Source organism: Aphelocoma coerulescens, chromosome 2, assembly GCF_041296385.1.
Source record: "Aphelocoma coerulescens isolate FSJ_1873_10779 chromosome 2, UR_Acoe_1.0, whole genome shotgun sequence".
Lineage (NCBI taxonomy): Eukaryota > Metazoa > Chordata > Aves > Passeriformes > Corvidae > Aphelocoma > Aphelocoma coerulescens.
The window spans coordinates 108,889,820-108,961,908 of NC_091015.1; the positions used below are offsets into that span (position 1 = coordinate 108,889,820).

The window sequence follows — 72,089 nt, forward strand, 5'->3', positions numbered from 1 at the left end:
GTGGCTGTGTAGCTCCTGCCCTCTGGAAATCCAGTGGAGTCCCTTTGATGCTCAGAGTCCCAGTTATATCCATGATGGGATGCTTGGTTCCTCCCTCTGGGTGGAGCATCTCACAATGGGGTAATGAGTCATGAGGCCAGGTGTTGATTAGGCTCGTTAACAGAAGATAGTCCAGAGGGAGTTATCTCTGAGTCATGCAGCAGGACAATGATGGGCCATTAACAGAAAGATAGTCTGGGGGGAGGAGGCAAGGAGACACTGCCCCACCTGATTTCAACAGCTCATGAGGATGGTAATAGAATACACCTCAACCCAGGACAATATGGCACCATAAAGGACTCCATTACTGGTTCTTGTGACTTCATAATCCATTCCTTAAATCATGATGAACATTTTTCTATGATGATGGAATATACAAATTAGAAAGTTCTGGTTCCTGATAAGGTCTAAAATAGAGATTTTTGTTGCAACACAAAGTTTTTTACAAACGGTATAATTTCTCAGAAGGTGTTTTGTCAGGAATCTCTTTAAAGGTCATACATCTTAATGGCACACATTAGGTAGTCCATGTGGAATACTGCTCAGGAATACACAATAAATAGCAGTAATTCCCCATATTACTGGGGCTTTGAGAGAGAAGGAAGACTTCTCTTGGATTAGAGCTGGACTGCACCTATGTGGACAACAAAGGATGGTTTATTGTGGCAATTAAAATGTGTGGTGGCTGCATATTATTGTTTGTCCATTGGGAAAGCAGGATAGAGAGGAATCTCACAGCTACATGGAGAGCAGTGCTGAGTAATGCATTCCAGATCACACACCGGAAGTAGTGATATTAAATGTATGAGCAGCTAGGAATTCTCAGTTATCTTGGAGCTGACGACTCGTATAGCCCAAGTACTTCAGGGAGGCTATGGAGACAGCATCTATGGAGAAAGAACCTTCTCTTTAAACACAGCCCCAAAGAAGAGGAGTTTGGTAATTTTCATTAATAGTGAAATATCTGTGGGAGATCTGGATTGATTCTTTCCAATGGGGAAAAAATATATTTATCACAACAAAGGGAAAAAGAACAAAACAAGAAGAAAACCTGCTAGCATTTTTCAATAGTAAGAAGATGGAATTCACTTCTTCTAGATGAGTAAAAGATAACTTGTGAATTCTTTTGAAAATGAAAAATATTTTATAATTTAAAAGAATAAAACAATATTGACATTTAGAGTGGCTTATTTTCCAAAAAATCTGAAAAAAAAATTCTACTTGTAGTTAAAGCATTTCCAAAGAGAATTGAAATATGTTCAACGACAATGAAGTTCAAGAAAGTTTAGAAATGTTTAGAAAATTTATTGGGAGTAAGTGAAATCTGTGTTTTGAAAATGTTGAACCTAAATGGGCAAAGGGACCCCAAACTTCTGTTCTGTTTAGGAAGACTGAAGACCTAAGATCCTCCAAGATGATCCAGACTCCTGGATGTACTACATAGGTGACTTTCTTGCACACTGGGTCTCAGGAGTCCAGTCCCCAGAATCAATAAACCAGTTTATAACATATATATGGCACTGTGGTGTCTACTAGACCTCTAAGTCCACAGATATTTCAGATTTCACAGCAAGGACACAGTAACCATTTTTACGAAACTAAGAGTGTTTCAGTCTGTGCAGAGTAGCTGCATTGGCTTACACTGGCTCAGAATCAGTTTTGTTTTACCTGAGATTTTACTGTCAGAAACTAAACACAAAAACATGAGTGTGATGACTTACTGTTTATAATTAGTAAATAGATACACAGAAAATCACTTTTTATATAGTAAGAGAAGAAAATTGTACCGCTACCTTTGACTGCATTTGACTGCATTCACTACATGCAAGATTCATAATTAAGCTCTCTGAAACTTATTCGAAACTATGTAATCTCATACCTAAATTAGTCTAAGGAGCTTCATTTTAGCTTATTGGAAGATATGTTAAAGTAATGGAAACAAGAGTATTTACTATCTACTTTATACTCACATTCTGCAAACAATTGTACAAACCACAAAGCAATGGAAGAGAGAACTCTCGCAAGAAATATGCTAACCCTTCCCAAGACAAGAGATGTCCCTTTGAACCCAAAAGGTATTAGAATTCTCTCAAAAGAAAAAAAATAGCCATCTAAATCCTATTTGTAAAATGAAAAGAAGTTGCTAAAAGAGTTTCCATTGGCTGGAATAAAGTCTTGTTCTCTTCAATATAAGTAGTGATTTCAGATCTGCTGGTACATAGGTCAGCTGCCTACTGCTCCAGCAGACTAAAGAGTAAGAAGAAAAACCTGATGCTTTTTAAGCTCTTGAATTTTTACTGTGTCATGCAGTGAGGGGATAAGTTTTGCCTTCTAGCAAGCGTATGTCTCTCCTAACTCATGGATGACCTGAGGTCTTTAGAGACATAGATGCCACTGTCGAGTTACAGCTTCTCTGCAGCATCCCTTAAACATCTTGTCCTAATGGCAACTCCGCCTCCCCAGAAGCCATTGGCCACAGTGATTCTGCTTACCTCCATTCTCTAGGGCCTCCTGAAACCAGAGAAAATGAGCCTATGCATGTTAGTGCTGAGTTTGTCAACATCAACTTGGCAGCAGGATAACCCCATGGATTTTCAAGTTTCTGGGGAAAAAAAAAAGGTCTCTTTTCCTAAATAGTCACATATTCGCATAGAAAATCTTCAAACACAGTTTTGTGCTCTTTTTTCACCCTGCTTCACTGACTAGATCATTGTCAAAGGGGACCAAAAGAGAAATCTTTGAATTGAGCATCAGCTTGAAAAGATTGAGAATTATTTTAAAGATTCCTTTTCCATATGGCTTTGTCTTTTTCGGAATTAAAATTTCTTTTAAACTTTCTTTCCTGTCTTCCTATTAAGAGAATGTGCCAAAAGAATGATGTAGTTTATTGAATTGACAATCCCACAGGCACCTGTGTCTATTTTGATCTCAGTTGTATTCCTAAATAACAATAATAAAAAGTCTAAGATCTTTATTTCTTGGTGTTATTTTCATAAATTAAAAAGGGCAATGCTTTACTCTCTTACAAAGTTTTTACTCTCAGTCTCCAGCTGGTCAGTGTAGTTTTATAAGTCAAATGCCAAAACCACTTTAACCAAAATCTGTGATACATTCCTTGCCTAAAGGAACTGCATTATTTTAAAACCATAACTGTATCATAGAATGATATTGCTTGTTGTGCTGTTTGGAGGTGACTTGGGGGCAGACTAGGAGCTGAAATCTCAGCTGAAACTATTTTACCCTGGGAAATTCTCTGAAGTAAATCCATACAGGTAATGTGGAGCAAGTAGCTCTGCAGAATACTGAAGCCTTTATAACTCAAGGATGCTTAATTTCCATGTTATCACCACTAAAACATCTTAAATGAAAGAATTGCATCTCTGTGCAAGGGTCCTTTTAAAAGTAGTATCTATAACAGTCACGAAGGCATTGGTTTTCTTAATTATTTTTATATTTTGCTGCTAAACAACTTTTTAAGAAAAAACCCAAAGCAAGAAAACAAACCACAACAGAACGTAAAATTGAGTATGCCTCGATGAAAATTTAATCTGTCTCATGAAGCCTAATGCTCATGCCTGATACACTTTTTGATGGTAATGGTGGGAGTGGTTTCTGTAGTTAACTCCAGTGTTTAGGGTAATATGTGAATATAGGTAAGAGATTTTTTTTTTTTTGATGATGATGACATTTTAAACTAATAGTATATACAGTGTAAAAGGTTACCTGGAAGAGGTAACAGGTAACCCACACTGACAATTGTATGAAGCAGACTGTAGCAGGAAGGATTTTGCCTTGGGGGGCAGGAGGCTGAAGGTCAGGCACGCTTGCTCACTTGTGGCATCATCTGGCGTGAATTAAATGAGATTCAAATCATGCAGAGCCTCTTCAGAAGTAAATTTCAGGAGAGAAACTGAAATTTGTTGTGTCCTTTGTCCTGTTTTGAATGGCATTTTAGATTAGGCAGATACAGCAAAAAATGACTGTGGATCATGGTCTGTTTGGGGAACTAGTTTTGATCTGTTGTTTACTTTATTCTTGCTTGTATCTGGAAATTCAGTTGTGACTGAGAACATATCCTAGAAGAGAAATGTGGTTCACTCTTTCTTAAGCTGTGGCAGCCAAATTTTGGGCCATGCACTGCCACAGGAAGATCCTAGAAACAAAATCTTACAAGAAAAAATGTAGGGCCCTTGGAAATTACAAACCTGATCGTTAACATAGTGAAAGAGGACATTGTCCTTTCAGATTACTTGACTTCATTAAATCTCATATATTCTGTAACATACAGATGAGGTACACTGCAAAGAATAGAAAGAATGTTCTTCAATATTATCAGTAAGGGTTCTCAGAAAAGTTTTGCTGTGTATTTGTGTGGTTATAGATTGTCTGGTTTTGCAGGCCTTTGGGAAATACTAAAAATCAAAATGCAGATATATAGACATATATTCTTTTTGCTCTTAAATAACCAAATCTCAACATTAACTTAAATGTACCTCATCTCTCTGCAGAGCCTGCATGAGCTACACAGCCTTTGAACTGAATATTAAAACAACAGAGAACACTATTTCATACAGGAATAGGTAACAGCTAATATACCAGTTCAAATTTCCAGACAAGATTGGTGCTCCCTTTATTCTATGCCAGGATTCTAGTGTGAACTTGTGTCAGCTGTGAAATATGTAGTCCTTTATAAAGAGGAAAACCCCAAGACAGCTAAAAGATAACATACATAGGGATACTGCATGTCCTAATGCAGAAAATGATAAGAACATAAGTTACTTAACACCTATTTTCAAAAAGCAGCATAAATATAATTTTTAACAATATCTGGAAATATGTACCAATTTCTATTTTTGTTAAATTTGACTAAGTTGTTGAATTTGATTCTAGTCATGTTTTCCTGCTTGTTAGCTGCAGTTCAGTAGATCATCAAAATGTGCCACTGTCAAATCCAAAAGGTCGAATAGCAAAAAGGTGCTGTCAGCCACTGCAATTTTTTTCACTTGATCAATAAACTGTAGGTAATACAGTTCTTATATCTGAAAGGCATGCACAGCACAGTCATAAGAATACATAATACCTGCTTTTGTTATTGAGATACCATCATTTGTTCTTAAATGCACCAGAACACTAGAAAAGATGATAATATACATTTGTGACAACAGGCAGGAGCCTGCTCTGAGCTGCTGGCCAGTAATGAGTTAATGCTGTTCTCAGCTAGCTAGATTGCAGCTGTGAATAGCTAAATAATGCAGCTGTGGGGAAGGCCCAATGAAAAAGTCAGACAAAAGGTTATAAGTCTGAATAAATGACTCCTTGAGATTCAGTAGAAAAAAAAGAATGATATTAAAAAAAATAAAACTAAAAAACCACAAAAATTTAAATAGACTTGAAATTGTTATGACAATGTTATTACTGTGTGGCTTTTTCTATGAAATTGTTTTGCATGCTGCAGTTAGAAGCAGGGGAAGGTAAGAATTATGATATTTGTAATGATAGTTTCCTATACAAATACAATAATTGTAGTCTTAGAAAGGTGATTTACTGTGTTCTGCCTGCTACATTTTTTCAAATGCTTTTTAATAGCTTGTATTTAGTCAGAAATTATTTTTCAGAAAATTAAAAAGTGAATGGACAAGGAATTTCTCTTCCTTATGTTTGATTTTTTTTAAACAAAACAACAGTTTTGATGTTTTCAAAATATTTGGCATAATTAGAACTGTTTTCAAATGCTAGTAAGCCAGTGTTAATTTTGTAAACTCTTTCCTTTCCTTAAGGACATAAGCTTATCTTCCTGAATTATGACTTAGTCTGCCTATATTAGATTCAGAACTAATGATATGTTCATAAAAATCTCATTACGCAGGAGGACATATTACCTAAAAGCAATTTTTACTCTAAGAAATACCTTGGCATAATGCTGGCACAAAATAATGCATGTGCTGGAAAAAGTGCGTGGAGCTGGGTGCTCTATAGCTAAGAAAAAAACAAAAAAAAGGGGAATCTAAGCCACTGCCTAACTACCTCCAGTTCTGAAGATAATCCCTGGTGTCCTTATATACAGTACTGGTAGTGGTGAGCAATAAGGAAATGTAAGAGAAAATCACAGTACACAAAGAACAATAGTGTCAGAGTGATCAAAAGGGTCTAGCAATTTTATCAGCATTACTAACATGAGAAACCATAGGATCACAATCTGGGAATATTTGTTAGCTGCTGGGCCTTGCCAAGGCAAGAGTAGAACACAGAAAGTTTAATCTTTACCTTCCTATTCCATAACAAGTTGACAAAGCATCCCTAACGTGTTGCTTGTAACATTCTTTACTTGGTAGCTGTTCTATGCCTGAAGGGGAATTCAGAAATTAAGATTAAACTGAGGTTTCTATTTCTTAACTATGGGATTGATGACCAAAATCCTCAGCTCTGGGGTTAGTAGTATTAGCTGATTTCCAGCTCCATGCAGAAATAAAAACTAGTCATGTCTCATTTATAGCTACTGCTGTTCTGGTTTCTCTCAGAAGGAAACCTGGGCATGTGAACTAGAGGAGACCTGTGATCCAGAGAAACAGATGATCTGGCTGATAGCAGGGATTAGGATTTAAGAGTATTCTGTGGAATGTTTATTTCTGTCTAGTCTGAATTCCAGATTCTATGCCTTCTTATATGCTTTAAAGAAAACCACATTGTTGCTTACTCTGCTGTGCTGTGTGAACTCATTGAACCTACTTTGTAGAGCTGGAGGAGGAAATTTTTGCACATGTGTATGCATGTTATTTCTTGGGATTTATCAGCTTTTGTTCTGTAACTTAAGCATTTGTGTGTATGTATAGAATTGCTGCACATTTGTCTTTAGAGAGTTGGCACAACTTCTAACTGACAGGTGGCACATGCTCTGTTCTAGGTTTTCTTTCTTATGCTGAATCTAAGTCAAATTCCCTTTCGAGGAAGTATTTAGTGTTTGGGAATGGATTATCTTGGGTTGTATGCTGTTTCTTATTAATAGCTGTTGATTCTATTGTAGCCTGCATTTTAGAGTTCCAGGAACACTAAACTGGAGCACATGAATGAAGAATAGTTCCTGCTTTGGAAAAAAGTTAAGTGCTAGAAACTTGTCTCTGTTCACTTGTTCTGAGATCATGTGCAAACCTGATACTTTACTCAAAAGTACCTACTTCTGCATTTAGGAATAAACATTGATTTATGCCCTCTCTTGACATCTGGTTTGCTTTTTTCTACATTAAAACTTGGCTGCATAAAGCACTCTGAAGAGTACTTGTCCTCTGCATTCCTTCTTTTGTCCATTCCCAGTTTCTTTAGTAACAGAAAACATGCCAGAGAAGTCCTCCCCACCAACATGGCCATATGCCCTTTTTTCTATTTTTCTGGAAACTGTGAGCATGACTAGAAAAGTTTATAAAGCAGTTTAGGCATCCTGATAACTTGCAGGAAGAACAACTGGTATCTCTATGACAGGTGTGGAAAAGTCCTGGCCCCCTGGTGCCTTATCAAGATAAATATTAAATAATAAGATTTTTCAAAAGTATGTTCAAATGAATTAAAAACTGCTAAAATATTTCTAGAAATAACATGCTAGTAAAGCAAGCTACAAATTTTTCACTTATGAGTGCTAACAAATACTTCACACTTAAACTGAACTCTCAAGAAAAAGATAAAAGTCTTGTTAGATATAAAAAGTTGTGGGGATATAAAAACTTGTGGACTTTATGTAATACCCTGGGAGTTCCACTGTTTGTGATTTAAAAATTCTTATAGCTTCAAGTATCATAATGTACTGGAGAGCTTTCTGTTCTTGTGATACTTTTTACTAGCAAGGCTTTCCAAGTGCAACATGTGCTCTCATTGTAAACAAAGCAATATCACAACAGACATCAATTGTGATCCATTTAATGTCTGAATATTTCACTACTGCATGAAACACTTGGTCAGTGGTTCAAAACAGAGAGCTGATGCAACTGTTGGTGCACCTTGTTAGACTGGAACAGAGTAGGTGTTACAATGGTAAATAGTGTGAACAGCTCAGAGTGGCACTTCAAGGGCATTCAATATCCCATACTGCTGGAATAATATTAACATATATTCCTCTTGAGGGGAAATAAGTTAAACCAGAGTAAAAATAATTGTTCATAAATCAGGGTGTTTTTTTCATTTATCTTAAAATTTTGTGAATTGGAAAGACTGTTTCTATGACTACCATTTCTGCATGTATTTGATTACATTGTATTGTAATTTATGGAACAAAAATGCAAACCCCACCAGCAGTATTTGAATTAGAATGTAGCAGGTTTATAGCTTTGTTTGGCCTCAGGCACAAGTAATAAAATCCTAGCTTTAAGTACCATTGGGGTTTGTGGAATGAAGACATCTGCATTATTGTAATAAAGTGTTCCTTGGTGTAATAAATATAACTGACAGAAGTGCATGACTTCCTTTATGAAAAATATGTTGATAACAATATAGTCTTTAAATACTGAAGAAAGTGACTATTAAAATTTTATGCTTCCAGTTAGAGACAGCTGTTGAGCATTTAGGTGGTATTATCAGTTTACTGCTGGGTATGCCTAATAAGACTTTTAGTTTATAATTAAATTGAGAAATATCAATGAAAGAAGGTATTAACCTTCTGCTGATGAATGTTTTTTAACAGTTAACATTTTAATTTTTCAATAGATATTTATGATAACAGGGTGAAGGATTGGATCATAAGGAGTTTCTTTTGCCTTCTCCAGAAAGCTCTAGGGGAATTTACATTTACAGTTTGATCAAAAGCAACTTCACTGTCATCTTTTCAAAAATAGACAAAATACTATAGATGCTCTAGCTCTAATTTATTTTACCAAGCTGTCCACTCAATCTCCATTTATATGCCATCAACTATTCATTATAGAGATAGTTTAGATGTACTGGTTAACTAAAATTGTTCCCAATGCAGGGTAAAGCATATCCCAGCTGGGCTATTGTTTCTGTTTGAGACATGCTATTGTCTTTTCCAGCTGATATCCCTGTCAAAAGCTTAGTGTAACTCACTTCACTCACCTTTGATTAGTTAGATGTATATAGATAGAATTCTTTCTTTACTGAGTAGATGATTTTTTCTTTTTTAAAGCATGGCTGGTAGAGGAGGAGAGAATTTTATGTACAGAGGATTTAATCCCTTCAATCTTGTTTACCCTATATTAGTTAGAAGATGCTGAATAGTTTGCACAAGTTAATCTGGCTTCCAATATTACGTTGCTCAGATGGCAACTGTGTCACTATTCAAAGGATTCAAATATTGGTCTTTGAAGCCTTTCTTCTAGACATTAAAGGGGACCATTTTATTTTCTGGATCCATGTTTTATTTATACATTCCAATTTTTAAAACTAGTGTGGTTTATTACCTCAACACTAAAAAAGTAATGTAAAACTACTGTAAACTCATCAGGATATTTAATTAAACTTTGGAGTTCTAAAGAACAAGATATTAATTTTCAAAATGTAGGTCAAGAATTAATCAGTAATATATTTTCATTGTAATATATTACTTGAAATAAACTTTCACATACTTTATTAATAAATCTAGCTCTTCATGTTTGCAAACTTTCCTAAGCCTTTATATGTTACAGATTGTTTTGAATACAGCATCTCTCTAGATTTTGTTGTGCTGAAGTTCCTGCTTGCATGCTTGCTCTTTTGTAGTCATAACAACAAACATTTCTGATCTCTGACTGACAGGTTCCCACAATGATAACAGCAATATTTTTCTATCTTTTTAACTCTAAAGCACTGAAATTTCCTTCCTTATTCTGTTGTTATTCAGCCAATCCATTTCCATCTTTCCTTGCTCTTTTCCATGTTTTCCTTCTTTGTTTTACTTTTCCTCTTTTTTTTTTTTTGTTCCCTTTTCTTTCTACTGTCTCAGTATCGCTTTGTGACAGTGCAAAGACTTCAAAGATGAAAGGCTTCATCTTTGCACAGTCACAAAATTGTGTCAAACATTGCATGTTATTACCAAACCAGATTTTTCAACCCTAAAAAAAAGGAGGTGCCAGACTTGGACTTAGAGTTACTGTAAATGGGAGAAACAAATAATAGATTACCTCAAAAGCCCAAATTAAAATCTTAGTATTCTAGAGGATGGTCTTCCTCTTAGACACTCTCAAAAGAATAACTTGTGCTTCTTGTTTCTAAATTGTTTTTACTTATGTCTGACCATGTCTTTGCTTTTGCTGTTTCTGGCGCCCTGAGGGTGGAAGGTGCTTCTAATGTTCTTTGCCAGTGGAAAATCACATGTGCGCTGGCCCTTACCTTTGCTGAGCACTTCTAATTGGCATATATTTTTATTTGTAAACAGAAATATATGAAAAAAGTAGGTTTTAGGCTTGCTGAAACCTTTTGGAGGTTTGAAGATTTTTTTCCTCCCAAATTAACAAGCCTTTTATTTTTTTATATTTTTTCTCCTCTATTTATATTTCTGGTCATGTTGGAGGTCACTTTCTTTGAAACAGAACTTAGAAAAAGCTCATCGGTGTGCAGAGAAATATTGTTGTGGGGTTATGATTGAATTTTTGAATAATCAAGATTATTACCAGGTCAATACTAAAGAGTATTTAAGAAAACTGTTCTTCAGTGATGATTCAAGGGAATACCTGAATAATACTTTACATTTTTATAAGAAATTCATTATGAATTCTCCCCGTGTTGCATATGAATTGTATAATCTTAGAATGGTCAAGAGAGGTTGGCATTAGTATTGTAATTTTGCAGTGAACCAAGGCTAACTAAGTCTAAATTACTTTCTCAAGTCAATGCTAAAGTTCAGGAAAAAATGAGAATAGGATGCTAGTGAACTTAAAATTATATCTAACCCGGTGGGTGCCCTCAAATTTAAAAAGTTATTACTTAAGCTTTAATAATAATATCATTATATGAAACATGAGAGAACAAATCTTGGCTCTCAGGTCAGTTACAAAGTAAAGTACATCTCACTAAATGACTGTGGACAGTAAGCCAACTATCTAAAGCTTTCTGTCACCTGTGTTCTCAATATCTCAATAAAGTCTTAGAATATTACTATTGGATAAGGAATTGTGGGGTTGAAGGTACTTCACGCAATGGCGGTAACTTCCTCCCTTCATTGTACCCTGGAATTAAACAAACATTATTCAAAGTTATCTAAGTCGATTCAGTTTGGGAAAGGGAGAAATTAGGAAAGGTGTGGAGGGAGAAAGGAAGGCTGAAAGAATCTCCTGACACAAACTGGTAAGACATGAAGATTCTGCAGCATCCATGCATGCACTACATGCTTTGAAGAGTCAGTTCCTGAGTAGAATTAAATAAAATACAGAATCAAATCCCCGATATTCCAAAGGGTTCAATATGAATATAAACTGTGTTTTAAGACACACTCTTTAAGGTTACCTGACCTCATTATGAAAGTACTTTCAAAATTAAAAATATCAAGGTGAATCTGGCTTTAGCACATCATTAGTATTGAACTACACAGAAAAAACCAAATCCTATTGTTTTCATTCTGCAAGTTTCAAGGAGAGTTTGATACTGGTTGTCTCATTTATTAAGAGCCTAGAAAGACTGTGTGGTTTTGGGTGTAGTTTTGTAGTTTTTTGTGTTTGTTGTTAGGCTTTTTTTTTTTTTTTTTTTTTTTTTTAAGATTCTAAACAAGCTGTAAAATATTAAACACTGTGGGGTATTTTAGTGGTACACAAATTTACCTAATAATATGAAACTTGTAATTTATCCTGTTAGATGTAAGAGAGAAAAGTCTCCCTGAAATCCCTGGTGGTTATTTTGGGGAGTGTCTGTATTGTTTTTGGAATAATTTATAATATTCACATGTGCCGAATGACTAAATATGTCTGTGGGTTTATGTCTTGGCAAATACACATATAACCCCATTCCCAGATGATAACTAGTGTTTGCTGAAATCTGTTATGAGTAGACTCTTCTTTAACATGCTATCTACCATCAATTACTTGCTGAATTTTGAAGTTACTGCCTTCAATAAGTAATACACTCTGATGCATTTGTGTCTCTGTCCTCAATTTGCAAAATAAAAAGCTATGAGCCACATAATCAGGGTTCGTGTTTGTTTTGTGTTTTTTTCAACAATCAGAAAGTATGTAGCTAAATCTTAGTCAAAAAATCAAATGCTTGCATATTTGAGGGGACAGGTAGAAAGGAGAATTAATTTTTCATGCAAGGCATTTATTAAAAAAATGTTGGGGATATGAGCAAGATTATTATTACAGATTCCCATTGGAATTAAGTAAACTCTTCTGATTTCAGGCTTTATCTAAGTCACTTTGCATCCTCTATAAGAGTTTGGTTACTTTAATACAGACCTTTCCACTTCTTTCTCTTTGGGAAGTAAGGGAAATGCTAATAGTGAGTCTTTCCTACTCTAACATGTTGCTGATAAAATCAATAGCAGAGATGAAATTCTTCAGAAGTATGATGAACAAGGAAAACAATCACCAGGTGAGAAGTTGGGATACAAAGCTCTCTTGGTTAAGTTTGCTTCAAGCTTATTTGCTGTATTTGGGTGGGTTTTAATACTGAGTCCTTATTTAACCTGAATTTTTTTCTTTCCATTAGCCTTTTTGCAAAATTTCTCCCACCTCCCCCACCCCTTGCCCCTAAAGTTAACATTTACTTTTACTTCGTTAAATATTGAAACAATATCAGGTCAAATTGGGTATTTCATATGAAGAAAACCACCCTAAATATTTTGTTTCGTAATGGATTTTTTTTTAAATACAAAAAAAATTCAATTTGGTTGGACCTAAATTAAAACAAAAATGTTTTGATGTGGGATTTTTTTAGTGTTTTCTGTTGACAGCTAGACAAGCACCACAGAAGTGTTATTTCCATTTCTGTTGTTAAATAAAGTGGCACCATTCCTCATTATGCTCTTATTGATTTTTTTAGGGTTTTTTAAGAGAAGCTTATTTCAGAAGCATGGCATCTTCTCATAATACTCAGGTTTTGTTTGCCAATAACATGTGTTGTTCTGTAAGTCTTGTGTGATTACACCGAGTTAAACATTTGTGCTACCAGAAAAAGAGTTTCTTGTTGATGAATGGTATATGCTTAATAAATGTCATTGTTACTTCCATAATTTTTCTGCTCTTGTCTTTTCTTTTCCCTTGATTGTTACCAAATGATGTTTCAGACAATAGAATGATTAACAGCAATCTTGCTATTGTTTTTGAATCAGAGTAATTACCTTTAGTATAGTTTGTGCAATCAGACCATATCCATATGTGGGACATGGTTGAATGAGAATTCTCTCTGATGATTACTATAATGAACCCATGGCTGTTAATTTCGCTCAAGAAGTGAATTTCTGATTCTTTGGAAAGACAGCAAACTACATTTTTGGGTTGGGGAGGAAAAAAAATTGTTAGAAATGCAAACTCAGTAACCCAGTTTAATCACCTGATGTGTTTGCGGCTGTTTTAGTGCTAAAGCAGGAACAGTATTTGACCAGATGGCCTTTGGACAAATACACACTCTGGATCTCTTGTGGCTAGCTACTTAACTGAAATTGATTAAAGTGTGTAGGTACTGCTGTTTAATCATGTGGATGTTGTGGACCACAGGCAAAAAAACCCCATTAAGTTCTTCTCTAAACTTATAACTAGTGCTTACTTCCCTGAGTAAAGTTGCTAATTTTGCTTTGCTATATTGCAAATGTTTTGAAAGTTCTTCTGTTACAAGGTAAAGTAGGTGTGTGAAGTTGATATTTTCAACTACAAATTTCTATTCAGTGGAAGTCAAAGGATGTAAAAAGTTTTTAAAAATAAGTTCTCAAATGGTACACTGCCTTTTTTTCCTTGTTGCTCGTGTTTTCCACTTTGAACTTTTTGGATATCAGGTTGATGATCTAAAACTGTGAGGTGTAATTGATAGACCAGATTGTTATGCCTCTATTCATAGAGGGCCTTCAACACACAGGGTACACTGGAAAATGGGAAAGTCATGAAGTTTGTCCAAGTCCTGCAGCAGGGTAGGGACACCCCATGCACCAAAACAGGCTGGTGGTCAAGTACTTGGGAAAGAGTTTTGTGGAAAAGGACGTGGGGGTCATGGTGGAATATGGGTAGACAGTGAGACAGCATCGTGCCTTTGTAGCAAAAGAGGCCAACAGTATCCTAAGATGTATTTGGAAAAGCATTTTCAGTAGATTGTGGGAAGCTGGCAGGTGTTCTGTCTTCTCTCCTTAGATTGGTGAGACCACATCTGAAGTGTGATATCGAGTACTGCACTCTGGTATAAGAGGCATGAAATACTGGACTGGGTCCAATAAAAGACAACAGATATGTTACTTAGAGTATCATACACAGGATGAGAGGCTGAGAGCTGGGATTATTCAGCTTGAAAAGAGAGGATGGTCAAAACACTGGCACAAGTTTTCCAGAAAGGTTACAAAGTGTCCGCCTTTGGAGAAGCTCAAAACCTGACAGGACAGACTCTAAACAACCAGTTTTAGTGTACACTTCCTTGAGCATGAGGATAGGACTAGGCAATTTCAGGAAGCTTTTTCCAAACTCACCCATTTTGTGATTTTAGATTAGATAAGTGTAATTCTAGTAATAAAAGTGGTATCAATGTACTGTGGAACTGTTAGTCTTAAGGAACTCTAGGTATTTCAGACAGTTTTGTGTATCTTGAAGAACACTACACTGTACTTTCAGAAGATGTGGCAGATTATATCTGATGAGATCCTAGATCTTTTGGCACTGGCATAAAAGACCCCAGATTCCTTTTGCCAACCCTCAGAAAGATCTGTCTCAACTTTGGGCAGTGTTCTTGTTTGTCAGCACCCCAGACTCAGGAATACTCTGCTGTTAATATTTCTGGAATAAAAAAGCTGACTTGTGTTCAGACCTTGCTAGATGTCTAGTATGTTGCTTCTTCATGCTGTGTGTAGAGTATGGTGTAGACCTCATATCTGTGCACATTGTGCGGAAAGAACAATATACTGTGTTTTCACACAGCATATCAGAGCAATGCAAGCCATCATCTCTTTACTGTCCTTTTTGTGTGAAGGTCTCAAGGCATGGCTGGCACTGTGGGAACTGAAAGCATAAATCACCATGGGAATCAGATTAGGGGAGTACAGATAACCCCAAGCATGTGCAGAGGCATTGTATTTTATACTAATGTTGCCAACCTGGATACTTACATGAGAGACTTCATTATTTCCTTGAAAAAATAAACCAAATCAAAACAAAACGAAAAATATTAAAAACTAGGAGATGCTTTTTCCCCTTTCTTTTGTTAAAGAGATCTATTATGTTGTGTAAAATGTTAGTGAAAGACCAGAGTTTTGATAAGGCCAAGGCAAATACTCTTGCGTAAGATATCTGCTAAATCAGAGCCTGAGGTTGCTGCTAGTTCTTGGCTTGTTAAAGCTCTCAGCAAGCTGGTGTCTTAACACTGCTGGTGCTTGAGAAACTGATGCAAAAGGTCAGTAATCTTAATAAGTTTCTGTTTGGGCCTGAAGCTTCAGAAGACAATTTTGTATTTAAAAAACAAAGCAAAGAAAATTACCACCCCATAACTACTTCCTCCCCAAGAAAACCACCAAAAACCAAACAAATTTTAAAGAACCCAACCCCAAAGGAAACAAACAAAATCAACAAACAGACCCTAACAAAAATTACCCTTGCTGAGACTGCATGGAAGACGCTGTAACTTTCATGCTAGTGGAAGGTTGCTGAAAGTTAATTAAAAATCCCATGCAAACAAGTAAGAGAAAACTGAAAACGCAAAGGTATAAAAAGTCATATTGAGGAAGATACGCTGTGATAAGGTCAAACTACTGTCATGACTTTCTGTCATCTTTGAAAAATCCCTGCCTGATCCAGTGTATTTGCTGTGATGTTATACTAGAATGCATCTGTTCCTGATATCCTTTTATAAAAATGGGAGAGAAAAGACCAATGGTAGCTTATGGGTTGTGAACACATTTCCTTCAAGTGATGTTTACAGTATTTCAGAGTGGTGCCTCATTTCAATTCTACTTCTCAGTTAGCTTGCAAGAATCATGAGCTAAAGATGACATGTAAAATTAAACCTTTATGTCCTAGTGAACTCTTCTGTGTCTAGTACAACAGGCAGTACAAAATCAGGACCTTTGTACACTACAAGGATGTTTTTCTGAAGGCTAGAACATGGTGCATATGCACCTGCTTAAATTCTGTACTGCCTGTATTTAACTTCTATTTACTTCAACAGTCTACAACCAAAATAAACCAAAACATATTTCAGTAAAATTTATTAAAAGTGTCCATACTTTAATGTCCTACCCCCTGGCCATCCAGTCTTTCATAGAGAGGTAGATTGATAAGTGTTGACTCTGGACTTTCTCATGTGACAGAAATAAAGTGTGTTTAAAATTGCTAAAATTCACTTAATATCTGAGTTCTTATTAGACATTAAACAACAACAAAAGTTTTGTGTTTTAAAACTTACTTATGTACTGAAAGAAGGAGTTTATGAACTTATGTCCAGAATAAAACATCATATATCAGAAAACTAATTTTTTCTCTATGAATGCATAACAGCCTAGCTGTCATATCTGCAAAACAGTTTAGAAATAAAAGCCATGTATTTGGGTATTGTATAACCTCAAACAATTTGGCTATAAGGACCTTGCTATGTATAACTCTAAACCACTTTCAGGATTTGCCATTGTTATAAATTTCACCGAATACTGTTGTATCCCTCCCTCTCCTTGCCTCAACCCAATACAGTATTCTCTTCAAATTCCTATAATGCCACTACTGCACAACTTATATTTCTTCAAGGCTGATAGTTTTATGAAATATTAGCCAAAATACCCCCACCAGTATTTGTGGGTTTAATATTAAAAATAAAAAATAAAGGCAACAAAAAAGTTCCCCACACTGAAAACTGGAGTCTTTCTCTAATCAGCCACTGCCAGATTTAGAATTCAGTTTTAACGGACGAAGCAATCTTTATACATATATTTAATTCAATTGGATATTTCAGACTTTGGGTTGACTGGGACAAGGAAATAGAAGCATAATCTCTAGAGAATTGTGAAAATATATGTAACTGAAAAGGAGAAAAAAGATTGCATTGCTTTAAATTCCAACTTGACTAGGAACGACTGTGAGGTTGTACATATATTACCAAATTGATTATTTCCTTAAACCTAGAGAGAATTTCCTTTTTGTGTGTTAAGTTTTGTCATGTTTTCTTCTATTACAATCATATTAGTTAGATTCAAATATAATCATAACATCTTACATATGAATATTTTCAAATTTGAAAATAACTACAATTAGAGTCTTCTGTATTTCTTAAAGGAAAGAAACCAAAACCCATCCACAAAAAGAACCACCCCAGCAAACATCAACTTACTGAACAATTAATTTAAAAGCAGATTTCTGTACTTCTGTGTGATGATGGGAAGGGGAATCAATCCTTTATCCATCTTTAGAGTTGAGATCCATCAGCCAGTAAAATCAGTAGAAAACTGGATTGTGATAACAGGTTTTTCACTGCTCTTGACAGAATATTGTCAGCTTACCACGGTGTTTATCTTTGCTTATTCTCTCACCTCTTTACCTTTCAAACAAAACAAGTTGGTTACAAGAAATAAAGGAGGTGGGGTACCTGGGAGTCAGGAATGAAAAAGTGGTCTGAGTGACTCTGAAAGAAAAACTTCTCCTGAAATTTAAAAAAAAAACCAAGTTTTTTACTTGTAATTTTCTTATTTCTATGCTTGTAGTATGACATTTTTTTTAGGACTTGTCCTAATCTTGGAAACCGATCAGGTTAACTTGTTTCCATTTTCAACTTGATAATATAATGAAGCTCTCACATGACTGGGCCAGAGCAGTTTAGGATGTTGCTGATGCCTGAGTGAAAATTGGCAGTGACTGTCTGCATCTGGTTTCTTCTTTCGACTTCACAGTTCTTTGTCACCTCTGTTACCACTTCGACTATACCCTTGCCATTGTTTTTGTCCACTCCTTGCTTATGTTGCAACTAGAATCTAAGGAAAAGATCATGTGTAGAAAAATTAATACAAAAGTAATTTTTTGACAGTTTTTTTTTTTTTTTATATAAGGACTTCACTTTGTGAACTTTATGATTTTTGCTTGATCTGGTATATTTATACAAGTAGCAGTAATGTATTTTAGCTGATTTTTTCTTCAAAAAAACTGGAACTACACAGGTATTCTAGGTGGTAACTTATTTCCTGAAAATCCTGGGTGAACATTCCTGTCTGAAACTTCTTACCCCCCACCCCCCACCCCTAAACTTGGTGCAGTTCTGAGAAGGCAGCATAAGGCTGGAGATCCCCTCCTCATACAAAATACATTACTAGATCTTGCAGTCTCAGCTTCCAAAAGAGGCGACAGTTCTGTTGCCTGAGATATCAGTGAGGCACACTGATAAGTCTCCAGAAGCAAATAGCACAAGCTTGTTGCTATGTCCTGTGGAGGTTTTCTCTGTTTCTCTGATCTGTTGCTATTGTTAATCCTATTGCTGTCCTTAGTAGCAATTTTCACACTGCTGCTTATAAAATGATCTTTAAAACTATTATTCTGATGAGCTTAATACTATTATATTGTATGTATGCGTCTTTATTACCAATATTAACTAAATAAATTACTTAAAAAATTAATAATGCATTCCTTAAAAGACCAGCCATGTGTAATTATATATAATTTAGAAAAAGCTCAGAAGATGGTGTGCTGTGTTTTTCTACAGTATCCTAGCTGCATTGTTGAAATCAATTTAAAGTATGGGCATTTGTGAGTTTCCAATTTATAATTCTTCCTATAGAAATCAACTATTTTGTTACTGATGCCATGGAAATCCTTTTGCTGGAGATCATACAAAGCCTGTGAAAAATATTGCTTAAAGTCAAACACTATATTCAGTTACAGAAATAAACTGGAAAAAACCCTGTCTATTTTGAGCCAGATGTAGACTTTGGTTCATAATCTGCATGTACAAGTACTTATCAGCAAAATTATCTGATTTTGCAAACTTAATGAACAGTCTACTTCCATATATGCAAATCTTCTAACAAGGATTTTTTTACAGATTTCTGGCAGCTTTAGTGAGCATGTTATATGAATCTATAAATAAATATTTGTTGCACATTTTAATGTGTGACCTTCTAGACTAGAATTTTTACTAAGTTTAGATAGAGTTGCAAGGATAATAAGAAATATTAAACTGCAGAGGGCTATATTTTTCAAAGGAAAGATGGTTCTTTTCCCAGAAATGATCTATTGCTTAATTTTTTAGTTGATTCAAAATAAAATATTTCTCAGTTGTTACTGATTTGTGATGTATCCATAAGGAGTCTAGTCATGGTGAGAGGTGGGCTCCTTGAGTGAGTTCTCAGCTTGAGAACCAAGACTTCTGAGACTTCCTTTCTCTTAGATCTAAAGGAGACTGGTCTCTTTATGTAAATACTTTTATGGTGTGTGCTGAGCTGACTGGCATGAAAACCTCTGAAGAACTTAAAACTCTTTTACTAAATATGCAATGTTGGTTTCTGGATGTATCATTCAGAGTGGTGATGGTTATACAAGATGACAAAAAGATTTTAGCCCTGAAATGTGTGCTGTTAATGCCATGGAGATTTCTTTGGGGATCTTTGCACAAAGATGTCATCTACTTGTTCATTTAAAGCTTTGCCTTACATTTGAGCCTACTGGCATTCAAAGTCCAAATATTTTCTCTTTTTTTAGAAATTCCTTTATGTTTTTGCTGGGCTGTGCCAAGAGGGCAAAAGGTAGAAATGAGAGGCTAATGTATGTTTAAGATTTTTTGACATATGCCTCTTCCACAGAGTTTACAAATTCTGGACGGGAGAAATCTCTACTTTGGCACCGGAACAGGAATATTCAGTGAGTCAGTGAGGAGTCAGAACATCTTGAACATGTTGGTCTCAGCAACAGAGCTGTGACAATCTATGCACTTTTGTAAGAGGAATTAATGAAGCTTCACAGGCATCTGTTGATGCTACATTCACCATATACCAACTTTTGTGGGTGCAGTTCAGCTGAGTTTTTTTCTCTATCACCTACATAACTTCAGTCTGGCTATTGGATCATGCATGCTTGTTTTCATAAAAAGATAATTTATGAGCCAGCCTCTTTCTCCTTACAGATTTCACGGCTACCTAATTCATTCATTTTTCTGACACTGAAAATTAATTTCCTATGTCCCCTGATGTTGCATTACATGATGACTAATAAGAATCATTACAGTCATTTTGAAAAACAAATAAAACCTAAATATGAGTCTAGAAGAGAAAAACTGAACTCTCTGGAGGGAAGCATTCTTCTTTTCCATCTTAGCAGTTACAAGTGTGATCCTTTGCTGTCCTGGGATTGAACTGATGACATATCACAGATCCAAGTGCAGGATGAAAGCTCCAGGGGGAAGACAGGAAAGTTCCCCCATTCTGGAAGAAAATACCACTAGCTCCTCATTCTACTATGATGAATACTGTGAAAATGAAATATAGGGAAGCATAGGCTTAGAAGAAATCTTCTGTGGAACACTTCTTGCAAAGATACTTGCATGCAGCTAACCCTGCTCAATCAGATTATGGTTTTGTCGATACAACTCAGTGTGCTGTTGCCCTTCCTTGGGGTTATTCTATTTCAGATGTAGGACTTTACATTTTCCTTTATGGGAACTCATCACATCTTATTTTCTCATTCCTTCCAGCAACCAAAAGAAAACAAATGTGTTTATTTGTGCAAGAACATGTAAATTTTGCTGTTACACTTCCTACAAGGACTGCAGTCTGTGAAGCTCTCTTATGCCTTGCTTACGTATTCTAACCTGTGACTTTAATGCCCTTTATGGCAAATTTTCAGGGTTAACAAGTTTCACCATACTTAGAAATTAAAAAGCATGTCTCATACAGCACATAATTTAATCCTTTTTGAGAATTTTCATGTATATTCAATCATCTGAAGTAATTTAATCTACTGCGGTATTGTGGAAACCTCAGCTCCTTTCTCCTTGAACTACTTTTAGTGCTTATCCAAATTGAGCTATGAAAGAAAAATCTGGGCCAGTTCATTTACTGAGGTTGGTTACTCTTGTGTTTAATATTCTCTAATGATCCACTAGTGTATTCCTAAATGTGTGTTGCTATCCAATAGATTATAGCACAGATACCTAAGCTGCATAACAAAAGGAAAGTAGTTGCTGGAGAGGGATGACTATTAAGGAATATATTCATGAGCAGCTAGTCTCAGTTTGGCTGTGTCCACAGATTATCTGGATCTTTTTAATTTAAGAATCTTGATGGACACAAAATGTAACTGATATGAAAGTCTCCTAGAAATAATTGATGAGGTAATGTTCTCTGAGGAATAAGAATTTGCTGTGCTCTGTCTTTAGCTTCTAACAGATATGAATGAACACAAATATTGCACTGTTTTTGGCAGGGAGTGCTGTGGTAACACTTGGTGTGTAATGCTCTCAGGATTTTCAGCTCTGGCAGTTGCAGCTTTTGCTTATCTGGAAAATTTGCTTTTAACTCGACATCAAATGAACATGAACGAGCCTGGTCATCAGTAAGTGAGTAATCCATTATTCGTCTGTCGCAGACGACACCATCAAGTTCTGCCTAAGAACTGAAATTGTCTACTCAGCAAGGAATTTAATATTAGAAGGCAAAACTTGATTGAAAGTAATACAAAGAATGTTTTTTATTTCTATTTCAGAACACATTTCTGAAATACAGATAAGACAAACTAAAGGATTCTTCTACTCTTTAAACTTAAATAGTATAGCTCTCCTTTTATCATCATGTTGGATAACCATTGCTTTTCCAACTATCCCAGGAATAGTTATACAGTCAGCATAAAACCACTCTGCTACTTGTGGTTATTTGTATTTCTTAAAAATCAAACCAGATGGAAAAATCTTTATCTCGTAGACAAAAAAAGAAAAAAAAAAAAAAAATTATTTCCCTCTGCGGTCTCAGCTGAAAATATGAAAATGAACTCTGTGAACTGTGACCAGACTAGGTCTTCAAATTCTATTATTTAGGAGGTTAATTCTATTTGCATACTGATGCCCTTGTATTGTTTATATGAGCAGGGAGAAGTATTACATATCAATTCCTTTCTTTTAGTTAACTGTCTTGGAAATGAAGAGCTGGTAGTTCCTCCAGGAGAAATCTCAAGGCAAAGGATGTTCAGAAAGATCAGCTGAGACACTTCACTGAAAAGGCACTTTTGATAATTTTGTAACGAAATATCCAGCATATACAAAAGAGCTTATAAGTAGAACTCCTAACAACAAATTATCCCTACATTAATAAAAACACAGCAAAGCAAAAATGGGTGACTGTGTGCAACTGTAATAACACCTTTTTTTAGAGACTTTGAAGGCAACATGCTCCATTAAAAATGTGGAGTTTTGGATATGTATGAGCCCTGAATTTTGACATCTGACCTATTTTAATGAAAGATTTTGTGTATTGATATCTTTATTAACTAAATTTGTTTTGTATAAAGTAAGTATAAAAGTTTATTTTACAGATGATTCCTCTTCAGAATTAAATCTCTTCCAGTATATGGAATTGCAAACCATCTGTCTAATTTCATATGATAAAAAAAGTGAAAATTAAGTCATTTAAAACAAAATGGTCCTGGCACATCTGAAAGAATGAAATGCAATTCGAAGAAAGGGAACAGAAAATAAGAGATGAGAGGAGAGGACATAATAGCCCTAGGTCTTCTTTGGAATCTAGACCCCTCAAATGACTTTTTATAGGGAAAAAGTCATTTCAGAAAGTAACAGCCTTGAATTTATGGACGTACTCATATGAGTACTAATGTTATTATCCAGCATTATAAACATATATTAAAGATGTTTATATTGTAAAAATCCACACATAGTGCCTTTATTGCATGTAATGACCATATCGTCGCTCTCTCATGAGATCTACAAACTGCTCCTTAAGAGTAAGATGGATCCTTGGATTTTTTTTCTCTGTCTCTCTTTTTTTTTTTTTTTTTTTTTTTCAGAAGGTCTGTCAAAAGTATCTGTTACAAATTAATATTTACCCTGGAAGATCTGATCACAGTGTCAGTGATCCTCAACTTTTTTCTTTTTCTGTTCTTTTGTTTTATGAAGACAACTGCATTTGTATTATGAGCTTAGATTTCAGTAGAAACAGTAAGATGGGTGTTATATCTATATTGCACAAATTAACATAATTATATTATCTCTATATATGAATTAATATGCATATATTAATGCACTGAGGCAGGAATGTGAGGGGGGAAAATTATGTTACTGATGAACATTTGATATGTACTTTAAGATCTTGAAAACAAAATAATAACTAACTAGGTATTCAGCTGCTGGTAGAAACTGAGCATTGTGGAAAGGAGATACAATCCAACTTGTCTACTATTTTCAACTTGTTGCAGATTTGTTAATATAGATACACTGTTGAAAATGAGTAATAGCTGTTTAAAAAAATATATTGATAGAGACTTTCACCTGTAAAGAATCTACTGAATACATTTCCTAGAAGAAGATTTTTCTGTTTGATTGTCCATAGCATGAAGGAGAGACAGGTTTTTGTTGAATTGTATAAAATCACAGAATCATAGAATTACTAAGTTTGGACAAGGCCTCTAAGATCATCAAGCCAAACCGTTAACCCAGCACTGCTGTGTTCACCACAAAACCATGTCCCCAAGTGCCATGTGCACACACCTTTGGAGCACTTCCAGGGATGGTGTTCTCACCACTTCCCTGGGCAGCCTGACCACACTTTCAGTGATGAAATTATTCCTAATTTTGTCTAAACCTCCTCTGGTACAACCTGAGACCATTTTCTTTCATCCTGTCACTCGTCACCTGGGAGAAGAGGTAGCACCTCCCAGGCAGGGAGGTGGTTCCCCCACCTGGCTACACCCTCCTTTCAGGCAGTTGCAGAGAGCTGGAAGGTGCCCCCTGAGCCTCCTTTACTTCAGGTTGAACAACCCCAGATCCCTCCACTGTTTCTTGCATAATCTGTTCTCCAGACCCTTCACCAGCTGTGTTGCCCTTCTCTGGACAGGCTCCAGCATCTCAAGTATTTTCTTGCAGTGAGGGGCCCAAAACTGAACACAAGATTTGAGGTGTGGCCACAAAATTTTTTGGTATAGGCCAGGATGCCATTGCCCTCCTTGGCCACGTGAGATGAGAATACTACTAGGAGAGCCCAGCAGAGGAGCATGGTGATAAAAGTGCATGGTTGTGACTGCTTACAGAAATGAATTTTGTGTGTGCAATGTAGGAAATTTGGAATTGTATTGACATGTTCATAGAACACAGTCAGGAAGACTGCATATCATCTGCTAATTCACCTTATTAAATTAATAAAATACTAACCAAATTTGCCATTGTAAGTTCTGTTCTTTTTAGATTGTTGTTGGTTATGAAAATGATTTCAGGATATATCATAAATTCCCATGCAGCTGTCACTGTACTGTATCATTTTTAAAATATGAAACAAAATTTAAGCAACAAAAGGCCTGATTTTTTTATTCATTAGCATTACATGTTACTATTTTCTGTAGATAAAAGAGAAAAGAACAAAGTATGTGTGACCATAGGGTCAATGATGTTCCTTAGTGTTTTTCTGGCAGATATAGTTCAAGAAAACAACTTCCATTGCAGGCTTGACAAAAATGAGAAGTTTTAGTCATGACTGTGTTACTGAAATAGTTGTTTTCTTCCTTTAATTATACATTTAAATACTTTCCTTTCCTAAACCTTTAAATGGAGGGAACCAGACCTCAGACAGCCTTCTTTCCCCTGGTCCCCTTGTGGGTTGACACAGGTGGGCAGCTCAGCACCACACATGTCACTCCCCCACTCTCAGAGGGACAGGGAAGAGGGAAAGAAGAGTAAAATCAAGAAAACACAGCAGTTGAGATAAAAATATAATAAATTAATAAGTGAAGTGGAAGAAGAAAGAAAGAAAACAGAAACAAGACATACAAAGGCAATCACTTACCACGTCCCAAGGTAGACCAATGCCTAGCCTGTTCCTAGGCAAAAGGTGGCTAACCTCCCTATACTTCCTTCTTTTCCCTTTTATTGCTAAACATCTCTGGTTAGTTTGTGTCATATGCTCCCTTGCAACCTCCTGCATGAGCCCCAACCTATTCACTGTGGTAGGGCAGACTGAAACAGCAAGGATCTTGGTGCTGTGCAAATGCTCTTTAGCAATAGCTAAACAGGATTTTTATCTGTCTCATTTTGACCATAAATCTAAATCAGCATCAGACAAGCTGCTATGAAGAAAGTTAACTCTGTCCCACCTAGGCCCAGTACGTCCTCACAATAGACAAGTTTCTTTCAAATAGATCAACAACCTAGGGATCCTTTTCTTCTAAAAGTGATGGAGTAGAAGACAGAAATATTGGGGGGGAACAGATGAGCAGTAAGAAATCTCTACCTTGTTTTCCCTCTTTCTTTAAATAAGAGAGAAATCAGTTCAAAATATATCGACTAAACTCTTTAGTGAGTTACAGAGGATTAACTCTGTGAGAGAGCATGTGTTTGATGAGGATAGCATCTGACAAGCAACTCTGACAAGGATAATGTTCGCAAGATTCCAGCATCTAAATGTGTGCTTAGTTGAAGAAAGTCTCAGTCATTTTCAGTCTGCTTCTCAGAGAAAAATTTTCTGCAGCCTCTAAAAGGCACCTGACAGAAAGATAAAATGCTGATCACAGAGAGAAATAGCAAAGAGATAAAAGAGAATACAAAATACTGAAGAAGGGGGAGAAGAGGAGGGTCAAATCAGAGGTCTCTCTTTGTAGCATAGGAATATTATGCAAAACATCACTTTTATCATTATTAAATGTTCCCTACATAAATTCCTGACAAGTCAATGAGAGAAAAGGTGCTAAGGAGAGTACTGGGAAATACTCATTATGTGTAGCTTTCCAAGTAAATCAGTTATGTAGTATTGTGGATAATTTACAAATAAAATTGCAAATGGCAACATTCTGACTTTTGTGTCTTAATAGCTTTCTCTTTTGTTAGGATCATTATAAGTTTCATTATTTTGAACTTTGACTCCTCCAGAGTAGAGAACGTGTTTAACTTCACAAGAACTGATGACCATCAGTACCCTCTTCTTTCAGAGCTCCTTCTTTTGTTCATGGTTAGCATATTAAAGTTCTCTCAAACTTCTGGCTTTTAGAATAATTCTTTCCAAAGGAATATTTCAGTAATATTTTTGATTTCTGGAAACTCTGTCAGAGTCAATGGGTAGGTTTTTTAGTTTAACTGTTTTTCAGAGACATTTTAGCATAAAGTTAGCTCTTGTTGGGATCTTCCCCAATGAGTAATAAAAATTTGACTAACCAACTGCACAATATCTGTTTTAACTTCAAATCCATCACTTAATTTTTCAAGGTTTGATGTTCTCTTTCTTCTGCCATTGGGGAGCGGGAAGGTGCTATTGTCAAAGTTATGTGGACAAGTCACTGTCGAGGGAAATGGAGACCTTCAGCTGTTGGGGTCTGTGAGGGTTTGCAGCTCTAAAACTCTCTCTTCCTGGGCTGGGCTGTGATGGGCTCTCCTGCTTTGGATCCTTTTGAGCCTGGCAGGCATGCTAGTGGGAAATGGGACTGACTTCCTGAAATACTTCTGCTTTTAGACCTTCTGTAAACACATTTTTGTAGTGGAAGCCCTGTTGTGCCATTGGGCCAGGTATACTCTGACCAGCATTGCTCAGTAATCAAAGCCTTATCAGAGAAGCTGAGGTCTCAGGAAATTGAATAATACCTTTCCCAACCTGGTCATTTAGAACAAATATTATTTCCCTCTGCTTAAGATATTCAGAAATGACTGTGTATGTGCAGGGAAGGGGTGGGAGGTACCAAATAATCTAGAAGCTCTAAGGATACAGGAAAGAGAAGGAAATCAGATGACCATGTCTCAAAAAAGGTTTCTTTATTTGTCACTCTTTATGAATGACAGAGCAAATCAAATGCTTGACAAATGTCTTGCATTTACTGTAAGGCTCTTTGCATTTGCTTTGTGATATAGCATTTTATTCAGTGATAAATATAACACTCTTTGGTTCAGATAGCAAATACTGTACCTTTTATTCCACATGGCTACCCAGAAGAGTTTGGGGGTTTTTTTTGTAGCATCACAACTGTTATTAATATCATTACTGGTCAAAAAGAAATTTTCTGTTCATTTCTCAATATTATTTCAACTGTTCCATAGCTCATTCAAATGCATTTTCTGCCATAATCTATTCTAGGGTTACAAATAATATGCTTTTTCCTTTCTAAAATATTTTTCTTCCATAGAACAGAAAACTAAAATATTTTAAATCTTACAAACACCCTAGAACTGATTCCACCTCTATGTTGTTGTAAGAATAAACCAAATAGCATCAGCTGATTCTAAATGCCAATAAAACCTTAATCTAAGTGATAGAAATATTTCTCATGTGTACGTCGTGAGTACATAAACACTTTCATTGCCCAAATTTATGCATGCTATTTTCTCTTGTAATAAATCAATCATATATTTCTTCCCTAATTCAAATTCTTTCAAATTTGTTTCATTTTTCTTTGTCACTGTAATTTCAGGTTCTTAAAAAGTGAATTCCCTTGGACTGCTTATTTTCTATGCTTTTAACTTTATAATAAAATAAACATGCAGCAAGATGTCTAACTCAGCCAGTAAGTAATGCAGATAACAACATTGTCCTTTGAATGTGGAATAGCTTTATTAATTCTTAACAAGTAATATCATTTTTAAGTATTCTCCTTCATCTACAAATATTAAAATGCATCTACACCTTTTCTGGTACCCTTTATAGATGGTTTTATAAACTGAAAATGGTCAGTGGCTCTTCCAGGAGGCTGAGATGAACAAAATTTAGAAATTAGATAGGATAGAGGGAATTGAAAACATCAATATGCCCTGCTTACTATCTTGTGAAAGGTGTCTATGATGTTTATGCAACAGAAATCATAATTAAGATTTATAGCCAAGCTTTATAAATAATATCTCCCTGTTAATTATTTTGTAAGATATTCATAGTTAAAAAATGTAATCTATTTATTGGTTTGCCTTCATGGAAGCACATGATACACATGAACAGGCCAGTTAAATCCCCAGAGTGGAGAGAGGTGCCTGTTAATAAAAGCATGTTAAAAATGTGTCATACAGATGAGTTTTCTCTGCAGATGACTTATGACCAACTAAATAAGCAATGCTGTACAAATTGGTACTTTTTTGCTAGTAAACAACTGTCTTCTGGGTTTGTTTTTTTCAATACTGTGGTCAGACATTTGTTTTATAGACCATTTAGAAAACAAGGTATTGCATAACTTTATCTGATGAATGAAACTGCATACTCATTCAAGTTATGTTTCGAGATTTACAAAAATAATTTGCAACTCATTCTATCTTTATCTGTGATCTCATTTATGCTGCTTGCTATTTTTAAAGATGTTTTTACTGGATGTATGATCTTAAAGTTCAGCAGCAACAGCTCTTTTTTCCTTCTAATTCTGCAGAACTGTATTGCTGGTTTATAAATACTTTCCTCTAATATTGTCAGGAAATTACAAGGGAAAATTAGATTTTTTTTCCTTGTAGTGGTGAAATCATTTACCTCTGCTTACAAGGAAGTTTTTAGAGAAGTTACTTATAGGTAGGAATGTAATTGTGTGCTGTCAGCTACTGAATCAACTGATATTTTTTATTGACACCAAAATGTAATAAGAGTCACTGTATCAGAGTTCATTAGACCGTGGTTCTAATGCAAAAAAGTGGAAAACTGTGAGGTGGAAAGAAGCTTCATCATCTTTTCCTCCCTACATTTCAAATTATGTTGGTAAGTATAATGCTGGGTGGTTTTATCCTTCACTCACTTTTGTAGATAAAGGACTATAATTTTGAATTGAAAGCTGTGGCTATTGCTTTAATATTTGCTGGCTTAATTAATATTTCCAGATGACAGCCTGAGAGTTCAAAGTTGTGTGATCTTGTTGACATATTCAGCCTCAACACAAGATGTGGAAGAAAGCAGGTTGATTGTAATATATTGGTCTTAACCTAAAATTATACACTATTTTGCAAATATATTCTTTTCCCAGTCCTCTTTCACCCATGTGAAAGAGTTTGTCTGCTATGGTAGAGAATATGTTGTTCTGTATTTAATGCCTTTTAATATCTTCAAAATGAGTCCATTTCCAGTGATTTGTGAACCTTTCTTTCTCATCCCAAATCTGCCCATTTTTACCCTGTGTCAGTGTTTTATTTATTCCTTTATGAAAATATATTCAGGGTCATCACATGGTTGGATCCGATGATCATAGAATTCTCTTCCAACCTGGTGATTCTGTGATTATGGTTTTGACTGAAAAAATTGAATAGAGTGTAATCACTCAATATTCTTGTCAAACTTATTTCTTAGACTGAATTTCTAATTTGGAAGATGAGCTCTGTTGTTTCCCAGAGAGGCTGTGAGTTGTCAGCCCTTGGATTTTTCAAGGACTGACTAGATAAAACTGTGAGCAACCTTTAGATATGAAGTTAGATCTGCTTTGTCTAAGTAACTAGGTGGTTGGGCCAGATGAACTCCAGTTTGTTTTACAACATATATTATTGCTTGATTCCAGGTACATGAGCATTCTTTAGATCTCAAAAGGGGAAATATATCTACAAACAAAACCAATGAAAGTCAGTACATGATGTAAGATCTTTTGCATAGTGATTCTTACCTACCACTGGGGTGTCTGACTAGCAGCATGTATAATTTTTAAATGTCTATAATTTGTTGTTAATATGGGTAAACACTTTAGCAATTCTGATTTTAAAAGGACCCTGCAGTTGCTATAAATTAGCAGAAATTAAAACTTGAGACATTGGGACATCTTGGAAGTTGTGTGAAATAGATAAGTAGAAGTTCTGAGGAAAATGGAAATTACATCTAGTTCAGTGGATTAGAAGTTATCATTCCTGTGTGACTGTGACTTGTTCCTTACAGTGAATAAAAGTGTGGTAAGCATTAAAAGGCCAGGCAGTCTCCTTTGATGCAGTATTTGAAGCACAAAAGAGTTGAGAGTCTCTTGTAATATTACTTGGTAAAAGTACAAAAGTTATCAGTACAAGGTCCTGGGAAGGGAAACAAGTACCTTGCAATTTTCTGGACATCAGCACTACATATAGAGAACTGAAAATGTAAGGGTTCAACCTGAAACCAAAACTGCCATTAGAAGCTTTGAAACATGCCATCAGATCATTGGGAAGCAGCAAAGTCTGACAACCACAGCTGTGGACCTGGCATGGTAGAGGTTTTTGCATATCCCAGCCACAGTTTCAGCTTTCTCTTAGCCTCATTTTTACAGGTATGATGTGTACCCTTTTGCTGTACTCATTGGTGTGTCTTCCACTCTTTAGTCTAAAGGTTATCAACAGATTCCCAAGGTGAAAATAAGTTAATAACAATGTTTGTTGATACTAAGTAGACTATGGTAATCTGTGAATTGTCTGGTAACTGTCTTCTGAAGTTTCTAATAATCTCAAGGTGCTTCTGCACTACTGAAGTCTTCTGCACTACTATTTAGCAAAGATGCATTATGGACTTGGTTATCCGGACATTATACAGAATCAGATGCACCAAGAAGCTGACAATTGATTATATTGTCTCCTAGAAAGAAAGTAGAGAGTGGTCACAATAAGATAGGGCTCAGAATATCTCTTTTACAGTTCCCCTCAGGTTGGGTCCTATTTTCAAGTCAAAACATATTGTGCTATAACTTTAATTAGTTATAAATAGTGCAGTTTGTCCAGGGACTTTAGAAAGGGAACCATAAATTAGTAGGCCTTTGTTGTGGTTTAACTCCAGCTGGCAGCTAAGAACCCCACAGTTGCAAACAGACTGCCCAGTTTTGGGAAGGGAGAGGGAACCAGAAGAGTAAAAGCAAGAAAACTCAGGGGTTGAGATAAGTGCAACTTGCTAGATAAAGCAGAAGCCATGCACACAAAGCAAAGCAAAACAAGGAATTCTTTCACTACTTCCAATGGGCAGGCAGCTGTTCAGCCGTTCCCAGAAAATCAGGGCTTCATCATATGTAAGTGTGATTTGGGAAGATGAGCATTACTACCCTGAATATCCCTCCCTTCCTTCTTCTCCTTCAGCTTTATATACTCAGTATGATGTCTTATGGTATGGAATGTCCCTTTGGTCAGTTGGGGTCGGCTGATGCAGCTACGTCCCCTTCCAACTCCATGAGCACCCCCAGTCCCCTTGCTGGCAGAGCACTATGAGGAGAATAAGATGCCTTGATTCAGTGTAAACACTGCCCAGCAGTAACTGAAACATTGATGTGTTCAGCACAAATCCACTGTTTTCAGCACAAACCCAAAGCACAGCCCTATACCAGCTACTCTGAAGAAAATTACCCAATCTCATTCAAAACCAGCACAAACTTTAACGAATGCACTCATGCTTCTCAGGACTCCTTTGGCTCAAACTAATTAAATCCACAGTATAATTCAATTATCTGCTGCAAGAAAGTTACAAACATGGAATATTGTCTCTTATTCAGAGCAGTCCCCCTGTTCTAAGATAAGGCAATTGAGTGAGAATGTAAGAGCTTCAGCAGGAGGAAACAGAAAACGTAGGCTTAGTCATTCACCTAACAATTGCTAGTCAATCTAATAAGAATCCAGGAAATGTTCTACAAGCACTTATAAATCTTGATGCATTTGCAGTTCATTTCAGTACTGTCTCCTATGAATATTGTAGCTACTGAGATGAGATAAGCCTGTATGATAGTAACTAATAAAAGTTGATTGAATGGAGGCAAAAGTTATCAAACCATAGTACTCAGGTAAGTGAGAATATAAATTCATGGAAATTTTCTCAAGAATCTGTCCAAGTCTGTCTGGGGTGGAAAGTGTTTTAAACCATTAGATAACTAAACATGATAATGTGTTTTGGAGCAGTGAGTGACACACAAATGAAAGCAAAACACAGACCAAACAGAAGAGAAGTCATGAAAAATACCTGATGTTTCAGTCATTTGTTTGGAACATTTTACCAATATCTATATAGAAGCATCACAGCTGGAGTTCTGGAAGTAGATAAACAGGCAGATAGATCAGCATTACTGGCAAACCTGGGCTGTTATATGTCATATATGTAGCTTTTCCAGAAGGAATAAGTCAGTTATGACGTTTTTATCTGGGCACTAGGGCTTTGTACTTTGGGTGGCTAAATCAATAATTAGAATCACTGAAGCTCTAGTAAGTGTGGGGCAGTGGGAAGGAAAATAGAAGGAGTACACAAAAAACTATTCATGAACAGGAAACTGTGTGGAATGGAGAATTGCTGCTATCATAACTATGGAGGAATAGCAAAAATTTAGACGTCAGTAGGCTCCCTTGAGCCAGCTTTTGGAAATGTACATCGGCAGCAGAATTTTAAAAAAAAAAAAGATGCAAATCACAGTGATTCCATATTGTGTATAATTTTGTCACTTTAAATAAATGTGACAAAAGTGGTGTATGATAAATAGATGGATTCCCAGGTGAGTCTGCTGTATCTGGGGGTTTGGTGAACTCTTCTTCTCAAATGTGTTTGTTAAAAAACCCAGAACATTTGAAGGGATAAAGATATGTATTACCCTGACTCTTTATCTCTGTTCAGTGTTCAGGCATAAAAGGAAAATCTATCAGTTCAGTTAGGAGAGTGACAGTTCTGTACATAAATCTATAAACCAGTAGACCAGAGGAACGACATCCCCAGAGAAGTCTTTGTAGTTTTGCGTATTCCTTCTTTCTCTGAGATGCTGTTTCTTTTCCCATGTCTTGGACGTGTCTCAGGAATGAACTGCAGGCAGAGTGCAAACAAAAATAATAATACTTCCCATAAGGCTTACTTCTAGATCTTCCCTTAGCTGAAGGTTTGAAAAAAACCTCCAGCTAGTGTTCCAGAAACAGATTGATTCCCAGTACAATGAATGTGGACCAGAGTACTTATTAATATATTTATTATTTAGATAGGCCACAAAATCTTTTATTAAAAAGACAATAGAAAATTTTTAATAGATCAAGATATCCTGCTCTCTGACCAAGACCACAAAAGACAGAAAAGTGGTTATGAGTACAAACAAAATTGCACCATCAATATTGAATAACTCCTTAACACTTATTTCTCTTTATAGTAACACTAATAGTTTGCCCTTAGAGTTTAAGTACCATGACTTTATATAACAACTTCACAAAATTCTCTCCCTGCTTTGTCCTCTTGCTTCACACAGACAAAAACATTTTATGGGCTCTTGTATTTCTGCTGAACAGGGCCCTGGAAGGGGATGCTAGATTCTGAATCTAGGCAGGAGTAAGAACCCCCTTTTGAGTTGAACAAGAATACGGAATTACAGGTAAAAATAAAATTAAATTAAAACAAAATACAATAACATAGGAATCTTAATATAGCTGACATCTTACTACCCTTATCCCCCAACCTTTAGTATATATATATATATATACTATATATACTATGTATATATATAACCACTACTATACTATGTAGTGAAATCCATGTGCATTTTCTGATGGCACACTCAAATGTAAGAACTGAAACTCTTTAAGCAGACAAAATTATGCCCTATTTGTCCAAGGAAGCTGGTATCTATGCAAAAGGATGACCAGAGTTTTAAGACTTATGGGACTTGGCAAATGGAGTAGAGTTCTGGCTTTTCATGTCTGAAGGGGAATGAATAAGGGGAGGTCACAAAGAAGAATAAAAACACAGCTGGATGGAGATAATTAATGTTTTCTTGATGAACCAGCTGTGATTTCAGTAATAGATTTTACAGAAATATCTTGCAATCTTGAACAGTTGGGACATTTTTGGATGAAAATAAAGTCACTGACTGCTTCATTTGCTGCCGGAAGAAAATTGTATTAGATCTCCCCTGCTTTACAGAACTTTTTAACTACAAAGAAAACCCTAGTCTTGTATATCCTGTGTATTTTAACATGGACATAATGGATATTGTCTGTGATGAATAGATTGTCTTTGAATTTTTATTCTATTTTATTTTTTATGTGTATATATATATATATATATACTCTTGAAACTGTAGTTGAAGGGGAGCTTTTGAACCTGTGGCTGATTGGCATGACTTCCCGCTTGGAAAGAAATAGGAGTTTTAAAGTGGGATCAGCATTAAGCCTGTGCTCTTGTCTTCAATTTGTGAGTCAGCTCAAAATGATGACCCTGTCCTAAAACCAAATAGTACACTAATGTTAATTAGAGACATTGAGCTGTTTGATTAATTGAGGCAATGAAGTTATGCAAGGTACTGGGTTCTGGGTTTATTTATTTAATGTGCATTGTAACTGTGCATTTAGAAGGAGATTGCAGTTTAACACTGACATATTGTGTCCTCAAAATCAATGTCATTGATCAGAATTTCTTGAACAAAAACCAGTGCAAACATGCTTTAGACATTTAGGTTATCTATTTGCAAAATTAAACAATAATGACCCATAATTTAAACTATATTGTTTTATGGACTTTTCAGGGAAGTCCATAAAAGCCGTGTACAAAGCATGTCATTTCTAGGGGAAACAAACCTCTCTAAATGCTCTAAATGTTACCTATCTCAGTAAATGCTTCCTTTCTTTCAATCATGGTCTTCTTGCCCTTTGTTTATTTTCCCACAAAACTGCTGCTTACAATAAAGACCAGATATCAAATTCTACTGTGTTTTCTGTTGTCAATATGAACTAGATTCTTATTATTTAACTCCTTTGTGAACAATTTTTCAACTGTTGCTGAAAAACTGTATGAAAGATGAGTGAAGAATTTTACAGTGAATTAACATTTCTCTGCAACATAAAAATGTTGCATTAAAAACCAAACAATCAAACAAATCCCCCCCAAAAAAACAAACCAAAACCAAAATACAATATTAAATTATATTGGACATTTTATTTCAGTAAACTGAATACAGTAGTGCATTTTACACAGCAGAAAATATAGGAAAACCAGAATTCATGCCTTCCCCCATGTCATTAAAACTATATTGTGAAAATGGGCATGTACTATTCTGAAGTTTTCAGGATATCAGATGCCTGAGTGCATGTCAAAATCAAATTTCTCTAGTTTACAGAGACAGGTATAAAAATGTTTGCTTCATCTGATTGCAATTCTGATTTTCCTTTTATACTTTGTACATATCAAGAAATTCACTTGTTTTGACATTTTTGCATGAATTTTTGAGTAACTGAAACTATGTCTGAGAAAATCTGCCAAATTAAATAGTATTTTTACAGGCCTCTGCAGTCTTAAAACGGACATGAAAGAAACATTTTCTTGAATCTCATGATTTTGGATGCCTTTAAGTGTGAAGCCTAATTTAAGAAAAGGGCTAGGGAGTTCTAAAATACCTTTCCATTTGCTCACATTCTTTTGAGTGATTTAGTTTAAGTTATACTGTATCATGTTATATTTACTTCTATGAGCGGTATGATTCAGTCCAATGTTTTCTTCACAAATGTACATTCATTATAACAGCATTAATATTAAACACCCTAGTTTTTGAAAAGGCTAGAGGATGGAGTAGGATAGCAAACAGACAGAAACAGGAGGTACCTTAAGAATCTGCAAATTATTGATGGATATCAGCTGTAGCAGCTTTGCAGTTGTGTGATAGTTCTTTTGCTCGAGGATGTATGTGTTTGGAAAGCTCTGAAATGTCGATGCTGGTCTGAAGACTTGTAAGAATAGAAATTACTTAGATATAAAATCTCCTTTTGTGGACATTTTCTTTCTTGTATTTCGTTGAAACCAAATGCTGCATTTGGATTCCTTTGCTATTTACCCAAAACATTCAGAACCTCAGGGCTAAACAAACAAGACATTCCCAGAATGCCCAAGTTTTCAGATTAAATACATGAGGAATACTTTGCTGTCATCAGAAAAGGAAATGTGCTTTCTGTGGAATTAGTGTATGGATAAATTCATAACAAGTCAGAAAACATGATGATGGTAGTCTTCTTTTCCCTGATTATTCCTAATAAGTCTATAAATTCTGTATAAGGACAATAATATTTCTTGGAAACACTAAACTGAGCAGTGTGATTTAATGCAGCCACTGGAGGTATCTCAAAAATGAAATTTTAGCCTTGCTTTTGTTTGGAACATAGTTGCCAAAAGTGAAGAAGTTAAACCACTTGTCAGACTCGAGTGCATGTATGATCTGTCTAAAGTCTGAGCACTTACACTTTCCCTCAAAATTAAAGCAATTTTTGGTTGAGTTGGAAATACATGAAAGCAAACAGTAGGCAGAGACAGATCTAGCTCTAGCAGCAATCAAAATAAAGAAGTCTCAATTCAATTCAAACTTGAAAATACTGTTTTATATCACTTATAAGATGAATTTAGAGGCGTTGCTATGCTCATTTGAGCTCAGAGACAGGGCAGTCTTTTGAAAAAATATAGTTATACAGTTTTATATCCACTAGCCACTTTTGCTTGTGTGTAAAGTGATATTTCCATCTGATTCCTCATGGAGGCCTTCCTGATATTCATAGATATTTGGTAGTCCTCCTTTGCATCAAATCTGTAGTATCTGCATACAACGGTGTTCTTGGTGTGATTCTTGGGGCTGTCCTCTGCAGGGCCAGGAGCTGGACTTCTATGAACCTTGTGGTCCCTTCCAGCTCAGGATATTCTATGATTCTAATGTTGATGTAATTGCATAAAATTGCCCTAGCTGCAGCTTTGCTGTTTTTAAGTTTGGCCTGGCTCTCATCATGGCCAAGGTAGATAGCTCTCCAGGGCAGCAGAACCCTGGGGACAGCAAAATGGCCTTGGCCCTGCTGCCTGTTTTTGTTATGTCAGAGCACTAGGAAAAGCCAGCAGACTTGATGCGGACAGACAGATGCTGCTGGGGCTGGTGAAGGATCCACTGCCAGCAGCACCATTCCATGTTTCCTCTTTTGTATCCCTCATATTCCTGGCAGATGCAGTGACACCAATTCTCCACAAACTTCCCTATCTTCCCCCCTTCCTCTTTCCCTTTCAGGCGTCAGAAACTCCTTAACCTCTCCTCCCCTCTTCCTTACAGTCATCCATTTCCTCAGTGTACAGTTCAAATGTGCCTCTACTGCAAGAAGTCTTGAAGGGGCTCAGTGGTGAACTCCACAAATAACATTGCTGGACGCAGCCATGTTCAACACTCAGCTGACACTGCTTGACAGCCTCCCTCCCTATTAGTATGGTGGCCATGGCCTGCCAGGAAAAACAGCTAAACAGAGGAGGTCGGCTCTGAAGCAGTGATTACTCTTCTGGCCCTGGCTAAGTTTTCCTTCACAGTTAGCTGAATCTATTAGCTCCAGTGCGCTTTAGTACTATTGATGGAATCGGGATTTCTACTTTCCAGCTCTGCATGGATGTTGAAGAAGATAGGCTGCAAAGGGTAAAGTGAAAATCTTGGTTCTGGAAGAAAAGGAAAACTGAGCACAAAAGAAAGGTAGTTTTTCTGTTAGATACATGGATAATATTTATGGCGTTGCACAGATAGTAGCACAATAGCATGTAAAGATATAAAACAATAAAGATGGAGTTCTTAGTGTCATTCCATCAATTACATTCTCATTGTAAACACCTCTGGGTACCAAAGAAACATCACAGGCACTTTTACTAAGTACAAGGCTGCATTCTGGATGAAAGCTAAAAAATTAAAATACTGGTATGTGATACATGATATGCAGGTCCCAGGAAGTGTGAAATTCATGTGAAAACTTTTCTATAAAAATGAGCTTCTCTGATCCCAACACAGTTATAAATGGTAGCAAAGATCAGAATAGCAGTAGTACTTTGAGCTTATACAACACCTTTAGTTACAGTATTTTAAATCATTTTACAAAAATAATTATCTCAGCTTCCCAACCTACTGAAAATTACATTTAGTAAGTCCTTTATTTGTGTTCTACCTATGGAAGCGACGAAGTTCTGAAAAATAAATGATTTTCCATAAGTTCATGAAACTTTCATTTGTTCAGACAAGGACTTTGCAAGATCTGGGTTCCTCTCTTCTTAATTACTTCTGTTTTTCTAAAAGACATTGCTAGACAAACTGAAAAACTACAAATGGAAAAAAATACCTAGGGAGGAAAAAATTTATCCCCTTCTCCTCTCCCATCCCAATAATAAAAGGAAATCATACCTGTGAAGTGGATATGAAGGTAGATTTATGGAATTATTTACTCTGCAATAGACTAAAAATTAGTTTCCGTGGCAACCACTGCACCTTCCGAAGTACAGAATACCTTTACAATAAACATAAATACAGAACAACAAAGACTTTAGCTTATCTTTTATTATTTTAATAAGTAAGAATTTATGCTGCATATAAGCATACATTAAATGATCTTTCATATATTTTTAATGCTATGTTCTGTAATGTGTACATTTTTAGAAAGGAACTAATATTTTCCATCAATGGTGGCGCTTGTGTTTTGTCCTTGAGAGGATAATGCCAGAAAAAGTGGTTTGAGAATGCTGCTGATATGTGAAAAGTTGGAAGTCCATGATAGTTTCCTTATTAAGATTTTATGATTTATAAGGTTCACATCTCTAACACTGAGAAAAGATTCAAATGAAAAGTAATCTTTTTAGTATTGATAGTAGTCCTACTTTGAGTGAGAAATTGTAATAAATTACTTCTGTTGCAGCCCATATTTCTATGATTTTATGAATAATTACCTTATGAATTAATTTGTGCTGATTTTAAAGTCTCCTGTCTCATATAGGTAGTAGTAAGTCCTTAAACCATGTCACACTTCATTTAAAAGACTGTGCAACATTCCTGATATGTGACAGAAGTCATGGTACACAGATTCCTTTGAGAAAGGGCTGATGGGAGAAATCTGGGGAATTTCAATTTAATTTCTTTGATTTGTCATTAAAAAAAGGAGCAAATAAGTTCTACTAAAATTCCTCTGGAAACAGGGTAAATTTGATTTATTTTTCACCCTAGCTGCTTGGAAAAGTGCTGAGTTCTTTCTGTACTAAATAACGTTATTTGACACCATGCATTCAAGTATCCATAAGCTCATAATAGTCAGGGAGAAGGTTGCTGCCAGGAGCAGAAACCCTGGAGTTTTTTGAGATTTTGGATTCAGCAAAACCATTGACCTACCTTGGTGAAAGGATTCCAGGGTTTTCCTCCCATGGAGAATTTTAATAAGCTTGTTTTTCACTCTGGCTCAGAACATAACTGAATTTTAAGGTTTCCATGGAATAGAATTAATGCCTCAGTGGAGAATGAAGGCTAACACAGTTATGCAACATGTAGCAGAAACCTCTGTAATAATTTGTGACTATATAGCTTTTTCTCTCACTCTCTCTGTAAGTAATTATGTCTTCTTAGGTATTGCACAGAGGTGAATTACTCTTTTTTTATTATTTTATTTTTCAGAAGAATACTCATCATACTGCATTTGAATATGCTAAGATTATTTGCTACTTTGAACCCAAAATAATTTATTTTTGTAACATCTCTATAAAAATGTAAAAAGATTTTTGTGTTCTGACACAGAAATGTATCAAAATAACTCCCTGAGTTGTTAGTATATGGGGGATTGATTCAGAAACAAAACAGCTTCCTTAAATGTGAACATGGTGTTTTGTTCTGAGTAAGGCATGAAAAGAACAGTTAAGAAAAGGTCATAGCCGAAAGGAAAGAGGCACAGGAGGGTTTATTAGACAAATGGGACTATTTCTTCATTGCTGTAGTGGGCTGAAAAGTTATCTTACATAATTTTCTGTAGCTGAAGGTTTAACATGAGTTATGCCTATGTTGTGCTTGTTTGCTGCTAGAAGCATGAAGAAGGGTTAACATACTGCAGGAGGCTTCAGTAGAAATGCCTGGCAGTTTAACACAGTATCTGCGCACTCCAACAGCTGTCATGCACTTCCAGTGATTTCCTATTGGATGTCTCATTATAGTCTTTAAACTTAGGTGATCGTACCTCATACTTCAGACAGTAGACAGAGATTTCTGAGGCTCCTCCATTCCTAATAAGTATGACAAGTAAAATAAAGGTATTTTATCTTGCAGGATGTTTTGACATTTTCATTCTTTGTAGAAGGATGAGGCAAACACTGGAAACCACAAATATCTTGTTGGAAAAATTTGCAATACTTGCTTTCTATCAAAATATGAAAATATCTCAGCAGAATTCAACTGATCCTCAAGATTTCAGTCATCATTATTAAATCTTTTTATGGTCAAGGGAAAGAAATGGACACTTCTAGGGTGCAGTCATAAACCATATATCCAAAATTATTGAGTTGGATTGTTCTGTAGAAATATTCTGAGCTGGAAGGGAAGCACAAGGATTATCAAGTTCCACTCTTTAGTGAATGAATCGAATTCACAACCTTGGTGTTATTAGCACCATGCTCTAACCAACTGAGCCAATAAAACACACTTGTCCCAATTAAAAAAGGAAATTATCTGATCTGTGCCAAAATGACTCCAGATAACATATCTAGCTTGATTTTTCTGAATGAAAAAACAGATTCCCAGTCAAAGTAGTATTTTTTCCTGTGTTCGCAAAACTAAAATTTTTCCTCAGAAAACCATTAAAAGCCACAAAGAAATTAGAGTGGCTTGATTGAGGCTTTATACTTGTTAGCTGGTGACACAACAGCATTAGGAAAGTTCTTTGTTGTTCCCTTGAAAATAACATGATGGGGATTGAATGGTACTGCATGAAGAGCATTACATTTGGGGTTTTGGGACCCAAGGGCAGGACCCGGCACTTTGTCATGTTGAACCTCATAAAACTGGCCTCAGTCCATCAAACCATCCTGACCAGATCCCTCTGTAGAACTTTTCTGCCCTCCAGCAGTTCAACAATCCCTCAGCCCAACTGTGTCCTCTGCGAACTGACTGAGGGTGCACTCAATACCCTTGTCCAGATCATTGATGAAGATATTGAACAGAACTGGCCTTGATACTGATCTCTGGAGAACACCACTGGTGACCAGCCACCAAATGAGTATGTCTACATCTCTATGTACAACCAAAAGTGTACTCTTAGAGAGCTTTGATATTGTGGGGCAGTTTGCAGAAGCTTGAGCCCTTGAATCTCCTCTTTGATGTAAAAGCCAGCCTATATCACATTAATATGTAAATAAAGTTTTGTGCAAATTTTGGGGATCAGCAACTGGAGATGAAATAGTCTGGCTCTGAGCAGAGAGAGGTTTATATTGAACCTCTGAAAATAGGATACTCGATAGCAAAAAAGTCATGTTGAAAATTTTGAAACTTCTGCCTTTGACAATTTAATAGGCCAAATTAAGTTTCACTCATGTACATTACATAGATACATTATTAGATAAAAACCTTATTAGATAATACATTATTAGATAATACTGTTATGTCACTATGACAGTCCTATTGAATCCTTCTGCTGAAAATCAATGGACTTGCAAGAACATCAATAATGTTCATCAGTACAGATAAAACCTTCTGTAGCATTTTTATCGCTTTTCTTGAAGTAACTTAAGTTTCTGATTAATTATTCATCTTCTCTAATGTCTGAAGATAGGTCCAGATAAGTTTAATTAAACAGCATCAGCTGAACAGTGCTGAAGAAGGTTCTGTGGGCATCTTTCTGGTACCTTACTTCTCTCCTTGATGTTTAAAGGAGTTATCCTGCTGAGGCTATTTTGTCAGGTTTCTGTCAGACTGTCTTTCCCACATTTTGCAGTTCATTGCTGCAGTCTCTGATAATCTTACCACACTGACTGGCTGCAGTTATTACCCTTTATATGAAGGATCTATGTTGAAAGCCAGTTATGAGTTTCTGTCCCAGTGGATTGCATGATGAAGTTGAAGCAGGCTGTCATCCAAAGCTGTATAATAGCCTCAGCTGGGAAATACAAAAGTGCCATGGATTATTGATAGAGTCGTATCTGCAGTTCTGCTGACAAATTTGATGCCTCTTTTGCTAGGTTTCTGTTATTAAGAAATACCTCTCTTAGTACATCCCCCCCCTTCTCTCTCCCTGCATGTTCCATTTGCCTTGGCTTATGATTTGGCTTTGTGCCATATATACTAGCGAAAAATGATATACTTAATAACCCTCATGTTACAAGAAAAAATGATGAACTTAGCAAAGTTCTAATGATCTTAATTTAAAAGAAAACCTTACAAGTATAAATTTAACAGACCATTTAAAATTATTTTTTATTCTGCTTTCAAAGTACTTCATAAAGCATTAAAAGGCATAATTTTTCCTTATCTTGAGTATCTACAGTACAAAGGAAAAGAGGGAGAAAGGAAGATTATTCTACCAGTTCTTAATAGTTTAACTGTCATGCTGGTAAAATATCTCTTTACTTATTCATCAAAATTATACCCACACTGGTATAAAAAATCTTGTTCCCCCTTCATTACATCATATGGCATACTGTTATAAGGACAACTGAAAACACAATTTTGAAGATTTTGACTGATACAACGGCAAGAATTTAACTATTTGTATTATTGTGAAAACTCTACCCCTGCTACCTCTGTGTTGCAGATCAGTTTTTCTCTAGGTGAAGCATAAGAGTGTTGTCTTGGGGTGACTTGATGTTGTATTCCCTATCGCCGCAGTATGCCCAGAAATTAGTGTATATACCTTTCTATGCTTTTACACTGAGTCTGAGATGGGGGAGGAAAAACCGAGCAAAACTTTTTCAAAGCAGTTTGCGGCTTGTTCAAGGTCACACAGAGATAGAGACTTTTTTTCCAGCTGCAAGGCCCAGGTGAGATTAACCCTTTTAGTGCTGTAAGTTTCCTTCAGAACAGATGAAGCCTACAGACATTAAGTAAAGAAAAAGGAGCTGAAAAAACTGGCCAAAAGCAAGCCGGGTGCTTTCCCCACTCTCGCTCTCCTGCCGCAGCTGAAAAAAAAAAGTCTCTGTCTCGGTGTGACCTTGAACAAGCTGCAAACTGCTTTGAAAAAGTTTTGCTCAGATTTTCCTCCCCCCTCTCAGGCTCAGTTTAAAAGCATAGAAAGGTATATATACTAATTTCTGGGCATAGTGCAGCAATAGGGAATACAACATCAAGTCACCCCAAGACATTCCACCCCTTATTCCATATCGCTGGCTCAATGCCCAAACTAATATATTATAACTCTACACACACACATTAATACATACTCATATATATATACATACAGCTATGTACAAACATTGACAGTGACACTCAGCAAGCAGTGGTATACAGGCATTTCACTTTACAGATGGTTTTCACCCAACAATCAGATCTCCCTGTGGTACACAATGCGTTGTTCCATCTCTCTGCATTACCCACCATGTGCAACCAGGTCCCTGAGCAAAGACAACCCCACAGATGGGTTTGTCTGTACTCAAGGCAGAATTTATCCACACAGTCTTTCCTAACAGACCTCAGACATGCACTACTGGGACCTTATCTCCGTCTACTGCATGCAGGGGTTCAGATTGGGATGGAGCAGCTCTATTGGTGGAACCTCAGGTGTTAACTAACCAGGTGGCCTTCGCTAGATGCTGGAATTTGCTTATCGCTGTTGGTCACATGATCTTTTCTGGGCAGTGGAGCAGCTTCAGCTGAATCTTCGGCCCCACTGGAGGGTGGGGGGGAGGAGCCGGGCCATGCCACCTGCACAGAACAGAGCTGGGGGGGGCTGTGGGTGGAACAGGGCCACATGGCTCCAGGGTGGCTGTGTCCTGGCTCAGCCTGGGCCAAGCAGGGCCTGGCCTGGGCCTGCTGGGCCCCACATGGGCCAAGCCTGGTTACCTGTCCCCCAGCCCGAAGCAAGAGAGACCTTTCCCAGGGTTTGTCCATTCTTAAATGTGGACCACAGAGGTGGTCAAAATTTTTAAGTGGCTTAAAAAATTGTCAATATTCAAACTAGCCAGTTGATAGGTTCTGTCAGGTCATAGAGGAAGCTGCAAGCACCTCTTTGCAAGAAAATCGCTTCTGGAGCTATGCTAACCCATGACAAGTGTAAATGGAAAAATGGGGTAAGTTGTAGTGGCAACATGGATTCTGCGAAGGACATTTCTTTTCTCAGTCATCTATTCAGTCATGCTATGGAAGCACGAGATGCAGTATTTGGCTAAGACTGAAGCATGTGTCCAAAACAGCAATGTTGTGACAAAAGACACCGTGGTAGCAGTCAAGAAGATATGAAAGATATCCTTGGTGTTTCAAAAGATGTGACAACAAGAACCGATGAGTTAAAAAGCATCTTGGCTAAACATTTTCAGAAGGGAGACACCACAGCTCAGGGCTGTGATCATTCACCACCTCTGCTTCAGATTATAGAAGGTTTTGACTGCTCCCATGTGCAATATTCAGTCCTTCCTCCACCACAGAGGATCTGGCTGGTGTTGCTGTCCATCAGTCTGTTAAGACATAAGGAGTTTGTGCCACTGGTTTCAGTTCTGACAGGGATTAGCTGCGATCTACCAGAATGTCTTAAAATGAGGCTGAAATATTGAATGCTGACCTGCCCCTTTTACTAACTCTAAAAAAAAAAAAAAAAAAATCCAGAATAAATGAGAAAAGAAATAGGAAAAGAAGGAAAGCCATCCCCATGTTAATAAAAACAATGGTTGCACAAGGGCAGTGAGATCAAGCTTTTCTCAGTGCTTCAATCAAGTGAAGTTTTTTAAAGACCAGATATTCCAAAAGACTCTCTGGCATATGAACACCTAAGTACCTGTCAGTGGTAAATCAATTACTTTGTGCCAAATGTCCCTTGTGCAAGGGAGCATTAAAATATTCTGTTCAGTGTATAAATGCTGTGGGAATTACCTTTCACTTATTAATTTTGAAGTAGGTATTGATATAGAAGTTACTTAGCCGATTTTGACACATTGCTCTCTGAGGTGAACGATACTTCATTATTCTGTGTTGTATGTCATTCACATTGTACTCCTTTGGGTACCAGCAGAAAAGGGGCCTGTTGGCTTGGTCCAACCTGACTGCTGTCCTCTAGGATACATGGAACTCAAAGGAGGGAAAGAGAACTTGTTTTTTTCTTGAAAACTCACTCAGAAGGGACAGTCTTCTCAGCATGTTGTCAAATAAGGAACTGAGGAGGTACATGGGTGAGCTGGAAGCCTGCAGAACAGCAGAGATTGGGCAAGGGAAAGTCATGTATCTTTCCTTCAAGGTGACAGACTGCAAACTTTGTCTTTCTAGACAGCCAAATATGACTGTGAAGTTTACAGCAACCTATGAAAAGATTGCACAGCTTCTATATTGAGCAGATCTAAAGGAAAGACACCAGTTTTCCAGAAAAAAGTCTCTTTCTAGTTTTCTCCTAATGAGAAAGAAAAAGGAAAAAAAAATCTTTGAGTTCACTTAGCCTTCTGAAATTCTTTCTTATGAGAAAAATATGTAGAATGAAGTATCAAGGTTCAGCAGGCTCAGGGACCCATCATGACAAGAACATTTTGATGATACCTTGAAGGCATGTGTGCAGAGTGTATTGGTTTTTATGGTAAACACAGGGATAAGGTAACTATCTAAAAATGTTAGCCTGTTGTCTGCCCCACCTATGTTTTCTTAAGTATTAAAAAGACAAGTCATAAAAAAAAAATGTGATGGTGTAGACAGGATATTGCTTGGATGGATACACTGAGGTATGATGGCATAAACCAGTACATATGAGAAATGGCATCTGAGTATATCTATATGCATAAACATTTCTGTGTATGTGTCTGTGTGTGTATATATTTTCATGCTTTTACACACACAGACACATCCTAAGATTCATTATGGTAGTGGTACATATGTATCCCACTGGTACACATCCTTTTATCATAAATTAGATATGATCTCTTTATCCAGTTTTAGAACAAAAAAAAAGATTGCATTTAATCACAGTTTAATTTTTCAGGTTTTGCACAAGAAAACATTCCAAGAGAATTCAGAACAGCATATGCATAAAAGCTCTTGTAGAGGACCTCCTATGATAAACAGGTCATATTTTTTAGGATGACATATTATGGATGAGCATAGATAGACTGATAGACTGCATAATTATGTCCAAGAACATTCCTGAAAGACCTGTGCAGAATAAATAAGGTACTGTGTTTTCTATATTTCTTCCAAGTACTATGTAATCATTCTGTCAAGAGCTGATCTGCTCAAAGAGCAACTGCAGAGCATGCTCAATAGATTAATGATGAGAATTTCTTAATCCTGTAAGTGAACATTGGAATGCAATGTCTAACAGGAGGTAGTCAAACATACTTTTACATATAGTAAAAGTCCTATTATCTTCTCTCTCCTTTCTCTGTTACTGAAATATTAAGTAATTGAACCTTACTTTGTGCAACTGTTGGTGAGGAGTTGGCAGCAAAATTGAACATATTTTACTAATTAATTAAAAACCCCAATGGGGTTTTGTTTGTTTATGTTCCATATTTCTGAATTTACTGTTTGGGGAATGTGAGAACTCTGCCAGCTGATATGCCAGACTGCAGGTTCTCCCAAACTAATGGGCGTCACTAAGACCTGTACCTGGTGTCTTTGGTCCCCACAGACTGGAGTCTCTTTGGACAGTTTGTGTCGAGAATCCCAAAATAGCGTATGGAGGCAGATGTATTCAACAAAGACTGCCAGCCAGCTCTTTGGTTGTGATCTATTGGCTGCCTGCATCATCCAGACTGATGGTTGGTACCAATAAAGCTTCCCCAAACGAGACAGCAGCAAAGTAACCACAATGTGTTTGGGGTTTTTCCTTTTTTTTGCTTTTTCTTTTCTTTCCCTTCCTTTCAAGACTGTCATATACAGAACTCATCATGGTGATTTAAAACTAGGACCTGTTTGAAGAAGAACAGTGCAGATGATTTCTCTGTAGAGAATTAATAGAGAAAAACAGTTGTTCAGGGGCTAGTCTAAATGGGAACTGTTTCATCCTCTAAGAAGTTATTCAGGTTGCTTAGTTTTCTCCATTGGTTCTGTAAGTATAATCCCACCAAATTCAATGAGGTTAGCTTAAAATTTATTTAATAAAATTAGTAAGTGACTGAACATAGAATTTGACAATATTACCCCTTATTTTCCCTTCATGCTACTTAATTTGATTATTTACTTTTGTGACAATGCATCCCATGGGATAAATCCAGTTCCTTAAATACATGAATGAGATATATAAAAAAAGCCTTGAAGAGTGAAAAACAAACAATATATTTTTAATGGCCTCCCTTAATAGCTAAAAATTACTTTTAAATTCCTGGACAAGTAAAAAATTATAAAAATCAACATATTTGTTGATTTTTTAAAATTTATTTTTGCTGATTGTACTACTTAAACATATTTCATTCTTCTAAATTTGGTAAATTAAGGGATAGTGAACCTCTTTGGATTGAGCATGGACCATATATATGCATTGGAGTTTGGAATTTGATTTATCTAAAGGGGAATTATACCAACACTGGTACTTCACTCTTTGCCTTTAACTGATTATTTAATTGATTTTAATTTATCTTTTGCAAAACCTTCTGTATTAACATTCACTAAGGACATGAGAAATGGGATTCAAATGGTATGTGCAGGAACATGCACTCTGTGTTTTGACCATATCTGGTTTTAAGAACCATTGGCTCTTGTCAAACTCCTCTTTTGAAGACTCTTGGAATTAACAGCAGAAAATCAGAGGGGGAAAACAATTTTTTTTTTTTGACCTGTGTCTATGCATATTTGTGAAGTAATTTATGGTATCTCCTGTAAAGGTGAATTGGAAATTGTCAGCAAAGTAGAGAAAAAGCTAGTGAAATTTAGGTATTTGGGTCTATCACAGAGGGAAGTCTTGAGATTTTACTTCTCTATCTTTGTCCTAAAAAGGATAAACTGTCTTTTTTTGATTATGGTTGACTTGAAGGTGCACATAACCAGTTTATATCAGAAATTCCAATACATATTTACCTGATGTTTGCTTCAACAGTGCTTCAGATTGTCTGCAGTCATTGAGAAGAACATCAATATCATAAGCTGGAGAAATTAGAAGGTTGAAAAGGAAACTTGATTTAAAATAATCATAATGAATTTATGTAGTGATGGAGTAAAAATGCATACTAGATTTCTGTAGACATTTAGACGCCAAGTCTGAGGACGTCTGAAGGAGAAATGAGCACACAAAAGCAATTCCACGTCCCTTTGGTCAAATTTATGTCACACACGAACATGCAGAGGCCACATTCTCTGAGGCACAGAAAATTGAAAATAGTGTTGATTTGACTGTTGCTGATGAGGATCACTCACATATTAACAATGAATATGATAAATGGAAAGAAGTACTTTATGTATATGTAACTTTTGAAAGTGGAAAAAACATACTTGAGAAGGCGCTGTTAGTGTCGTGTATATAATCTGCACCTCAATGAGATCACCTCTCAAATCATACTTTTCATGGAAAAGGATTCAGTTGTTATAAACTTCTCCCAGTTGAATCTGACACATACATGTGGATTACATGTTTGCTGAGCCACAGTTTTGGTTTTAGGTTTTGTTCTTTGTTTTTTGGTTGCTATGCTTTGTTGTTTATTTTTTTAAATTTTGATTTGGTTTTTTTGATACAGTAAACAAAGAATAGAGGATAAAGGAATAGAGGATAAAGGGAAGTATCACATTGCCTAAATCTAACAGTTGTATAGTAAAATCTAAATACTAACAGTCAAAAAATCAAATTTTTGACTTTGAAATTTTAAAGAGCAAAAACTATTTGAGTGAAAATTGAGAGGAAATATTTTCCAAAACTGTTCATTTTAAAACTTTGTATATAAGCTTTCTCAAGATTTTTTTTTTTCCTAGCTACAGGAAATACATCTGTCATGTCCCCTAATGCAGGAGAGGTTTATATTCCTTCCAAAAAATTCTATGACACTTTTAAATTTTTTTTTTCTACACTCGGTTTTTGTTTCTGGAAAGTTTCCATGAAGAACAAGTGGGGAAGTGCTTACTGTTAAAAATAAAATAAATAATTAAAATACAGAGTATGCCCTCACTTAATCCTCCATAGATAAGTGAACACTGCATTGGAAATAGGAAGGAAAAAAATCCAAATTGCATGAGTGCTGGTATGCAACTATTTTATGAAACCTCAGGCTGGCCTGCAATAGAATAAAAAAGTTAGGAAGAAAAATAAATGCCTTCTTTTAAGAGACTGCTCAGTTAGGTCAATAGCACAGTTAGCAGAGGCAATCATGCAGTAAATCTTGAATTTTAATTTAAGATAAAATGTTTGCAATACTTAAAAATGTGCTTCACGTGCACTTTATTAAAGCTGACAAACACAGACCTAATGCATGTGCTCATGCGCATATGTGAAGAAGAGGGAAATTTATATAAAAGTCGAGCTCGGGTAAGCTTTTTTGTAACAAGTAAAATGAGAGTTGTACCTCAGCAGCCCTCTTGAATCAATACAGTGAAGTTGAGTTCCTTATCGATTCTCTTGATAAAATGATGCAGTTTTCTCTCTCCCCCCTCCCTCCCTCTTCCCTATAATACAGTAGAGCATTAAAGAAGCAGAATAAGTACATTTACAGCCTTCTTAGTGCTGCCCACAGGGTGCTATAAATGCACAAACTGGATATAATTGAAGCACATATTAACTTACCTTCTGTTGTACAGGAAGGACATAAGCAGGCTGTTAATGTGCACAGTGTTGAGACTCTTAACTTGGGGGATGAGAATTAGCTTGCAGGAGTAATTTGATAAGCACCTGGGAAAATTGCAAGCTTCATTTCCTGCAACGTGGAATATGATTAAAAACAGAATATATTATTATCAGGGGTACCATTAAAAAATGTGTAGACAGCATTCTATGATGTTAAAACGGAAATTGAAAGTTGTATCCAGATGTTGAAGATGCTGCATGTTAATTATTGTCTACCACAGTGCATTGAAAGTGCAATTCAATTATTTGCTTTGTCAAGCAATATTTTGATTAACTTGAACGTTAATTTTGTACATCTGGTGTTTTTCACACTGTAATAAAGGCAGTGTCGAGGTATGCTACTCTGCCAACAGCCTCTTGAAACAGAAAGCACATGTGCAAAGCAACAGTAAACCATAATAAATAAATGAAAGAGCCTTTCCCATTCCCCCCACCTCTTTGTTTGTTTGTTTGTTTGTAGAGAGGAAGAAAAAGAAAACTTTCTCAAAGGCCACTGAGTATTAGTACACAATTTAGTATGTATTTATGAATGTGGAACTTGAAATTATATTTATCTCCTTGACTTTTTCAGACATTGTCTTTAACTGGTGTGATCTCATTCCGATAATTAGTGTATTAAGTTACAATAAACCCTCAAGCTGTGATCATAGAATGGGTAATGTTGGAAGCCACCACAGTGGATCATCTGGTTCAACCTCCCTGTTCAAGCAGGGTCATCCTAGAGCACATTATAATCAACAATGCAAAGCACTTTTGGAGATACCGGCCAATAGGAAACCCCTAGGTTAGTCTCTGGTGATAACCAGACAAATTGATCATAGACTTGTCTGGGTTGTCATGTCCTGTTTCTCAATTCCATGTAAAATTAAACACTTAAATTTTATATGTGGTTATTAATTTAAAAAAAAAAACAAAACGATGCAAACACCCCCCCAAAAAACCCCTCACCACAATGACAAGAAAACCTCCAAAAAAAAAAAAAAAAACAGCAAAAAACCCCACAACCAACCAAAAACCCCTGAAAAACTGAGTAAGGAAAAATAAATTAAAAATATACAATAGATATCACTTGTGTGGGTGCTCCTTTTCATTGCTCCAGGAGGTATTTTTTAGTGGGCTGTGGGTGTCCATTTGCAAGTTTCCTTTGAGGTCTGGTAGGGTTTTTAGGTTGGTAGGAGGTTTTTTGGTTTTCAGTTTGTTTGTCTTTCATTTTGAGAGTCTCTAGCAAGAGCTACCGTGCAGGTGGGGACTGGAAATGATGTTCCAGATAGTACTGACTCCCCCAAGGGAAACTGGCTGAACTGAGGAGGAACTGGCAGCTGCAGGGCAGAACATACATCACATTAATCTCCCCAACAGAAGCATTCTGCTGCAGAACGTGCTTCCTTAGATCTGTAGTAGGATTTATGGCTGGCTTGGCTGCCTCATTCTCTATTGCTTTTAAGACTTGCACTGTCTTTGCTCCCCTCCCTGTAGGCCGTGATATTTCTCAAAGGATTCAGTTGGCTCTCAGCATTTTTTCCCATTAAATAATTGATTTTTATTCATCATTCATATAGGAATTATTTAATTAGCTGAAAGCTACTGTCAGGTGGCATACAAGGAGAACTTTTATTACCAACTGAAAAACCTCACATATTTGTGTAGAAGACAGTAGGAAACAGATGGCAGCTATAGGAGGTAGAAATTGCTGAAAGGTGAAAGGGTGCAAATGGGTGTTTTACCTTTTTCTGAAGTGAAAACATAAATTACATAGAAGCTTAAATTTTTTTTTTTTTCCCTTTTGGAAAAAGTAATCTTTCTTCATTATAATATGACATGGAATACAAGTGATTTCTTCAGTTCAAGACTACTGCATGATTCAAAACAGTGAATTTAAATTATTCAGCAAAATAACACATTTAAGAGACTGGAAGCTGGTATGAGAAAACTTTGATTCAATCTATTTAGTGACTTTTGTGGCATCGTGAACAAATCATGTATTCCCCCTCCTTGGTTCATTTTTCTTCCTTGCCACAGAACAGTGATATGATGGCAACTAAGTGGCATTAGGGAGATAGAACAGAATTGAATTAAAATGTTCTAGAACAGCTTTCCAGAGTAGAATACAAGTTTGTCAACATACTTAACACTGAAAAATAAAAAAGTAAAAGAAATATTTTTGAAAAACAGTGTGTGTGTGTGATGAACATTACCCAATGAATGTTAAATGAAGAAGATCTAATAGACAAGTGTTTAAATTATACTAGTTATCTCAATTTTGTACATACAGAATTGGATGAATACAAGGCGTGGATACACTTGTGAAGACAGAAACAGAGTAGAATTCGTGTAAACAGAATGCTTCTGGTTGCCTTCCTGTTCGATTTCTACATTAGCAATAGTTTCTAGAACAGAAGTGTGATTATTTGTGCTTCACAAAATTTAAGCACTCCAATAATCTGTTGTTTGGTTTTTTTTCAGTCTCCATGTAAAAGATGAAAATTGAGAAAGTAGATGGGGTTTGTTTGGTTGGTTGATTGGTTTATTTTACATGTAGTAGCACAAAATCTGTAGGGCTATTTCTGTCAGTATTAGTTTTTGAAAAGTGAAAGTTAATATGGGACACTTCAATACACAGAAAAGTCATTGCCTTGGGGATATTGAGGCACTTTATTCTTCATGGTAAGTTTGTGAAGAGTATAGAAATAACAGAGGGTTTTTTTCCCTAAACATAAAATTACTGAAAAGCATTCATCTGTGCCTTTCTAGGGCTTCAAGATTTCTTACGTCAAAGGTAATATGATTTCATAGTCCATTTTAGAATAAAAATGCTCTAACTCATCAAAATGATCAAAGTTTAAATTAAACAGTTTTTGCAAGTGTTTTTTTTTTTGAGCAAAATGAAGGATGTGTGTTGGGGGAAAGTTACTACTCAGTAATTTTTTATGTGTGTTTGCCCTTTTTTATTTTTTTCTACAATCTTTCCTGTTTATGTAGATTTTGATGTTTATTATGGTAATTTTCTCTCAACACTGGCAATGTGTGCAGTTACCTCCATGGAGGAGTTTTCCTTATTTTCTGAGGATACTTGAAATAATCTAGGTTGACTGAATAAGAAGTTCAGTATCACAATGCTTTATAACAATTAATACCCTTATTCCAATCTTGTTTTGCAATAAATTTGTTTTAATTTAATTTTTTTCCCAGGTTTTGGTTAATCTAAATGATCCTTCAAATTTTTACTGCTAGTAATAATTGTGTTACAAACACTAGTTTGCAAATCCTTTTTTAAAGAGGACTTGCAAAATTCCAAACATAGCTGCTATTCTTTCATCATTCTGGAAAATATCTGTATAACTTTATGGAATTATCCTGAATGTGGATAAAACAATGGTTATATTAATCTAACAAATCACATGCAGATAAATTACAACTGGTAAATTACTTCAAGTGGGCTCTCAGGATTTTTGTCTGTTTGGGTGTTTGTATAAACAACTTTTCAGGATTTGTCTGTTGTTTTCCCCCATCTTACCTCTGTGTGCTAAAATAACTAAGAAATTCACAGTAAGTTAAACCATCACAGGGTATTTTAGAAACTCAAAATGCTATCTGAATGTTCAGGTAAGGTGAATGATATTTTGCTTCACATGATTTAAAACTGCTTACAAAATCAGAATAGTAGCCTCCTGTCATATCCTTCAATGTTAAATCTTATGATTTTTTTTCTGTTTATTGGTTCTTTTTATTTTTATAGGAAATAATATGACTGATAACCCTGTCTCTTGGAATAAAGTAAAGCCTTGAGGTTAAAGCTGTCTAGACTCTTTTTTCAGTTTGCTTTCTGACCTTTTCTTGTATTACAGCAAGTGAACTAACATCTGACAAACCTTTAATTTTGGCAGGTTAGGCTACATGTTATTTGAAAGAAAACTACAGTTTAAAGACAAATGTCTTCAAACTTTAATACTGTCATATTTCACAGTTCAACTGAACTTGACTACTTCTGTCATTTTTTCTTTTGTTTCTTTAAGCAAATAAATTTTCTACCATTTGAATTATTCTGTAGACTTTAAGCAGGACTTTTAAGCTGGAAAACAAATACTCAGTTTTGAGCACAGGCAGCAAAAAGGCAAAATTTTGCTGATTTCTTATTATATCAGTCCTTTGAATAGCTTGGCCTATTTTCAGTAGTTATTGCTCCTCTGACAACTGCTTTTTTAATATCAGTACATAAAAGTTATGTAAGTTAATGTGTTTTTATTTATCTCATATTTTTAAGTGTGAGAGCAAGGGAACACCGATTGCATCATTCTTAATCACAGTGCCATAACAAATATTCCAGAAGATTTTATATGTGAAAATAATGGGCACAGAAATGCCGCATAAAACTGTATTCAAGGATGCATATAAGCTCACATGCATGTTGTATACAAACACTCTTCTCCTTACTGAGGAAGAGACCAAATGTAAGATCGGATGGTGACTGGTGCATGCATAAAGGCTGTCATGATACATCTGAGACATGATTTCTGCTTCAGCAGGAAAGAAAGAGGGAAGAGAGCACTGAGTTGCCCAGTCCCTGGAACTTCCCACACCAGACAGGGTTGTCAAGTAGTTTGAAGATTAGTTGTTTGGCTTGTGGATAATTAGAATCATAAAATAGTTTGAGTTGGAAGAGACCTATAATGGTTATCTAGTCCAAATCCCCCGCAGTTGGCAGGGACACCTTCCGCTAGATCAGGTTGCTCATAGTTCTGTACAACCTGACCTTGAATATTTCAAGAGATGAGGCATCAAACACCTCTCTGAGTAACCTGCTTCTGTGTTTTACCACCCTCATTATGAACAAATTTTTTGTTATATGTAATCTAAATTGATCCTCCTTCAGTTTAAAAAATTATCCCTTGTCCTGTTGCAAAAGGCCCTGATAAAAAGTTTATCTCCATCTTTTTTATAGGTCCCCTGCAAGTATTGAAAGATCACAATAAGGTCTCCCTGGAGCTTTCTCCTCTTCAGGCTGAACCTCCAACTCTCTCAGGAAAGCCTCATAGAAGATGTGTTTCATCCCCCTGATCACTCTTGTGGCCCTTCTCTGGACTTGTTTCTACAGGTCCATGTCTCTTCTGTACTAAGAACTCCAGAGATGAACACAGTACTCCAGGAGGGTCTCATGAGAGTAGAGTAGAGGGACAGAATCCCCTCCCTTGCCCTTCTGGCCACATTGCCTTTGGTGCAGCCCAGGACACGTGGGCTTTCTGGGCTGCAAGTGCACATTGTGGGGTTTTATCCAGCTTCTCATTCTTTAGTACCCCCAGTTGCTTCTCACCAGGGCTGCTGTCTATTCCTTCATCCCCTAGCCTGTATTGGTATTGAGGGTTGACCCAATCCAGATGTAGGACCTCGCACTTGGTCTTGTTGAACCTCAGGAGGTTCTCATGCGCTCACTTCTGCAGCTTGTCCAGGTCCCTCTAAATTGCATTCCATCCTTCAGGTGTGTCAACTGCACCACTCAGGTGTTTGCAAACTTGTTGAGGAAGCAATTGATTCCACTGTCATTGATGAAGGTTTTTTTTAGTTTACAAAAACTGAGGGAAGTTCTTTTTCCTCTTGAAGGGACAAAGATCAAATGTTTTATTGAATTTCCAAGGAAAATACTTAGTTTTGAAAGAAAACGCAGTGCTTTGATATTGCTGGATTTAATGTTTCATGTGGATTTTCTGTTTCTGTTTAAACAGAAGACAACCTTGGTTAAATATTCTCTACAAGCAACTCTAGTTGATATATTATTTATCTTTTTATTTGTATATTTGATTTTGGTTTTGTGCAGGCCTTGACTCATCTTGAGCAAATAAGACTTTTTGGTCTATAGAATCAAAATATATAATAATGATTTGTGGTATATTCCGTAAATATATAGTATTTTCTGAAGTGTGGAGCTCTCATAAAAATTTAACCATGTATACACATCCGTTTCCTAGGAGTTTGACAATTCAGTTGAGATTTCATGATGTTCTTTTTGGTATATTTTACAGTTAGTATCTATTCTGCATGCTAACTGCTATGGAGGGTGAAAGGCTAAAGCCAGAACAGCTTTGTTTTTTCAGCCTTAACAGAATTTCCCTTTCCTGCTTTCTCCTCATGATACTTTGACTGTAAATGCTGTAGTACCTGAAAGATTGAGGAAGGAAAGAAGTGTCTCAAGCAGGTATTCATGAGCTGGAACACATAGACTATACACAAGGTTCTTATCCCTTTCAGCCCATATGTCTGACAGGCTCCAGTCTGAATATTATACTTTATAAGGTTAAGAAACTATGTTTTAAAACTTTGAGGAATCTCTCTCTTTTTGACTACAGAACAGGATAAAACAGAACTTATGATGAGTTTTCTGAATGTTTTATAATACCCTGCATATATTTGAAAAGTTAGGTATACAGGATTTATGAAATCAGAAATGCTTGACAAAGATAAAAAAATGAAAAAATTTCTGGGTATCACTTTATCTTCTTTGTACTTATGAGCAAGGTCTGATAGATTTCATTTTCTTGTGGAGAAGGCTGGAGATAATGACACTGTGTCTTGGTTTTGAAAGACAGGTGTCTGCTAAGGAAGGCAGAAACCTCCCTTGAGGTGGCAGATGTAACCCCTTTCCCTCCGAGTTATTATAATTTTGAAATCAAGGGCTTTCAGGCAAAGATGTGGGAAATAGGAGTAACAGTTCTTTACTATTATATATATATATATGTATATATGTATATATATAACCAGTCAAACAAACAACAATAACCATGGCAGTAACAGCAAACAATCACAAACCCAGTCCCAGCCTTCTCGGCTGTCAGGCCCCTTCCCCTCGGGTGCAGTTCCGCTCACAGCCGGCAGGGGCGCTGGCGGCTCCCGGTGAGCAGGGCAGGTGCGATGGTTCCCCCGCGGCTGCAGGGGGCGCTCCGGAGCGAGCTCGGGGAGCACGCGGCACTGGGGCCCTGGGATCCCGGGAGGGATGGAACAAAGGCCCTACAAACCCCTGGACAGCCGATCCTGGTGTCTGGCTGGATCCTCGGGAACCACAGGCTGGAACGGCAGGCTGGAGCAGCAGGCTGGAGCGGCAGGGATGAGGAAAAATCCTGGGTGGCAGACGCGATGTATCCAAGCGGGGAACCCCCCAGAGGTCCAGGCAGGCAGGGCGAGCAGAGCTACAATGCAGCGAAGGCTCGAATCAGCGGCGGGGCAGGGAGGCCACAGCCCGGCCTCCAGTGGGGCAGGGAAGGTGTGCCGGGGGTCCTGGGATCTTTCTCTGAAAAAAGAAAAACGGCCGGCCGAAAGGAACCAGCAGCTTCTCTCCCAGAGAAATAGAGTGAACTGACCCCACATCCAGGTGAAACAAAAGAGTAGCCAGGTCTTTTGTCTTCTCTTAAGCACCCAGCAATTTGTATCTTAGTAACAGAATGGGGGAAAATTCCTTTAACAGAAAAAAACCTAGACCTCTTAAAACCCCAACATACTGACAAGTGAAGTACTTTGATTCATGCTCCTAAATGCAAATTTTATTGTAAATAAAATTCAATATCATATATTTTAGCCATGTTAATAAATTGTAGGGGACTAACTAAGTAACTTTTGATGATTCATATGGTTTGAAGAAATTGGGATTACAACTGTCTTTAAATTACTCCTTTCGAGAACTATTCCATCAGAGTTGGGGAAAAATGAAACCAAGCATTATATGTTTGTAACTTTGTTTATTCAGGGGATTTGGCTTCTGGAATACAATGAAACCTAGGTTATGTTTGAGAAGACCTTGAGTATGTGGTTTACATGAACAAATGACCATGTAAAGTATTCATCAGACTAAAAGACTGATAATAGAAGGTGTACTGATTTGTTTGTCCAAGCAGCCTCTTAGCCTTGTACAATAAAATGTTGACATTTTTCTATTTTCACAAAATTCTAGTGTCAATTACTAAAAAAAAAAGAAAAAAAAAAAAGAAAAAGAAAAAAAAAGAAAAAGAAAAAAAAAGAAAAAGAAAAAGAAAAAGAAAAAGAAAAAGAAAAAGAAAAAGAAAAAGAAAAAGAAAAAGAAAAAGAAAAAAAAGAAAAAGAAAAAGAAAAAGAAAAAGAAAAAGAAGAAGAAAAAGACGAAAAAGAAAAAGAAAACAAACCCCAATGCTGAGAAAATTTGCACTGAGAAAAATTCAAATTATTGAGAATGTTGCCCGGGTTTTCATAAAGTGAAGTTACATAAGCAAGATGACTACAAATTCATTTATTGTAGAAACCTCTTCAAAAGGAAAAGTATAAGGTATTGGCATCTCTGTGACCTGAGAATTTAGTGACGTGAGGACTTTGTTTTTCTGAAATAAAATTAACCAAGCCTCTCTGGAAAAAAATTATGGAGAGAATGGAACAACAATTTAATATGGCGAAAATAAATATGCACAAGCAAAATCTTGCTTAGGCATGTAAGGCCCCTCATATAAAATCTGTCACATGAAATAGTTATTTGTGATTTTTGTTGAATTTTTTTTTTAATTTGAAAACTGACCAAGAGATAAGTGACTGCATTGATGAGCAATATGTTGATCTTGTCCTGCTGAAATAAAAGGATTTCTGTGCCTTTGTGTCCCCTAGGAACAGTTCCCTCTCAGCCCGGTCAGCTTGGGACACAGCAGGCTGCGGGGGCCAGCCTCTGATATCGGAGGGATCGGAAGTCTGGCTCGTGGGTCCTTCCAAGGGACCGCGGTGATAAAGGCAGACAGCGGAGGAAAGGGGGCAGGCTCAGAGTTGGGTTAAATCCAGAAAGTTTATTGGTCCTCCGAACGAGGGGGACCTCAGCCCCCAGGGGGTGCCTAATTCTGCGCACCTGCAGATCTCGTGCAGGGGATTTTATGGGGGGGGGAGACCGGGGGGGGGGGGGGGGGGGGTACAGAACAATCAACCAGGGAAGGGAAGGGTACGGCAAACAGAACGAGGGACACATAAGGGAACCAACTGTAACAGGGGAAGGGAGGGACTTCTTTCCCAGGACCAGTCACCTGGCCCCCTGGCTAGAACTTTCCAGAAGCCTAGGAGGGGTGCCAGAGTGACAGACAGGGTCCTGGGAGGAGACAAAAATGACAGACAGGGTGATTTAAATAAAACAGGGGGGGCACCAACTGGGCTACACCAAACTTAAAGAACTTAGAGGGGAGACCAGGACTGAACCAAAGCAAACACACTCCCACATTTCTGTCACTAACTTTGAGAATTAGAACACACCAATTCCTTTTCTTAACTGATTATGTTTTAAATTTTCCCATTATTACTGAGTTCTGAAAATGCTCTAAGCTTCAAACATATTTAAAAATGTGTTCTGGATTGGCAGGGATAGACTTGATTTTTCTTCCTAGTAGCTGGTATAGTGTTCTCTCCCAGATGAATAGGAGCAGAATCATACCAATATAATGTATGGATTATGGGATTTTTTGATTTAGCAATTGAATTATAATCTTAAACTCAAATGATCCTAGAAGTTATGTAGTGGAAAAGCTGATTCCTATTGGAAAAATCTTCATCTCAGAAAATTCCATATGTGCCAGTTAACTAAATAAGATATGCCATTAAGTTGGTATTTGGTTTAATAAAAATAAATTGCTCTGCATATTATCTTAAGTATCCTTTTCTATTTTGTGTTTATCTATTTATAGATTCATATTTGCTCTCATTTCCCTCTTATAGAATAAATAATTATTAATACAAAAAAAGCCCAAACAGACTGGTAGTAGTAGTCAAAAGGCTTTTGACTAAATAGGTCTTGTACTCTTCTGGAAAATCTGTTGGGTACCAGCTACGTGGGGAAGTTTCCAGAGTTCATGGGAATATTGAGGTGTTTTTTCTCTAATTCAAATATTGCTAAGATTTTGAGATGCTGTGGTGATGCGAGGTTTTTATTGTATTTTCATATGTTTTCTGTACCCCAATGGTTCATCCCTACCTTCCCCACTCCTACTCCCAGTTGGTTTGCCCCAGACCCAAGCCACTCCCCCGGTGCTCCCTACATGGTTGTTCTCCTCCCCTTGTTCTAGCTCTTTCCCTATCAATCACCCAAACCCCTCCTGTTGTTCCTGAAAGTTCTGTGCCTGTCACCAAAGCCCTCCTTGTTTACCCTAATATCGTCCCCATCAATCCCCTGAGATCCTTCCCCCCTCGAATACCTCCCCTCTTGAAAATCCCCTAAACCTAGATGCCCCATTGGGGCATGTGACCCCTTTCCCTCCACCTCTCGAGGCTATTGGTCTATATGACTGTCTATCCCTGTCCATATTCTTCCCCTAAAAGATCCCTATTGGTCCCCTGTTAAGCCATGGTACTGCCCCCCCTTATAAGGTGTTGCCCAGAGCTGCTCTGGGCTTGTTCTCTGTGGATACCTTTCAATAAAGTGGGATTACCTCCCGCGGCAAGCCTCCTCGCTACTTTTTGTCTCTCCCTTCCTCGGGGGCTGCTGACTGCCACAGTGCCTGGAGCCGGTGCTCCGCAGGGTAGAGCTGAGGCTTTGGAGGAGCAGCTTTAAAGCTCCGTGCCTCCGGCAGCTCCCCACTCCTGTCACACACCGCTGGAGCTAGCCTGGACAGTGGGCAGCAGCGGTCGCTAGCGGTCACTGCGACAAGATGCAGACTTTTTTTAACCAAAGGCAATATGGCTAATACTTTGAATTTGGATCCATTTGTGGGAGCTGACTTGTTTTTCTGTGTACCTTTAAAATACTTTGTAATAATCTGGTACTATTGATGATAAAAATATTGGTGACCTTATAAAAAATTAACATCTCTGATTGCCCTGCTCTTCCCCAGCACTGATGAAACACTGATCAGTGGCTTCAGTATAATGTTGTTCAATGAGCTTTAAGTGCTCTTTAGTGGCTATACTTAAGTAGAACCTATGAAAGTGCTTTGTAACAGTTGAGAGAACTATTTTCATTGAATAACAGCTTTTGAGTTTTTTCCTGTACCTGGAATAATAAATGGGATTGCATGGTAATTTCCATTCTCTTGAAAACTGCAGTTTTTTCTTCAGGTGAGGAAAAATGTAGCTGGTTTTCTGTCTGGCCTGGGAGGTCAGGCAAAAGTCTTCCTTTTACTGCATTGGGAAGAGTTTGTGAATGTTAACTGAGTAAGCTGAGCAAAATGTGATTCTGAATGTTGGTTTCGCACATCAAACCAGTGGTCTTGTGACCACAGTGCAGTGTAAGATTCCATTTAGCATAATCATGATCAGTGAATGAGTTATTGTAGCTACATTTTGAATTTTCTTTTTATGAATTTTCTTGCCATGTTTCTTGCCATCCTTGCTCCCCAAACATGTTCTTGAAAGTATTTTCAAAGCTCATTTTACTAAAGTGCTCCCGAAGTCTTTTCCCAGCATTTATACAAATTCTAGATGACAAGAAAAAAGTCTGGGAGAGCACTGGAGTATTATTAACCTTCAAGGAACTGCATTCTCACTGTAAAATGATAAAATTTCACTAGATGGTAAATGGAAGTTACAGTCCAACTAGAGCAGGAAATTTCCTAGATGGTGAGTTTAAGTCTCTTGATCTAATTCCATGTCAGAGCCACAATAAAACCTTTCAGATGTAATGTTAAGAAAGTATCTCACCCCATTTCAAGGTTTCCTTCTCTTGTTATATTTCTATTTCCCCAGTGAAAGCACTGTTAGAACTGGTGCATGAATGCAAACTCTTTTAGCTATTTTAGTTTTAAGTAAAGCACAGTTTGATTAAATTTTATCTAGATGAAGTTGAAATCAATTTTATTGGCTATTAATATGATCTGTTAATAAAATCAGTGTTGTTTTTTAATAACTTTAAGTTTTCTTTCGATGTTCAACATTGATAAGACAGGAAGAAGGAACCATAAAACAGCACCAGCCTGAGTATCACCAGCCTGAAAGAAACTTCTATACTAAATTACAAAAACTACAGGTTGTGAAAATCTAGAATGTCATAACAAATTCTGATTGTTCTTCTCACAAGATATGAAGGAACTACTTTTACCACCCAACTTGACACCTTTGGTTTAATCTGAATCAAATAGTTGGAGTTGAGTGGTTCAAAGAAAGATTCTGCCACAGGACAATACACCCCTCTAGAACTGATTAATCATGATATTCCTTTCAACCATCCTGTCTCTAGACATCTACCCAACAACTGTTGCTTTACACTGTTAATTTTTGTGTGCAGAAGCCTAGAGAATACACATGGGACTTAATAATTCTTTACTACACAGTTAAAGTGCTCTGTTGACAAAAGTAAGCCTTAGGAAAAAGCATATAAACAGTGGAGATGCATAGAGATGGAGATATGGACCAGAACTTCAGTCCTTTTGGAGTCTATGGATCAGTTCTGAAGTTGTTGAGTAGATGTGCTTACTTTCTTCTGAAGGTGAGCAAAATACTTTTTAGTTTACATTTTATGCTCTGAATAAGGAAACTGTGTTGATCACATTCCCATTCCAGTATTCATTTTCTGCATAAGTGGAATGGAGAAAAAGATACGTGCCTGAACAAAGCATTAAGTCATGATAGCAACCTTCTGTCAACAATCAGTAGTTCTTACGGTCCTCTGATGCTAGGTTAGGAAAGAGAAAGAGTAATCTAGAATTGTAGGAAGGCGAAAGCAAAGTAAGAAAAGAAAAGTAGAGTTGTCTACATGTGTGACTATAAAATTTTATAAAAAATTAGCATTTGAAATAGGTAGTGTAAGTAGGCCAGTAGAGACAAAACTGTATATATGTATGCTTTTGTTTGGCTTTTGTCATCTGTTAAGAAAAAACCCAAACTCCATTAAAAAATGAAGGTACCTCCTTCATCCAAGAGCTACAATATGTAGTTACCCTGCAAGAACTGTTTATAGGATGGGAAGTAAACTTTATTTTTGTTTGGTTTTCATCCATTGTACCTCAGGTGATTTGCCTTTGCAAATTTCCACTCAAAGTAATCTTTTCAAAACAATTCAGTTATTACTCTAGGGACTGATAAAATATTATGGAATATTTTGATTCATAGAATAGACAATATAAATATTTCAGAAGGCAAGCTGAAGTAGCAATTACTTCTACTTAAAATAAAACCTTTTCATTTTTTTGGTGTACCATATCTTAATTCTTTATTCTGCCTGAGATGGGGGTAGTGATGGTGATGATAGGATTTTTTGTTTATTTTTTCCCCCTGAATTTTAAAATCTCTTGGGTCACTAAGTCCCTGGAAAAAACAAACAAAAAAAAGCCCAAACCATGACCCCATGTCATGAGTTGGGTTTGTAACCAGGCAGAAACACCAATTTAGTGTAGTGGTTTGGCCCAAAATACTCATTACTGTTTATCTTCTGTGAGATAAGAATTAGGAGAAACGCAAAGCAGGCACCAAACTTGAAAGAATATAAAGAAGTTTATTAACAGACCTAAAAGAAGGAAAAAAAAATTATACCACCTTCAGAACTCTCCTCCTCCCCCCACCTTCCTCCCTTCTCCCACTGACAATGTGAAAAGACAACCCTTAAGATGTTCAGTCTGTTTACCACTTCCATAATAACCTTGTTCAGTCCATTTAGAAAGAGAAGTCTCTTCTTGCTCGTGCTATGAAAACAGTATCACAACGAGACAGCCACCCACTTCCAAATATTGTTCAGTCCATTTAGGAAGAGGAGTCTCTCTGCTCGCATGTGAGTCCCTTACCCCGACTTGCAGCTTTTCCCGCAACTGCTTTCGAGGGTCCACTCTTGAAGTTTTTTGGGGTACAATTTTAAGGTTGAGCTGTTCAGAAACAAGAAACAGAGGCCCTTCTCCTTCCTTGGGAGCAAAGGGTCTTCCTCATCTTCATCGTTAGGACTATCTCTGGGAGCATCACTAGGAACTGAGGTTTCCTCCTTTCCCATTTGGAGCAAAAGCCCTCATTTGGTTCATCTCTCCCTGTCCAAACTTCTCATGAAATTGCAGCTGCGTCAGCATCTGCCTATCTCAGCGCAGGTGCTTTTGCTTATGAGTTGAACACTCCACCCCCCATATCTTCATGAAATTACAATGGGTACTCTGATATATCATAGCTTCACAGCAGAATTTCAGCTTTAAGCATCTCCTCTCTCTCTTCCCTCAGGTTTTCAGCTCTTCACAGCAATAAAAGGGTTAATCTCACCTCGGCCTTGCAGCTGGAATGTGGCTTATCGCTGTTGGTCACCTGACCTCTGCCGGACAGAGGTGCCGCTTTGCTGAAATCTTGGCCGCAGTGGAGAGGGGGGTGGTTCCGAGCCGCTCTGGCTGTCCACAGCCCTGCAGGGGGGGAGTCATCCTGGAGCCGTGGCCCGAGCAGGGCCTGGCCAGGCCCACTGGCTCCAACTTGGGCCCTGCAGCCACCTGTCCCAGCGCCGGAAACGAGAGAGAGCTTGTGGGGGGAGTTTGTCTATTCTTAAGTGTGGATCACAAAGGCGGTCACAACTTTAAGTGGCTTAAAGAATTGTCCATATTCAAACTGGCCAGCTGATAGGTTCTATCAGGTCCCAGAGGAAGCTGTAAGCACCCCTTAGCAAGGACATCCCTTCCGGGACTCTGCTTGCTAACCTATGACACCCCAAAACTTAAGATAATTTAATTTGAGGTGCTATGTTGAAACTACATATTAGAGAAAACAATCTTTTTAAGAGCAAAATTTGGAAGCTTGTAGGGACATTTGTGACAGGTCAGGACAGAAGATTATTTTTCTAGTGAATTAATGGCTGAGGAATTGGGAAATGCAGTGTTATAAATGGTATTGAAACTGAACTCAAATGACCAAAATTTTGCTGGTATTATGGAATTAGTCCACATTCCCTTATTTCAGTGATGTGTCAAAGTGCAAATTGTGCTAGGGCTTATATTTTGTTATAAGGATCCTTTGAAACAATAGTTGTATGACAAAATATATCATGTCTTTGTTACTAGTTTGAGGCCAACAGACTTAATTGATAGATCCAAAAACGCAGCTCAGCTTGTGGATTTTCTGAATCATCTGCAAGTACTGCTGTATTATTGCACAGGATCGTGGTGTCTGTGCTGTCACTTATTCTCCTCAGCTTAAGCTCAGATCAGTGAAGAGTTCATTCCTTCAAAGAAGTTTCACTAATGGGATTTATGGCATTGTAAAGGAGAGATTATCAAGACTCCAATCCCTATTTTCCTTGTCAGCAGATCTGAGAATGGAAATCTGGGAAAGGAGCCAACTCTTCTGAAAAATACATGTAATATTGTAATGAAAATCAAGAACTACTTGCTTTCTTCTTCCTAGAATGCTAAGGTTCTAATACTTTTAGGCCGATTCTTCGGCATAACTCCAGTAGTTTCTGGGGTGACCTATATGGTGTTTCTGGAAGTAATTTTTAAGTCTATAACAATAGGAAAAAAACAATAAAAGACCTTTCAAGATAAAGTGTTTTCCTGGTATTTCTCATAATAAATGTCTTCTTTCAACTAGTGAAAGGAAAACAATCTGTCTTTCAGCATTTTCTGGGAAAGGTTTTCCATGTATGGAGATAGTAAGTATTCAGTAAGGAGCTTTTGAGATAAAAACTTGGAACAGATATTTAATGGGATTTTTAAAAGGTCCTCCAGAATAGTTTATCCAGTGCTATAATTAGGAGAAGCAAACGTCTGTTTATCCTAACCTCTCATTCATTCATTCATTCATTCATTCATTCATTCATTCATTCATTCTTGAGGTTTTTACATTGTCAGGTTAAAAGCTGTTTTTTCTTGCATATTTTCCTTTTCCTTTTCATCAGAGCGCCTCTGATAATTTGTCCTTTATGCATTTAAACTCTGTTCTGAGGTCTGTGCAAAGAGAAGATACTTTTTTGTTGGGGCTCCTCCCCCTTGGCGTGGGGTCCGGGGGGAGACGGACCCAGGGGTGGAGGCGCAGGTTTCTCTATTCCCTGGTCAATCCTGTTCCCCAGTGGTTGTTTTGTTTCCCCTCTGCAGGAAGGACCCTGCTTGTCCTGTGATTACTCAGTTCCTCAGCAGTCCCCAGGCCATATGGCTGGAGAATAAACATCTCTGAAACATCTATAAAGAATCTCTCCCTATTTTTTTCCACAGGCCTCGCTGTCTAATGCATGTTTCAGGAGACCCCACTGCAACACTTTTTCAGTTTTTTTTTTTTTAAGGCACCTGTACCCAGTTCTCTGCTGAGGAAAACAGATGTACATTCCTCTTCTGTGGTAGCTGCTGCATTTCCTTAGTGCAGGAACAGCACACATGTGAAGCCTTCTCTGTGATCAAACTGTGGCATTGCACAGGCCAACTTAACATTTACTAACCAAGAAAGCAAGCTGTTCACTGGGAAAAAAAAAAAAAAAAAGAAAAATAAAGAGATTTCTTTTAAAAATCATTTACATCTTTCTGAGCAGCAGAAAAATCCTGGCACAGCCTCTCCAGTGGCATTGCTACCCATCACAGGTTCATGAGTGGATGGCTCTCATTAAGAAAGAATTTAATCATTTTTTGGCAAAAAAAATGACTCATGTGTCCTGGAGAAAATGATTTCCTGGTCCTGCTGGGTAGTCAGCTCAATCCCCTAATTCTGCATCGGGAGTTGCTCTGAGGGTTAGCCAGGCTATCAGAACAGCAAAGAAGTAAACAGGGTGTGCTGGGAGACCTCAGCTTCATTTTCTTCCTCTGTCGTGTGACAGAGAGATTGGTCTACTAGGACTCCTACGTCCCAAATGTTGAGTTCTCCAGGAACACTTACCACAAACTTGTACAATTTTTTTACTTTTTTCAATCTTTTTTTCACCAAATTGGATCTTTCTGAAATTCCCATGTGTGAAATGCCCAGTCTTTCAGCTTGGAGTTTTTAAGGCAAGGTGCTCTTATTTGGTGTCACAGTTAAAATACAATGTTTGTAACTTTGAAAAGAATATTTTTACATGAATCTAACATTACTAGAAATTATATTTTTATACATATGTGTATATATAGATGTATATAGTGTTCAAGTTCATAATATTAATTTAACATCACTTTATCACAATATTTTTAGCAATAAGAGCAATGGTGACCACCATGAAAGCAGTTTTCTCCCCAAGGCCTGGAGTCAGCTGCTCTACACTGAGAACAGTCTGGACAGACACAGGTGTTCCCGTGGTGGGCAACGGCCCTAAAGGAAGGAAGAGCAGCAAGTAATGACAAAACAAATCATGAGCATAATTTAAAACCTGCCCACAGCAGGTAAAAGCTGTGGAGTCACTTACCTTCTATCCTGAAAATTCAGTCGAATAAAAGAGAATGAACCAGAATCCTGGAGGTGTTGAAGCCATTGAGTGGATGTTACATAGCGGACAATTTTGATTGATTGTGCTATTTTGAATTATTGTACTGTTTATTTTGATTTACTGTGTTATTTATTTTGTATTATTGGGCTCTTTTGAATAACTGTACTATTTTGAAGGCTGTTGTGATTTTGAGTCATGTTCCTCTACAGCTGTTAAGGGTGAATGGAAAAAGCCATCTCTAACAGATAGTGACCTCAGTTTTGCAAACACAAGGATTCCTAAGGATTCCAGCTCTGGGCTCTCCCTAAATTGTGTTGTGCTTGGAGAAAGTCAGCATAGTAATTCTAACTATTATCATCATTATTATATGTAATAAAGAACCAATTCAGAAGTGACCTAAGAATCATTTGTAAAGGATGTTGGTGGATGACCTTGGACAGACAACTCCTGGTGATCCCCCACATCCCCATTTTTATGTTAGGGCGGGTAATACCAGAGACATTAACTATCAGAAACTGTTTCTGGACGCAGAGGAAAATGGAAAATTCACTCCAAAACTCTGTATGACTTTTGAGGATTGCACCATGGCTCTCTGGTGTTCCCAGTCTTGGTCCTGGTGCTGGCTGTGTCCTCACACACTGGGAGCAAGGTGGGCGGTGGTTAAGCTCCTCAAGTATTGTCACTTGTGTGCAAGTTTCATTTAGCCCACAGCTTAACCTTATGGCTCCTTTAAATACCCCAAATTATACTCAAATCTTTCAAATTACACTTAAATCCCCTAAATTATACTCAAATAACATGACAGTAATGCACCTAGGGAAAATTACTGTAGTAATGGACTTGGGAAAGATTCCATGTTCTGTCCAAGTAATTTATTGGAATAATTATAATGCATCCTTTATTGTTCCTTTTTTTTGGCAGTTCATGTGCTGGTGGGCAAGGCTGTTGCTGAGCTCAATGGAGCTGGTGGGTAGGATAAGCAGAAATAAATATCTGGAAAACACCTTTGGACAACTAATAACTACAGTTTTGTTTCCAGGTGGTAAAAAAGCTAAAGGTTACTTTGGGCTGTCAGCACCATATCAGAGATCCCTAGCATTCCCATTTCCATTGACACTATTTCCTGCACCGTGGTCAAAATAAGTACCTATGGCAGAGAAATGCTGATGTCTGCTCCTATGCTGTCCCCTGCTCACCACCTGCCCCCAGCAAAACATGCCCTCAGCCACCACTCAAGTGCTGGTATGACACAGCAGCCACTAGTTCTTTCTGACCTTGTTTACTTAAACACTTCTGGGTTTTCCTCCTTAATAAATCTGACTCTTTATATCGTATTTCCACCAGGGAAGCAGCTTCAATGTACACTGTCTCCACTACTTTGCTTAGCAGCAGATGATTTTTGCCCAGTTTCCTTTTCCGTTATCAATCTGCATTTTTTTGAACTTCCCAGTGGTTCTCAATGGAAACAGTTCCACAGTTTGAGCATTTTATCATGGGCCTTAACCTCTATCAGCAACAGCCAGCCTGATCCTCAGGACTCCAAGCAGGATCCACAGATCCTCAATGGACCAAGTGCCTAAGAGGTATAAACTGTTTCAATTGTTGTATTGTTCTGCCTTGGAGTCACCCTGAGCAGGTACATCCTTGGTACCATGAGAGGTAAACCCCATAGATTCATATGAAATTTGTCTGCTTTTTTTCATCCACTTCTGTTTCTTCTTCAAAGAGAACCACTGGACCAGTTTACACTTCTTAGGCACTTGGTCCACTGAGGATCCATGGGTTCTCCTTGGACCACTGAAGAACTGGATCCTGACGATCCCTCTGGAAGCACATCCTGAACATTGCAGAGGAGTGTGCTGTCAGAGACAGCAAGCGTTGGACCTGATGTGCATAAGCACCTTTAACTCCAGAGATAACTATGAAGGTAAACACAAACACTTTTATGTGCAAAAACCCAAAGCTGGCTGACAGTACAGGTGACAAAAATAAGAACAGCCATGATTGCAAGGCTCTCTCATGCTGTTGAGATAAGAATTGTGTCTCTTAATCCATATTTCTGCTTATATACCAGTAGTGAAATGGCTTTCAAAGCTGTTTTATTCAGGTCCCTACTGGTCCATCCACAGGCTTTTCTGCTTACAACAAACACAGGTGGTATTTTCCCTGCTGTCCACAACAGCTTTTTTCTCTGTTTTTTATTCACCACACTCTTTCTCAAATAGTTTCCAGGTCTGGAAATAATTTGGCTTGACCAAAACATTTTTCAGCATGGGAGACAGGGATGAAAGAGAAATATTCATGTCTTTGCAACTACATGTAAGGGACTATTGCCCTCCCCTCTACCTCTCCTCTCTCAGTCAGTAAATGAAGGTAAGGATCTATAGAAGACAATTTAAAAGCACCTCCCTCTCTGCAAGGATTATGTAGTTGTGTAAATCAAAAGCCAAATCACTTGCATCAAATCTCACAGCAAAAACAACTCTCTTTTCTCTTCAGAGACAAAAGGCAAGTTAGATCTGTGTGCACAATAAGCAGGTTTACAGTCATTTTAAGAGAGTTTTTATTTCTGTTGCTTAACTGCCCTTAATGCCAGAAAACTGTGCCTTACTACATTTAATATTTGTCTTGATAAACCGTCTGAAGCTCATTCTGCTGTTTTCCAGAGCAAAGATCTCTTATGGTACCCTCTTAACTTTCCATCCATCCATCCATCCATCCATCCATCCATCCATCCATCCATCCATCCATCCATCCATCCACTTTATACACCACAACTGGCAACCTCTTGGGTCTTTTTTCTCTATGAACCAGGATAAGCCTAAACATTTATGATTTATATTAATTCCACCGAAATATTGAAAGGACCACACAGCTTCTGGCTTCAGGTGCACTCCTTGGGGGTAAAAACAAAGCCATTTCTGTACATGATCAAGCAGCTACTGGGTGTGACCCATGAATGCTGGTCAAATTTTGAAATGAAAACAGGACAATGACAGTTATTTTACCTTTTATTTGTAGATAATCTTGGAAATCATGCTCATCAGAGCATGTATTCTGATTAATAATAGCTGCTTGAAAAAATGCGTTGCAAATTTAAATTTTGAACTTCTGTTTTTGATGGGCATATAATTCTTGAAGGGAAGGCGGGGGATGATAAATTGAGATCATAATTTACCATAGATGTGTTATTTCATTTTCTTTTCCCCTTCCATTTACATGCAGTACTTAGAATTTACACAGTAACAGTATTAACAACAAACAAGAAAACTAGATTTAGTTGTGGAAACATGATACTGTTAAACACATGGTGTTTATTTCCTTCTAGTGAACTGCATTGTTTTTTTGGCATTATAAGATAGTGTGCATAGAAAGTAGCCATGTTGGCAGAACTTGTCTGTAATTACTCTCTAGTTGCATAAGTGAATCATAAAAAGCTTTTAAAGAAGATCTTATGGTCTGCTATGTCAATGATACATGTTTGAGAAAATTAATTCTTTGCCAACAGAGTGCAAATCCTATTTGTGTTGAACCAGTTGTAATCAGCATTTAATCAGGGAATCTGATGGGAGTTTTTGTGCAGGGTATTAATCTGTTAGTGCTTCTAAATTAAATTTTGTATTCTTTGGTCCTTTTTATCCTCAACTTAGGATCTCTCAATCATTTAGTTCTGCAGAAGACAGACATGCCGAAACAATGAATCAGACACAATGAATTGATCACAATGTTAATGTTCTCCAGCTAACTCACTGTTTGTGACAATACTGTGTTTTGACTAAAACCCAAACATATTTGTAGTGAAAAAACCTGCATATATTCAGCAGAAAAGTAGCAGGTCAGCAATTAGCTCTGGTGAAACCACACAACTGTTATCTCACTGGTGCACTTTCAAAGAGATGTTTTTAAGATGTAGTTGAAATCTATTATTTATAGGGGGACTTGGGGAAGGCATAGAAAAGACTCATTGTGAAGAATTTTGAAGAGGTATGTATATCTTCACCTTGTACAAGATTTTATAACAGAACAAGCAAGCATGTCACTGATATTTCTTTAAAATATCCTCAGTGATGCTGATTCACAAAGCATTTGTATTCTATATAGGCATTTTCTTGCTCTGTCCTCAAGCAGCTTGAGGAACACACATAATTTATCAGTGTTTGGAATCTGCCTTTATATAACCTTGTAGTGTTCCTGAATGTGTGAAGTTCTTAATAGAAAAAGTGAATTATTTCTGGTCCAAATGCCACATAGTAATGTATTTCTCTTAACATCTTATAGTTTTACTCTATGCTGGCACCCTGAGGTGTCAGTGAAGAAATGAAAGTGAGATTGTAGCTGTGGATTAAATGTAAATGATGTGTATTTTACATTTGGCACTGTGTTTCATCCTGTCCTAAATTGGTTCTACAGCAAGTTTATTAGTACAGTCTCTGAATGACCTGTCAAAAGTTTCATGGCATGGAAATGAATCAATTAGTACTTTATCATCCATATTATATTTATTTTATATTTTATTTGGATTTGTTAAAAGGGAGAAATGAAGTTGAGACAGGTAGAAAAAGCCTGTTACAGCAGTCATTTACTAAATATCCCTACAAGGGTTCTTGCAACATTATAATTATGGTTATATATACATTGATTGTAACAAGGTGGAAGCTAGAGAGTCTGGTAATATTTACTGGCTCTGTTTCATGTTTTTGCTAAGTAGGTGTTTGTTTCCTTCTAAATGTGTATTACAGAAATTAAATGAAAAAGGTATATAAAAGTACAAAGATGGGTGCAATGGTAGAGAGTGGTTCTATCTCTCCTACAGAGTCCTCCTTTCCAATGGCAAATAAATCTTGGTCATTAAATATTTGGCTCACTTGAGATAATCACATTTATGTGGACCTGTCACCTCTGATTGGAAGAGGTGATATATCCATATATTTATACTAACAAAGTTCTACACTGTAGTATAATGTCAAGAAATGTTACGAATCATTAGACTAGATTGCATCATTTG

General features: G+C 37.0%; 1 long non-coding RNA gene across 1 annotated transcript; it reads left to right on the forward strand.

Moving 5' to 3' along the window:
- Window positions 1–5,412: 5,412 nt before the first annotated feature.
- Window positions 5,413–22,531, forward strand: LOC138105861 (uncharacterized). Its single transcript, XR_011148745.1, has 3 exons — window positions 5,413–5,510; window positions 21,525–21,653; window positions 22,217–22,531. It is a non-coding gene; the product is annotated as an uncharacterized lncRNA (long non-coding RNA).
- The last annotated feature ends 49,558 nt before the right edge of the window (window positions 22,532–72,089 follow it).